This window comes from Mercenaria mercenaria, chromosome 1, assembly GCF_021730395.1.
Source record: "Mercenaria mercenaria strain notata chromosome 1, MADL_Memer_1, whole genome shotgun sequence".
Lineage (NCBI taxonomy): Eukaryota > Metazoa > Mollusca > Bivalvia > Venerida > Veneridae > Mercenaria > Mercenaria mercenaria.
Window position 1 is genome coordinate 15,402,709 of NC_069361.1, and position 60,948 is coordinate 15,463,656.

At 33.8% G+C, this 60,948-nt stretch overlaps 2 long non-coding RNA genes across 3 annotated transcripts; one reads left to right on the forward strand and one right to left on the reverse strand.

Moving 5' to 3' along the window:
• Positions 1-15,936: 15,936 nt before the first annotated feature.
• LOC123544903 (uncharacterized) lies at positions 15,937-59,777 on the forward strand. Its single transcript, XR_006685193.2, has 2 exons — positions 15,937-16,215; positions 59,245-59,777. It is a non-coding gene; the product is annotated as an uncharacterized LOC123544903 (long non-coding RNA).
• LOC123544904 (uncharacterized) lies at positions 18,440-25,505 on the reverse strand. Of its 2 annotated transcripts, XR_008370504.1 has the most exons (3): positions 25,153-25,505; positions 24,800-24,921; positions 18,440-24,166 (listed from the first exon to the last, which is right to left on the reverse strand). It is a non-coding gene; the product is annotated as an uncharacterized LOC123544904 (long non-coding RNA). The 2 variants fall into 2 exon arrangements; XR_008370503.1 differs by having other exon boundaries at positions 24,800-25,505.
• Positions 59,778-60,948: the final 1,171 nt, after the last annotated feature.

Sequence of the window (60,948 nt, forward strand, 5' to 3'; positions counted from 1 at the left end):
GGAAAAATGGCTATGCAACATCTGGGCATAACACAAATCGCAGGAAAAACACAGAAATAAATGTTAGGCAGTACAGCGTTTATGAATCACTTAATTTCTTAGGGGAATCGTTAAAAGTAGACGGTATATTGTATGCAATCAAAACAAGTCAACAGCAGCAGTGACGTAGGGCCATGATGGTTCCTTTTGTCTCATCTGAGAACCAATGTTAAGTTCACAAATACCGCACCTTCGTAAAAAACACCCGCCCATTAATTCACATACAAAGTTACATTAACGCATCTAAATAGCATGTGTAGTATTCCAATGCGGAATAGTTTATATATCCGACTTGACATTGACTTTACTAGTGTAAACATATTAAGAAATCGTTGAGAAATGCAAGTGCTAGAGAATTATACAGTGAACTATGTATGGCATTGCTTGATAATTCAAGAGCATATATCTCGCAATCTACAAATGTGGTCTGGCCCATATTCGAACTTTATAGAATGCTCATCCGTATACATATTCCATTGTAAATATGAGTAGGACTGGTTGAGGAATTAAAGTGTTCAAGTACGTATACATTTAAAGTGAAAATGGTCATTTGATAAATCAGTGGCGCAGTATTAGCTCTGGACATACTACTCCGATAAATATAAATATGATTGCTGAGGAGTTGATGGTGCTGGAGTGTAATAATGAAATAAAGTTCTTTAAGGCCGATAAGGCCAAAATAAATCAACAAAAATCCCGTGAATTTGTACAACAAAGCTTGGGACATCAATTCTATCAAGTTGCAGTCAGATTCAGTTAGTAGTCGGTGTACATTAAATACAACAAAAATACCAAAATAATGCAACAGTCACAAAAGCAATAACAGCATAAGATTATAAAGCTCTCACACTGATTCAATATTCTACTATGCAAACTTCGCTTGAGTACGTAACCACGAGCTGCTGCTTGTGTACACATGTTTCAATTATATTTGATAACTTAATCAACCATACTCGAACTTCACAGTCATAATAATGACCCGCTCCATGAGAAAACCAACATAGTGCATTTGCGACCAGCATGGATCCAGACCAGCCTGCGCATTCGCGCAGTCTGGTCAGGATCCATGCTGTTCGCTAACGGTTTCTCTAATTGCAATAGACTTTGAAAGCGAACAGCATGGATCCTGACCAGACTGCGCGCAAATCCACTATGTTGGTTTTCTCATGGTGCAGCTCATATATTGACATATGATATAAATGGATTTTTCATATGGCATATTAAGGTAGTGAAACACAACGTCATTTATTGTTGGCATTAAAATCCTTCATTCAAAATCGATAAGGTATTATGGTGTAAAACAGCTTTTATGATCAGCAGTTTATATATATTTTTAAATTGATTTTTAAGGTAGTTTCACCTGTATTATATCAGACCTAAGTAAAGATATAGATAGTTTTGTACTACGTGTGATTTTTTCTTTTGTCTATTGTGCGTTTTAATCGACCTGGCGGGGCAGGGTTTCGCAACAGTCCACTGCATTATTGTGCAGGTTTATAGGCCTAACTAATATAAACGAACCAGCGTGGGAACAAACTCGTCTAGTCGCGTAATGGCTACCAGGCTTTTTAACACTAATTTTTCACTTGAAATGGCAAAAGAGGTCTAAATTTAAGCTAGTTTCTGTTTAAATGTCATTGTAGGTGTATTTCTGAGATTTTGGTAGGGAAAATTGGAGAGGAGGATGTATCTGGTGACGTGAAACTCAATTTTAGTATGAGTAGTACTTCCAGGCCACAACAATGTGCTTTTAATGTGATTTTACAGTAAGTAAATGTGACAAGAGAAATCTCTCTTAGAAGTAACATGACCCCTACTTTTCTCTTCATTTTATATCAGTTTTATTATAACTCTTTAAAATAAGGTAGGGATTTGTTCTCTGAAATGGGTCTAGCTTTGTTTGAAAAATGTCAGTTTTATATAGAATATATAGTGAAAACTATTTATAGTATTGTGACCTATATAGTATATTCGGCAACATGATATCTTATTCAGTGACCATCTACCTCGCATTGTAACGAATTTTAGTCGTTATTTACCGAAAGCTGACGGAATTAAACAATAATATTATTCTACCTATTTTGCTCCTTTTTTGAGATCACCATTATTTATATAAGTCAGAGATTAACTCCGCCCCGCCAGGTCGAATAAAACAAACAATAATTAAATCTAAAATATTAATAAATGCACAAGTTAAGCTTGCAGAAAATCGCTTCAAATGATCGTTAAAAAAATTACTGGAAATGTGAAGTCCTTTGATTGTGAGAATCGATTCAATCTTCAGTTTTCTTCTCGAAATAAACATTGTATAGCATTGAACAATCATAGTGATTGCATTTCATCGTAATACCAGTAATTTACAGCTTAAAGCATACTGCTGGGTTAGCCGTGACTGAATTACTTGCAACTCTTCTGTGTTTGAACTCTGATTTTGTTTTAAAGTACGAAAACCATCCAGATGGCTTGCAGAAGGTCGATGGAATTATCTTTCTGCTTGCCTAGCCTTTACAAAAATATCCGGAGGAGCACTAAACATTGAGTCAAGCCAGATACAAGATGAGCAAAGAGCAGACAGAATATCTGTTGGGATTTTTTTCTATCGACGATTATTTGAACCCCGCTCAAGTAGAGATCTGCAATAAAGAATTGCAGTAGAAGATGATTACACAACATGTTTGTAAGCCTATCCTAACTCTTCTAAGACTGTCACAAAATGCTTATTGTTGTAATTTAATTGAATAAAATAATTATTGCTATATTTGATATTTCTGACTGGATCAGCTTAACAGTGGTTTGCTACTTTAGCTTCTGCAAATGCATTAAAGAATCTAATTTCCGGCTTTAATGTTAACCGGAGACTTGTTGTCTGCTTCCATGAGATTTCAAACCAGTAACTGACAGGAAAATATCTTGTAAACATCCAGTAAATGATTTCTTATAATTATCTTGGTAAATGATACCACACAAAAATACTTAACCTGCATTTTACAGTTGAGTGGAAACAATCGCTCCAGAAGTGAAAATATGAAATGCTACAGATATTATACAGTATACATTTACGATGTCAGTAAAAGGAATAGAATGGGTACAGTGTAAAGGACGTTGGACATAATATCTATATGATAATATCAAATGTTTAATTATGGCCATACTATCTCACACGGCAATGTTGAAGTCACCATGACTTACTACTTGGCGTCATACAGGCGCCGACATAGATTTGATCTATTTTATAGAAAGACATTCCAGAACAGGTATTCACTTCTAAATCTATAATAAGGCGCGCAGAATGACTCATTAGACGTCTACGCAATGCTATGTTATTTCACGTGACGTATAACATACGTGTCACGTGGATGTAACCGCGACCTTCTATACTTTGTGCAATGAATATGCAAATATATCATCCATGGACATATTAGAATAGAAAAAATATATACTCCGAACCGGTTATATACCACATAGAATAATTCACTCGGAATATACCTGTACATCCACACGTATGCCATTGCCTACTTAACTGCGAAATTACTTGCTAACTAGATGTTGGGGACTACAGATTTTGAGGAGGTATAATGTCTTATAATTAGAGTGTAAGAAATGCAGTTTAGGGAAAAAAAGAGGCTAGATGATGGTTATGGTTGGTTGTGGCTCATCAGACTAAACATACTGAATGTATTTACTGATGTCAATTATTTTGAGCGAATTGTCCATTAAATGTCTTACGTTGTCGAAGATTACTGTTCTGATAGCGGTAAACTGGGACAAAAGCACAGACAGTAATGGCACCAAAGCCGCTCAACATGCGAGCCGTGGGTTTGAGCCCAAATGGTTCATTACCACGCCTTCTAATATGAAAGCAGTTCTGGCTTTTCCAGGAAGTGAACTCGAAATTGGTTCAAATAAGCTTAATTTAAAAGCTTTCATCACAATCGAGCTAAAATAAAGTGGCATAAGCTAAACTAAGCTACAGAAAAATGATAAAGTAATATTTTGTCATTAAGCTCACACCTCTGCAATCAGTTCTAAGACATCTCCAGAAATGTGCTCGCCGAGCACCGTGGTAGAAAAGGGAGTTTAAATTGTGTTTGTTGTTATTTAGGTAAGAATTAAGAGTCAAAACTTCTGACCTCTTTAGGCTCGTTGGTAGTGCTGTCACTTGTAGATGAAAGGAAAGAAGATACGCACTGGCCAGTTCTACCACATACATTCAGCAGACTTGCATCTTTTCTCAACGGCATTTGTGTAGCCCAGCCTATCGTATAATGGACAAAGAACGACGACGGGTCATTTACTTCTTTCAAAAATATGATTGTATCGTCTTTCGCACTCAATCTGCCAATCATTTCCTTGCTGTAAATTAGGAAGGAAGTATAGTTTGGTACAACTTTGACGATTCGGGCAAACATTTCTCGAGCTCGGCATTCTCGTATTGGCCGCAGTCATCCCAAACTACATATATATATTCTATAAAAGTACAAATAAATGAAAGCTATGTTCTATCTGTTAATTTGTCTCGATCAAATCAATCTGCTGATATAATAAACAATCATTTGAAATCATTTTCCCGTGATGTTTTCGACTGTGTAAGTTTGGTCAAACTGATGGAAAGATGAATTGGTTTGTAACAGTGTCCTATGGGCACATTTCTTGTTTACGTTTGAAAGTACGGCTTACAAAATAACTTATAAATGATACATGAAATAACAGGAAAAGAACTCTTTCAGTGAGAAGAATGTGATAGGATACAATGAATACTATTTATAACCATAATAAAGTAGTCTTTTAGTACGGAGGCATTAGTTTAAGTCATGTCTGCAAACAAACTACGGAGATTTTTGTCAGTTAATAGGTGGTTTAAATAACTCATAAGATAGATTGTTTATGTCTTTGGTTTGCATCTGAGACGGCATGGTTATAAATAATGCCCATCTAGAATTATCTAAAGCATCTGAAGACATGTAATTCGCAACGTTGTATTAGGAATACAATATTTGAGCGATAAGCCTTCTCTCAAATTACGACAGGGTGATAATTTATAGACGTTTTTTGTCAATGGATTAATGCACATTACAAGGAGATTCTATTAAAGCACGGCACGTAACCAAGAAAACTGAAAACAGACATTCAGTCTATCTTATAATCATACACGTAGTTAGTATGGCGTTTCAGCCGGTGCTGGGAGACTAATAAGAGACTAGGTTTGTTTGAGCCCGTTATGAGGTCATGAAATGTGTAACTCCTTTCACCTCACACCACTCCTGGCACTACTTTAAGGCAAATTCTATCTAACATACTTAAATATTTAAATGATCAGAAACTATTTAAAAATAACACTGTATCATAGTACGAGAATACTGGACCGCAAAGTGGCACTGAAAACTACTGATGTATTACAAGTAATGGCCGACTCGGTGTGTTTGTTAATATAATATATAAAAATGCTTTAAAAGCATAGAACAAAGCCTAGCACATAATAGCAGACAAGGTTTGTCTCATGTCTCGTGTCATGAGAGGTAATGAAGTATAAAATGCCCTTACGCACCCTAACGCCAGTTAAAGCGAAATTCTATAATAGTAAAATGAATGTACTCCATGGTCCCAAAAGACCGAACATGAAATATTTTTAAAAAAGATGGTCTGCGAACTGTAATAAGGAAAGAAGTTTATAAAATTTTTATCTAACATTCATCGTTCATCTAACATTTTTCAAATTGCAAAACTAAACATCGCACTTTAACAATTTAAATGGTTCTCTTCTATTTTTTCACAAAGGTTTCGTAGGGTTGCAATTTTATTTCGTTTATCCTTAGACGAATAATTACAGCAGTAGTTTAATGAAGATTCATCAAGCGGTTAATAAGAAGAGGTCATTAAAAGTGTTTATATTTTTAGCTAAATAGGTCCCTATCCCCATTTGTAACAAAATAGCAGGAGTTTGGATTGTGTTTGTTTTTATTTAGGTAAGATTTAAGAGTCAAACCTTTTGATCTCTTTAGGCTCGTTGGTAGTGCTGTCACTTGTAGATGAAAGGAAAGAAGATACGCACTGGCCAGTTCTACCACATACATTCAGCAGGCTTGCATCTTTTCTCAACGGCATTTGTGTAGCCCAGCCTATCGTATAATGGACAAAGAACGACGACGGGTCATTTACTTCTTTCAAAAATATGATTGTGCCGCCTTTCGCACTCAATCTGCCAATCATTTCCTTGCTGTAAATTAGGAAGGAAGTATAGTTTGGTACAACTTTGACGATTCGGGTAAACATTTCTCGAGCTCGGCATTCTCGTATTGGCCGCAGTCATCCCAAACTACATATATATATTCTATAAAAGTACAAATAAATGAAAGCTATGTTCTATCTGTTAATTTGTCTCGATCAAATCAATCTGCTGATATAATAAACAATCATTTGAAATCATTTTCCCGTGATGTTTTCGACTGTGTAAATTTGGTCAAACTGATGGAAAGATGGATTGGTTTGTAGCAGTGTCCTATGGGCACATTTCTTGTTTACGTTTGAAAGTACGGCTTACAAAATAACTTATAAATGATACATGAAATAACAGGAAAAGAACTCTTTCAGTGAGAAGAATGTGATAGGATACAATGAATACTATTTATAACCATAATAAAGTAGTCTTTTAGTACGGAGGCATTAGTTTAAGTCATGTCTGCAAACAAACTACGGAGATTTTTGTCAGTTAATAGGTGGTTTAAAAAACTCATAAGATAGATTGTTTATGTCTTTGGTTTGCATCTGAGACGGCATGGTTATAAATAATGCCCATCTAGAATTATCTAAAGCATCTGAAGACATGTAATTCGCAACGTTGTATTAGGAATACAATATTTGAGCGATAAGCCTTCTCTCAAATTACGACAGGGTGATAATTTATAGACGTTTTTTGTCAATGGATTAATGCACATTACAAGGAGATTCTATTAAAGCACGGCACGTAACCAAGAAAACTGAAAACAGGCATTCAGTCTATCTTATAATCATACACGTAGTTAGTATGGCGTTTCAGCCGGTGCTGGGAGACTAATAAGAGACTAGGTTTGTTTGAGCCCGTTATGAGGTCATGAAATGTGTAACTCCTTTCACCTCACACCACTCCTGGCACTACTTTAAGGCAAATTCTATCTAACATACTTAAATATCTAAATGATCAGAAACTATTTAAAAATAACACTGTATCATAGTACGAGAATACTGGACCGCAAAGTGGCACTGAAAACTACTGATGTATTACAAGTAATGGCCGACTCGGTGTGTTTGTTAATATAATATATAAAAATGCTTTAAAAGCATAGAACAAAGCCTAGCACATAATAGCAGACAAGGTTTGTCTCATGTCTCGTGTCATGAGAGGTAATGAAGTATAAAATGCCCTTACGCACCCTAACGCCAGTTAAAGCGAAATTCTATAATAGTAAAATGAATGTACTCCATGGTCCCATAAGACCGAACAAGAAATATTTTTAAAAAAGATGGTCTGCGAACTGTAATAAGGAAAGAAGTTTATAAAATTTTTATCTAACATTCATCGTTCATCTAACATTTTTCAAATTGCAAAACTAAACATCGCACTTTAACAATTTAAATGGTTCTCTTCTATTTTTTCACAAAGGTTTCGTAGGGTTGCAATTTTATTTCGTTTATCCTTAGACGAATAATTACAGCAGTAGTTTAATGAAGATTCATCAAGCGGTTAATAAGAAGAGGTCATTAAATGTGTTTATATTTTTAGCTAAATAGGTCCCTATCCCCATTTGTAACAAAATAGCAGGAGACCTTACGATATTGTTACACACCAAGTTTGATAAAAATCCATTACATTTTAGTGGTTAATGCGAAGAAAGGCATATCTACCTTTAGCTATAGTGGTCCCTAATAGGGCCCAAGTTCCTATATAAATAAAATTGGAAGAGGACCTTATAATGATGCTCCAGACCAAGTATGAAAAAGATCCATCAAGCTGTTCATGAGACGCTGTATAAAGGGATTTCTAATTTTAGCTCTAGCAGCCCCTACAAGGGGTCAAATGTCCCAACTGAACAAAGTTGGCTGCAGACCTAATAAAGATGCTACAAATCAAGTTTGATGAGAATACATGAGAAACAAGAAATATCTTTAAAAATGATGGTCGGCGAATTGTAATAAGGAAAGAAGTTTATGAATTTTTCATCTAACATTCATCTTTCATGTAACATTTTTAAAAATTGCAAAACTAAACACCTCACTTTAACAATTTAAATGGTTCTCTCTTAATATTTCGCAAAGGTTTCGTAGGGCTGCAATTTTGTTTTGTTTATCCTTAGACGAATAATTACAGCAGTAGTTTGATGAAGATTCATGAAGCGGTTCATGAGAAGAGGTCATTAAACATGTTTCTATATTTTTAGCTAAATTGGTCCCTATCCCCATTTGTAACAAAATAGCAGGAGACCTTACGATATTGTTACACATCGAGTTTGATAAAAATCCTATGACATTTTAGTGGTTAATGCGAAGAAAGGCGTATCTACTTTTAGCTATAGTGGACCCTAATAGGGCCCAAGTTCCTATATAAATAAATTTGGAAGAGGACCTTATAATGATGCTCCAGACCCAGTATGACAAAGATCCACCAAGCTGTTCATGTGACACTGTATAAAGGCATTTCTAGTTTTAGCTCTAGCAGCCCCGAAAAGGGGTCAAATGTCCCAGCTGAACAAAGTTGGCTGCGGGCCTAATAAAGATGCTACAAATCAAGTTTGATTAGAATACATGAGAAAAAATCAATTAAAGGATTTTTTTATTTATTATTTTTATTTATTTCTAAACTAGGCCAACTGATCCCACTTTAACAAATAGCATATTCGCTATTCATGAATCTTTGAACAATGACGTCACACCTATAAAAAAGTGAAGGTCAAGCAAAACATACAATTGTAATTATTTCAATATTTCTGTTTCATAAGCAAAGTTTGACCGTAGTCATATCACATAGATAAACTGTATGCAGCGTACCTTCATTTCAGTGTAATGAGATTCAGTCATTATATAGCATATATATAATAAAACAGATTTCAACTGAGTTCAATATTTGCATACCATACTAAAGAAAAATAGTCATATATAATAAATCAGTTAAATAATTTATAACAAATATATCAAAGCAAACAAGTACTCATTTTAATATGCAATCTGAACAAGTCACAAAAGCAAGAAACCTTTTCATATACAGACGACAATTGTAACAAGGAAAATCTTTTAAAAAGCACTTCTCTACATAAAAGACTCTTATCACACCCTTATTCATGTGATACGCAGACCGTATTCAGCTCTTTCTTTAATTTGATATATGTTGATAATTGAACAGGTTTTTATCATATTTATTAAACTTACGTTTCATTTTGAGATATATCAATATTCTTTCTAAATATACTGAGCCAAAGTAAGCTTTAAAACTGTGAACAGCGTCGTTTAGGATAAACGCTTTGTCTACATTTCACTCAGCGTAGCACAATCAACAGAGTGAAAGAAATTGACACTCTCGTCCAATCAGGCAGAGTGTTGCATAAATCTTCCATTTTGATAAATTATCTTTAATGCGTTATCAAGTAGTTTGATTTGCAAACTGAAGTCACGTGGCATAGGTAACGAAAACGAATTTAGACGGCGTTCGCCGAAAAATCAATGAAAGGATTTTTTATTTTTAGCTTTAGCGGCCCCTAAAATAGGCCAACTGATCCCGCTTTAACAAATGCATATTCGCTATTCATGAATCTTTGGACAATGGCGTCACCTATAAAAAAGCGAAGGTCAAGGACACATACAACTGTAATTATTTCAATATTTCTATTTCATAAGCAAAGTTTGACCGTAGTCATATCACGCAGATAAATTGTATGCAGCGTACCTTCATTTCAGTGTAATGAGATTCAGTCATTTTATAGCATATACAAAATAAAACAGATTTCAACTGAGTTCAATATTTGCATACCATACTAAAGAAAAATATTCATATATAATAAATCAGTTAAATAATTTATAACAAATATATCAAAGCAAACAAGTACTCATTTTAATATGCAATCTGAATAAGTCGCAAAAGCAAGAAACCTTTTCATATACAGACGACAATTGTAACAAGGAAAATCTTTTAAAAAGCACTTCTCTACATAGAAGACTCTTATCACACCCTTATTCATGTGATACGCAGACCGTATTCAGCTTTTTCTTTAATTTGATATATGTTGATAATTGAACAGGTTTTTATCATATTTATTAAACTTACTTATCATTTTGAGATATATCAATATTCTTGCTAAATATACTGAGCCAAAGTTAGCTTTAAAACTGTGAACAGCGTCGTTTAGGATCAACGCTCTGTATACATTTCACTCAGCGTAGCACAATCAGCAAAGTGAAACAATTTGACACTCTCGTCCAATCAAGCAGTGTTGCATAAATCTTTCATTTTGATAAATTATCTATAATGCGTTATCAAGTAGTTTGATTTGCAAACTGAAGTCACGTGGCATGGGTCGGTAAAGGTCACCAATTCGTTCTTATAACGGCATTCGCCGAAAAAATATAACAATATTGAATCCTTTTAATGACATGTAATAAGTAAAATCCCTTAATCCTACCTTGCGACGGCCTTTATGGAATAACCCGGTAAGTATTGTTTTTAGCTTTATTCCAGACATGTATCTACATTCTCTTGAACCTCACATTCTGGCAGATACAGCCAAGAGCATTATCTGGTAGCATATATGGATTATATTGCTCATTTGCAGGACGACGTAAGAGTAGTATAATATATTCTAACAGTGTGTAAACAGGCACGTGACTGCATAAACAAGATATAAGAAATATAGAGGCAGTCGCACTTACACTTAACCTAAGTTACTCCAGTGCCATCATGCAATGACATCCAATATAATAAAAGTGAACTAATGTTCAGCATTGAGAAAGGCTTGTTACTCCAGATTTGTTACGGTTTTACGGGTTGGCCCCGCTCGGCTTTGAATTTTGAGTCCGCCCCTTCTGATATAACCCTTCGGGCGTACATTGCTTCGCTTAGTGGAGCTCTTGTTATTAGTTTCTCTAATTGGCTTTCTTAGTATTTTCTTTTAAAAGTTTTAAAAAAGCATTGATCAATTACAAATCTAACGCAATATGAGTTGTGAAATGTTGTTTAAGTATACCAATATACTTCATTTTTGCTTCATAATTTCTGTTATTGATGTTATCTTATAGAAAGAAATGAAGGCTGTAAAATAGTCAATTGATCTGTCTTTTAATTGTTCACAAACACTTGATGCATTTTGTACAATGCAATTTCTTCTTGTACTTTTATTCAAAGTCGCTCAATATGTTCACCTTCTGGTGCTGAAAAAGAGTACCATACCATTACCATTCCGCTGTTAAAAGTAGAATAATTTAGGTATATGTTATGGAACCTGAACTACTGTAATTAAAATTGTGTCAAGTAAGTAATAGCAGATACCGTCAATGAGACAAAAACACCCAAAAAAACACATAAAAACCCAAAACAAAACAAAAAGCTTAAAGACGAAACTATGTGCGCCTTACGACATAAAGCATCGGCAAAACTATCAAAATACTAGTCTTAAAGCGCCATGATGCAGCCATTAGAGGTTTGCGGGTTGTAATACGTTTAGGTCATTTGGGATCATGTAGAAGAGAATTTCGATTCCGCAAGGAATTAGAGGGGATTCACATTTCATTACTTGTCATGAACAAACCCAGTCAAACAAAGTTCTCTATAATTTTGCTTTTTTACATTATTTGCTTTCTTACAAAGGAAGTGTCTATATTGAATTTATGAAGCAGAACACTGTTATGACTTAAAGTGGTCCCGAAGGACCGGAGGTAGAGAGTATATTGCTGTATTTCAGGTATAACGAAGATACTTGCTCATCATTTTATGTTTTCTACACTACCTTGAAGCGTACGGTGGTATGTTTAGGACATGCAATTATTTTTTTAGGATTAAATTATCTTGAGCGATAAACATCTTATTTCGTGCGCACGACATCTTATCTTGAGCGATCAACATCTTAACTCGAGCGATCAACATATTATCTTGAGCGATCAACATCTTATCTCGAGCGATCAACATAATATCTTGAGCGATCAACATCTTATTTCGTGCGCACGACATCTTATCTTGAGCGATCAACATCAACAGGTTATTATAACATATATTTTGTCTGTCTAAGGTCTGTTTAAAATTATCTCGAGCGATCAACATATTATCTCGAGCGATCAACATCTTATCTTGAGCGATCAACATATTATCTTGAGCGATCAACATATTATCTTGAGCGATCAACATATTATCTTGAGCGATCAACACCTTATCTTGAGCGATCAACATATTATCTTGAGCGATCAACATATTATCTTGAGCGATCAACATCTTATATCGAGCGATCAACATATTATCTTGAGCGTTCAACATCTTATCTCGACCGATCAACATCTTATTTCGTGCGCACGACATCTTATCTCGAGCGATCAACATCTTATCTCGAGCGATCAACATAATATCTTGAGCGGTCAACATCTTATCTCGAGCGATCAACATCTTATCTCGAGCGATCAACATCTTATTTCGTGCGCACGACATCTTATCTTGAGCGGTCAACATCTTATCTCGAGCGATCAACATTATATCTTGAGCGATCAACATCTTATCTCGAGCGATCAACATCTTATCTCGAGCGATCAACATATTATCTCGAGCGATCAACATCTTATCTCGAGCGATCAACATACTATCTTGAGCGATCAACATCTTATCTTGTGCGATCAGCATCTTATCTCGAGCGCACGACATCCTATTTATATATATTAAGGCCCTCTGTGTTTGCATTTAAGTCATCAGTAAAACATACGGACAAGTTGTTAATTAGGGTCCCGCCTATTCCGCTGTTATTTAAACTTCCCACAAGTAAATGTACAAATTTATCGCATCAATTGGGAGAGCAATGCATATAATTGGTCATCCTATCTTTAAAATCAAATGAACATAACCAATGATGCATACTGCATGTTAGAACAGCAACAAATTTCAGTTCAACTGATAAATTCGCACAGAAAAGTTGCATGTATGAATTAAGGGAAAACAAGGAATATCGTTTAATATATGGGCGAAGTATGGAAGCCCTGGAGGGACAATCGATTTCCGTTCTTCCCACTTCTGACTTCTAACTTTTTCACTTCTCACTTCTAACTTCTTGACTTCCTACTTCTAACTTCCGCACTTCTGACTTCTAACTTCCACACTTCTGACTACCAACTTCCTGACTTTCGACTTCTGATTTCAAACATCCACACTTCTTACTTCCGACTTCTTGACTTCTTACTTCCTTCTTCTAACTTCCGCACTTCTAACTTCCAGACTTTCGACTTCTGATTTCCAACATCCACACTTCTTACTTCCGACTTTTTGACTTCTTACTTCCCTCTACTAACTTCCGCACTTCTGACTTCTATCTTCCGATGTTGACCGCTCAAGATAATATGTTGATCGCTCGAGATAAGATGTTGATCGCTCAAGATAATATGTTGATCGCTCGAGATAAGATGTTGATCGCTCAAGATAAGATGTTGATCGCTCAAGATAATATGTTGATCGCTCAAGATGATATGTTGATCGCTCGAGATAAGATGTCGTGCGCACGAGATAAGATGTTGATCGCTCAAGATAATATGTTGATCGCTCAAGATAAGATGTTGATCGCTCAAGATAATATGTTGATCGCTCAAGATAATATGTTGATCGCTCAAGATAAGATGTTGATCGCTCGAGATAATATGTTGATCGCTCGAGATGATTTTAAACAGACCTTAGACAGACAAAATATATGTTGTAAGATGTCGTGCGCACGAAATAAGATGTTGATCGGTCGAGATAAGATGTTGAACGCTCAAGATAATATGTTGATCGCTCGATATAAGATGTTGATCGCTCAAGATAATATGTTGATCGCTCAAGATAATATGTTGATCGCTCAAGATAAGATGTTGATCGCTCAAGATAATATGTTGATCGCTCAAGATAATATGTTGATCGCTCAAGATAATATGTTGATCGCTCAAGATAAGATGTTGATCGCTCGAGATAATATGTTGATCGCTCGAGATAATTTTAAACAGACCTTAGACAGACAAAATATATGTTATAATAACCTGCTAAATTCGAAACCCAGAAAACCCCCTTGCATATTTGATATTATTTGTGAAGAGAACTTGCATATTAACTTGATCGTAGGAGCTATGTTACACATGACCTTCATTATTTTTAAAGACATATTAGCCAAATACCTTTTTATCCTTTTTCTGTAGGAGACTAATTTAATATGGTAGTTTTTGGCAAGAATTCATTGTATTTGTTTTGGAAAGGCTAAACGAAAAACATAAACGAAAGGAATTCCTTAGACTGTTTGATAACAGGTGTTGAGAACAAATGATATGTTTGCTTTTGACTGGTAATCGTTTGAGCAGTAGTAGTCCCCCCCCCCCCCCCCCCACACACACACACATACACACACACTCTCCTGATGTTTAAGTTGGCCAAATCCTGCTAACAATTATAACAGCAGAAAAACATAAACGAATGAAGGAATAGAATTAATAGACTACAAATCAATAATAAACGTCTATTTTCTATTTCTTTCCAAATAAGTTACGACTGTTTTTTTTTTACTTTTCTCGTATCTTTACTTGATCAAAATGTTTTGAAGGTGAAATATTTTCATTTCAGTTGTTCGAGGAAGGACATTATGACGATATAAAATATGCAGTGTTTTCATCGCTGAAATCTATAAGCCACCGATTTCAAAAAAGTGACTGTATTGAGTTATTTATCTATTTACTCCTAATATTATTAGTTTAAAATTACTGCTTTAAAAATGTAAAATAAAACAATTATGTCAATAATTCTTGAAAAAACGTTTGGTCTGACCTATTTCAAGTAGTTTGATGCGCTGTTTTTGTTTGTGAAGCCCTCGTGAGTCAAGACGCAGACATCAATACAAATTACTGGTCGTGACAAGAATTTATTGCTCTCTAGTACTCGAAATGGTTACACATGCTAGGCCGCGTTAAATTTTCATTAGAATATTTGTCATTTTGAGTGAAATTTATTAAATCATATCTAAATGCACGCTGATGTTATATCTGATATTACTGACAAAGAAAAACAGTGTCTGACTGACAATGCGTATTATTCTTTAGTTCATCTTGATGCTGAGTTTCAAACGATTTGATTATTTCTGTCATATGAAAGAAACACATAATCAAGATATTTGTTTGACATAACAAGTGACAATCATTTGATTCTAATATACTTGAAAAGTTTGAACGAGTACGGTATATAATTACATATTTGTCATTTACATATATAAAATATAACAGAATAAAACACTGGATAATTCTACAGTGAAATAAAAACCATATTTGATATTTTTCACAGGCCAGTCAATACGGATTTTTCGAGGCTTCGATTCATTTATCATAAAAGTGTCTACTTTGTTGATACCGCTGTCTATTATGCATGATGCAGCCTTTCCTGAGCAAATACAGCCGGGAAGACTAAAATGTATTGTTATGTATGTGTCATTCCCTCTTTAGGCTGGCTTTACTTTACCTAGTTTTGAGACATCATGTAAATAAGTTCTCTATTTTGTATGGTGTTCCAGAATGTTCTACCACAATACTGATAAACAGGGTGTATTAATTATTTTTAAAGTCTGGATTGTTCTTGGTTTTTCCAGAATGTTGCTTGTATTATAAATGTTACATGATTGAAAGTTCTGGAACGTTCCATAATACATTTAATAGGGAGCTGTCTGACGAAAGGGCGGAACTAACAGTTACAGGTCTTATTTAAAACTTTCCTGTATTTCTTAATAACAAAATATTACCATATTGGATATTTAACATTTGAAGGATGTACATTAAAATTGTGGATTGAAAAAAAAATATCCTTGAAGAGAGGATATATATTCTTTGGATATACTAAATTCAATTTTGAACTATTGTGAAATATTATTGAAATTATACTGATTGGATTTAAATTTGACCAGGACAGGATTGGGACAATATTGCACATTAGATTAGATTTTACGGCTATTTGACATTCTTAAGGTATTTTGATTGTTACTTTTATGAATAAAATTTTGTTATTGTTAATAGTAGCTGGCTTGTTTGTCTGTTACATTTACGTACTGTAACAAGCCATCGTTACCCTTAACGTAACAGAAAGTGGGGGCTTATCCGGGAAATGGACTTTATTTTGTGCCTTAAATGGTACTTTCTATGCCAAAATGGCATTCACGTCATCATACATGATGACTCCTTTTATGAGGGAAAGTATTGTGGTCGCTTACTCATAGCCTTATATTTAAAATCAATCTCTGACAACTGCGTCAGAGAGTCGACTCTGGCTCAGTGGTTAGAGCATTGGCCATCCACCCGTGCGACCCGACTTCGAATTCTGCCAGATCTTGGGATTTTTCATCATTAAAATTCTATCCTGTTCAGTTTCTGTTACGCTCTTAAGGATGACTATCCGTAATAGACCCCAATTTCACCAAAAGCGTACATACAACTTGATAATGTAAGCTTTGAAAATGTCAAACGATAGAAATAAGGTGCATATTGACAAGTAATAGAGTGACAGAAGTTCTCAAAAATTTCCTTTAGATTACCTCCTCTGATAAGTTTGGTTTTTCATGAGTTATCTCTCTTAAAAACTAGATTTTTTTTTCTCCTTTTCCCTACGGGGAATTTTAGATTTCTTTTTGATATTTGTATCAGAATCATATAATGCAGCTTTCTATCGCAAAATTTTCTCGAAACTCAAGCTCAGATTCTCATAATCAAAGAAATTATATAGTTCTCATAGGCATCAATGTTAACATCAATACCGATTATCTCCCCTAAAAATGATAAAATTCGAAAAAATCTCTCGTGAAACGTTTTTAATTTTGAATGTCTTTAAAGTGTCTACATTTCAATTAAATATTAGTATCCAGTTACAAGATATGAAATAGGCTATTACACCATCCTTAAGTCGTAAGAATATCTGTTGTGAAAAGGTTAGTTGCTCTGAAGACGTTACTTGCTAAGACTAATACTTAACGGAAAAAAATTGTTTTTCAGGGAGGTGTTTTGCTAACAGGAGGTGTTTTAAGAGGGGTTATACTGTATATTAAATGTCACAATTGAATTGTTTATATTATATATGTTAGGTGTCTTAAGGCTTGGAGTATAATGCAGTAAAGTTCTTTTCCATTTACTGTTTGTCATAAGTGACTGCAGAGTATTGTTCATGTTTTCTTTTTTGCCAACAAAAGTGTTTCAATCGGAAGTTTTATTAATAAGTAGCTTGTTTTGATGATTAACAATTACTTTCGTAAGTACATATCGTTTTTACAGATATTTGAGTAAAGACATCACTAAAAGCTTACATTTAGCTAATGTCGCTTAACACGTCTAATATAGTGTAAATCACGAGAATGATGATACCAATGCTTTTAGCTGGAATAATGTATTTACATTTAGTGTCATTATATAATGTCTGCTATCTATTATTTCAACAAGTGCTTTCAGCAGAACTGTTACGTATAATGATATACAATAAACTTGTTTAAATGTTTTAGTACAGCTCGGGTCCATACCACTTTTAAATCACAAACTTGCTATATGTGTTGTGTGTATATATTACAACTATCTGGTTCAAATATTGATGAAAATATCAAATACGAAATAACTTATTAATAACTTAGTCTGTTATTGTCTGCCTGGTGAGCCAGGGAATGCCTCTTAAAACAATACGGTGTACAAAATATAGGCAAAATAAGTGTGCCTTTAGATAAACTTCGTTGACCCAAGTAAAATTTTATGTTTATTCTTGATATCTCCCGTAATTATAGTAATTAAAAATGAGCTAAGTTTTTTTGACAAATTCAATTTTTAATATGTATCCATATTTGTTGACAACGTGTCTGTTCTGCGTTTAATTCAAGAACATTGGACTTATGTAGACGAGTTACTATATGTTAGCCCAGAGATAGCTTTATATTCCCTTGGTATTCTGTGTAAAATATGAATAATAATGTGGACAAATTCCATACAACATGCAGATGGCCAGTCAGCACTGGTACAAAATCCAGGAAAAGTGGTTATGTTTCAGTATTGAAACGCATGAGCAATGTCATTAAAAATTTCCTAAAGGAAAAGCTTACATCAAACAAACAAAAAGCATAACAATAAACATTACACTTACTGAACACAAGATTTCACTTTAGCGATTCACAATGTGTGTTTAAACCTTGTTTATGAAGATACAGACGTACTTTTAGATATGTTTTTGTAGTTATTGCCGTATTCAGATGACATGATTATGATACCGAGGAACTAAGTGTCAAAAAGCTTTTTGCTTTCAAAGAAACTTTTGCGTGAAATACTGTAATCAACTTTTTCTGCTTGTCATGTAGATTTACCTAAATATATATCTGTCTTGCATGTTATTTAATGGCATGACACCGAGATCTGGTTTGAGTGCATGGAAATCCTTTTAACGATTAAATCAAGCAAATACATTTTAGAGTCGGCCTTTTTATCAGCTCTTTCTTGTATGATTTACTGTTGGGCATTAATGCCTTTGTGATACTCGTTTGTATCAAAACCCGATAAACAAAGTTACATCTGTCCATAAAATATGGTATAAGTATATGTTTATGAACATTACATGCGTTAATGTACTCATATTGATGACAACATGGCGAAATGCTTTTATGTTAAAACATGTCTGCAATGTAACCATTTGTTTATAGCGAATTATATTCTTTTCATTTTTTCAAACCATACATACAAAATGCGGATTAAAGGTCATCAAGTTTATACTAGTATACAGTTGATACAACAATGTTTGACATTGCTTCTTTTTACATGAATCATTTAATTGAGTAACAGGTTTCTTTTTTCTCACCTTTTTTAAAATATCTTGTTTCCTTGGAGGTACAAAATGCCAGATAGAAATAAAAATATACTTCCTATCTCTGGTCTCAGTTGTTCGGAACTTAAACCGACTGTTAAACTAACCACTTCAAAATATTAGTCTAGGTGGGAGGCACCAGTATGGTGTTTGATATACCTGTAAAGATTTTGAAGAGTTCATAATCCTTAACTCACGTATTAATTTTTTTCTCTAAGTCTCTATCTAGTTTAATCACCCGGTACAATTTTGAACAACTGGGACCTGACTGTTTCTTTGATGTAGGGATATTCCTTATAGAATAGTTTCAGTAGAAGAATACAAAAGAAAGAGCAAACTCAAAACTTCAGAAGCAATAGCAACTTCTAGTGTGCAGGACGATGATGTAACTTTCAGCTGCAAGACGATATAGTGCCATACAACAGTATGCATGTCGGTGAAATGAAGTATTGTAGTACATTGTATGCATGGTGGTGAAATATAGGGCTATAATAATGAAATGATGTGTAGTACTATGGTATAAAGGATGACGATGTGTAGTAATATATGGGTGCATAATACTATGGTGCGCAGGATGGTGATTTGTAGAACTCAGGTATGCATTAGGATGATGTGTAGTTCTATGGTATGCAGGATGATTATGTGTAGTAATATGGTGTGCATGACGATGTCTAGGACTATGGTATGCAGGATAATGATGTGAAGTTCTATGGTATGCATGAAGATGATGTGTAGTTCTAAAATGTATGATGATGTGTAGGATTGTAGTATATAGGACGATGATGTGTAGTTCTGTGGAATGCAGGATGATAGTGTGTAGTACTGTGGTATGCAGGATGATGGTGTGTAGTACTGTGGTATGAAGGATAATAATGTTTTGTACTATGGTATGCAGAATGACGATGTGTAGTTCTATGGTAGACAGCATGATGGCGTGTAGTACTGTGGTATGCAAAATAATAATGTTTTGTACTATGGTATGCAGAATGATGATGTGTTGTTCTATGGTATGCAGAATGATTATGTGAATTTATATGACACGCAGGATGATGATGAAGATGATGTATAATATTATAATATGCAGCATGAGTTCTACAACTTGGTATGCAGTATGATAATATGTAGTACTGTAGTATGCATGGTGCTTTGTAGTATGGAGGGAGATGATACATAATATATAGCATACAAGACAATGATGTGAGCACTAAAGTATCCAGGGTAATTACGTGTAGTAATCTAGTTTAAAAGACCATGGTGAGACGTTCGACATAGCGCGAAGCGTTGAGGTCCAGTAGTACAGTGTGCAAGACGATCGTGTACATTTTGATATAACGTGCAAATGTTTTAGTTTGCAAGACGATGGTTTTGTAATTCTATACGGCATGCCAAACGATGATATGCAGCACTACACGATGACATCCGGGAGGACGTTCACCGCTTGGTTTAGATAACTTTATATAATAATATTAATAAATATTAATAATAATATTCATTTATGATACATGACAATGATCCAGTGAACTTAGGAAGGATAAGTGCTATTTACAGGCAGTTGACTTTGCACTACACAGGATCTTTCCAAACATTATATACCACTAAAATAAAACACATATATAAAATCAATCTTTATCCGAGTTGGGATGAATGATTTTTGAAAGAAAATTAATGGAAAAATTTGTAGAATATTTTGTGATTGATACATAAATAATTCCACTTGTCTTAAATCATTTAAATGAATAAGAACATAACGTGGAAGCAAAAACCTTTGCCAACCTTTCTGTATTATGTTAATGAAAATTGAGACAGTTTTGAATAATGAAGATTTTTAGATTTAGTACATTTGTTTTTGTTTATGTCTGAAAGATCAATCATTTTGCATCAGTTTACATTGTGTTATAATACAAGTATAAATTTACTGTGTATAGATATCTTTTGACTTTTCAGTATCATTCTGCTGGTGCGTTTTATCATGGAGTTGTTACATTTTTCATGTGGGTTTCGGGTGTTATTCGTGTCATCTTTTTGTTTTATTTGAAGGTTAGTTGTAAATTAAAAATCCGAGCTCATTTTCACCAAAGATATCGCTTTGATGAAAGTAGTTCTTTTGCAAAATGCGTGTCATTCCACGCTTAAATGAACGATAGCAATACAACCAAATACAAAAAAAATGAATGCCTTTCTAATAATACAGATTTTATTGGACTTAGAAGGGTTTTTGTAGTTCTACTGAGTAAGAAAATACATTATTGGTGAGTCAACAGTTTACCAAGTAAGGATCAGTAATTAAGTGGTAGAACATAACCAAGCAATATACGAGTAATATACCAGAATCGGTTTGATTGAGTCTGTTCATGAGAGGTAATGAAATGTGCAACACCCTTACGCCCAACGTTCTTGTATCAATGTAAGTTCAGTCAGTTATGAAAAGCGCGTAATAAATAGACAAAAAGTCAAAATTAGATAGACATTTTAATCGTACTCGTTTGTACGCATTTGCCTCTTTCAGGTAAATAAATATCTCGAACTCTTTCTTTATAAAGACAGTTTTTCTTTTATATTCTGCAAAATTATTTTTCATAACAACTAATTTAAAAACAACGTTGCGCCAACCCAAACAAATTGCCAAAAAGAGTTTGCAACTGGTTGTTTCCTACTTCAAGATTAGGCTAATCAGGCTAGCCATAAAAAGGGCCTAACCTTGAAGTACACGCAAAAAGAAATGGTTCAAGTAGTTTTGACATGGGAAATATCTCTTTTTTCACCAACTAAAAGTTGCATGTCATGGCAAGTGCCCAAATCTTGTAAAATGGTCCCCGAACACACATACCAAAATTCAAACATAAAATGCTGTGCTATACTGAATTTTACTAAATCTACAATTGTTAGCCCTGTTTACGTCATTTTTTCATATTCAAGGGCAAATGGCCACTCAGATTAGCTTTAAACAACATTTCCAAATTTGATTACTTTAATTTATTATAATATATACATTGTTTTTCTTTTTAAACAGGGGTTAAATTACCCCACCCACTTTGCTATAATGCACAGTACAGATATAAAACTCAGAATATCAATTTCTTTTTTATTATTTAGACATCTATAATTATTTAAAATAAGAATCATTTTGAAAGACTGGAAAACAGTTTAATGAAATGTATTTCATTATTTCTGGTATACACAGTTATGCAGATAGTTTTGTACAAAGTAGTGAGTTTTTCATGTAAAATAATGTTTTATCTTGTCTAAAACAGATTTACATTCATTCAAAAGATGTAATACTTATCAGTCACAGTACAATGGATATGAACATTATCACAGTGTGCCAAGATGATATATACTACGTCTATAAACGTTTAAAGGAATTGCTAAAGTGAAAGTATTGACTACATGTAGATTTAAATTCATTTAAGCCTACTGTTTAAACATAAATAAAGTACAAATACATTTATGAAAATAATCTCAGATTTAACATTACAAAACATTAGCACATCAATTCTAACAAACGTGAAACAATATCTGCAGCATTGTTCAAATTAAGCTGATACTGCTATTCCTTTACTGTTAAACAACTTAATTTGATCAAGGGGTCTATATTGTACCCCACCCACTTAAAATACTTATGAAACAATGTTATATTTTCTCATATAAAGGGTAAATAATGCTGACGTACCATTAACAATCATGACAATATTTATTTAATCATAGCTGCATTCCATCAGCAATAATTTTAATTAAATACAAAGTGCACAACACATCAAATATTGTGGATATATGTTATTTAGAAGATGAAGAAAAAAATATTTTCAGCATACTATATGATAAATTTTAAATAAATATTCCATACTGATTCCCTCGTTTGATTTTTACTTCTCAAAAACAGGAAAGCCTATTCATAGTGTTCTATATCAATGTCAGCTGTTGTAGGATAGTTAGTGCAGTTTGTACCTCTACAGTCATCACAACAAGCTGAAAACTGCAGTCCATGTTTCCTGCAACTGCATCGCCTGGAACCACAATTCGTTTTGCAGTTACAGCGAATAATCTGAAGCAATGATTCCGGTGCTGGTGGTAGGTCTGTTTTTATTGGTAGCAACTTGCTATTGATCATCTCCCAACCCCAGTCTAGTGGGTTTAGTGTGTAATTTCCAATCCAAGTCTGTGTTTGTATGTGTACTCGGTAGCTATGGTATACTGCTGCAGCTGTTGTAGGTGGCAGGGTGTAGACTTGTACACATGATGTACTTCTCATTACCTTGGTTGCAAACGTTTTAAAGCGTAAAATGTTTAGGTTGTCTTCTGGCAAACCTCCAAAAAGGCAAATCAAAGCTTGTTCACCCGTTTCAGATATCTGATCATTTGTCAGCGCTTTCATGAAGTTTACTGCGGTTTCTCATAAGTATGCATTAGAACTGAATGCTTTCATAACGGTTCCTTTCCCTATTCTGGATGTTGTGTCGCATCCTGTTAGTGCATGTATGAATGGCAATATACTACACAATTCCATTCCAAGTACGTCTTGTGTTTTGTGTATATCCCATACTTTAGTTGTTTTTCTTCTGTCTCTGATCTAAAGTACACCTTTTTACAAACTTTACCGACATGATAGCAAAGTAGCACCAACAAATCTGTGTCCTCCCCAATGACGAAAGTGTCATGATTGACAGCAGAAGTTATTGCCGTTTGTACTATGAGACAATCAGCATCTCCTGATGCATGTATTACTTTTATGCCATTTTCAGACAGAAAACCACCGAGGAGCAATAGAAAATTTTGCTTGTTTTCTGTATTTCTTAGAAATGCCTCTTTGTTTGATTTGAATGGTGTGTCCTTAGAAAACTTCACTCGTGTTCCAACATCGGACAGAACAAGGACAGCTTCATATAAATTCTTAGTGCCAGATAAACATATTTTATAGTTCAACCATAGGTTATTTCTCCAGAAAAAAAACTACATTTCTGAAACATTGTGTTATTACCTAGTTAACTTTATAGCATTGTGCGAATCGTTCAGAGGGACATATGGTAAACAATGTACTCCAACACACTCGTCTCATTTTCCGACTTCAGCATGTCAGTCACACAGAGTCAGCATGCATAACTGTAAAATAAAATATACCATTGTGGTGTAATATGTTTTTTACTGAACTCATTAGTACAAAACGTTCAGAAGTATATTTTCATACACACACTGCTTCGCTTCTGTGAGGTTACACTGTTTATCACATTAATGTATTTTAGATTGTTTACTTTGTTTATACATTTAATGACTTATGTATTTTTCGATTGTACTTGGGCATTAAATTAGCTACACAAATATAGATAAATCAGTGTTAATGCTCTATCCAGAATCAACATGTTGTAACTGAATTACCTAGATGTAATATAATGTGCACTGCCTATCATTTCAATGGACGTTTTCAAACAATTTCGTTGTAATCAGTCTTCCCTCTGCAGCATACCTGTCTTACATGATCAATGTGTCTATCTGTTAATTAAAATATACCAATGTTTTGTAAGATGTTTTTCTGAACACCTTCAGTACAAAACGAACAGAAGTATATTTACATACACACACTGCTTTGCTCTTGAGAGGTTACACTGTTTATCACATTAATGTATTTTAGATTGTACTTAGGTATTAAATTAGCTACACTGAAGTAGATAAATCAGTGTTAATGCTCTATCCAGAATCAACATGTTGTATATGAACAAGAAACTTGTGTGAAATTACCTAGATTTAATATAATGTGCACCGCCTATCTTTTCAATGGACATGTTCAAACAATTTCGTTATAAGCAGTACCGCAATCTTCCCTCTACAACATATCTGTCATACAGGATCAACGTGTCTAACTGTAAAATAAAATGCATATTGTCGTTCCATATCTTATTATTGAGTAATATGGTGCAATTTATCACAATTAAAGTTTTATCCAAAACTTCCTTTAAAAACTTTCATTCAGTCTTATACAGTCTGCTTAGAGAAAAATTATATTTACTTTTTTTCTTAAAGGTAATTAAGTATACGGAAATTCAAAGAATTTCACAGTTTTAAATTGTACATTCTATTTGACGTAAACTTACATTCATTTGCAAGCGCTAACCAGTCATTAGTAGATACAGTTAATGGGCATCAGACACTCAGACGAGACACAACCGGCTCAAGTTGTCATCTTAAATGAGAAAAAAACAGTAAGTTTAAATCAAATCAGTCAGTACAAACTCACAAAAATATTATTAATACAAATACCTTGTTGAAAACATGCAGGAAATCAAGTAAATTCGATCCATGTGGCACTTGATTCAATAAATTATAAAGTTGTTTCATCTGTAAAATGGCCCTTATCCGCTTCCGTACATTTATTTTTCTGACAAAACTCTTGTTAAAAGAATGCATTTTTTTCAAATTTCGGCTCTTTTCTAATAATTTCAAGTTAAAATATCAATATTGATCTTTCTAAACTTTTATATATTCTCGTTGTTTAAAAAAAATATTATACAAATTGCAATCGATGTAACTCATTGCAGACTTGGAGCGGTCTTCTGCGCATGCCCGAAAGTGATTATCGTTCTAGCGCACGGCAAAAATATGCATATTTTTGCATGTACGCATGCATTTAGTGTACAATATGCATAAAATACTGACTAAAGGTTAGGGTTAGTATCACCATGGTTACAAAATATATACATTTAAGATATTTTCGTTCAAATTTAGTTAATCCGGTATGTACCGGAGACTGTAATTTATACCGGCGCTCCAAGTCTGCATTGAGTCACAGTCAATTGCAATGACACCATGTGATATCTTACCCGTTGACCTCTAGATCGTACGATTGATTTCAAATCGATACAAGAATTTTAGGCAGTTGTCAATATCTATGCAGCTCTTTTTATTCACATAAACATGTTTTTAATATATAAAAACAACTTACAGCTTAAAATTTCTCTGTTCAAAGCATCAAACTGTCTGCGCAATTTTGTTTACATCTTTGGAATTGAAAATATGGCGGTGCGGAAGTTATCGTATGACGTCATTTTTCCCCCACGCGCTTACAGAAACACGCTAGTATGGTGTTCGCGTTTGGCCATCGGCAAATTTCATGTTTAGCAGAATTTTCAAGTTTGTTTTTGTTAAAATTTGCAAGGTCGATTTTATGCAACTTTTTGTAGAAAGTTATTGCGATTATGTTCTTTCGCACAGTGTAATTTTATTTTCTTTTGCAAAATGTTCAAGGTCAAAACTCAGCCTGATTAGCCTAGATTTATGTTGTAACGTTAGCCTTTCAGAATCTTACTTTCTGTGTAATTCTATGTGATTTAAATTTTAATGACACTTTCAAGTATACAGAAACATTTCTAATAAATCTTGTTGTAAATACAAACACAAAAACACATCACCTGCATTACAGTTTAGTGCAATGTCATCAATTATAAGCTGAAAACTTACAGAAAATAATGAGCCTAAATCATTGTACAGTTACAGAAAATGTAGACATGCGTCACGATTTCTTCGTGGAATTGCATAGGACAAACACAGTTATTAAGTTTGTGTCCGTTCAGACAGAATTAAGATTATTACTTACGACAGAAGTTGCACATTACTTACAGCTTTGGTACTGTTATGATTATTTATTCTATTACCGTCAAGATGTTTCTTGGAGTACGTTTATTTTTCCCGAAACCGTATGTGATCATATCCAGTGTAATATAGTCTTAATATAATAACAAATTGCTTTGGCACAAGGATATAATCTTCGTTATATGTAATGTAGCGCGAAAAGGGGTTTATATTTACTGCGTTTAAAAATACGTTTTTAACACAAAACTGGAAAGGAAAATGGGAAAAAATGTTCTCATACATCAACTTTTAATTTGGTAACTGTGCTTTACACTGTTGCATTTTTATGAAGAAGATATTGTCAGAATGATTATTCAAAATTAACATTCTAGGTATTACTTCACCTTTTAGAAAAACATGTATGAGGCTATGTATATGTGTTTTGAAGATTCGCTGATTTTTAGTGCTTCATCGAGTTATGGTCTTTCTTGTTTTATTTAGATTTCTCTTTTATAGTACATTTTTACATTATGGTTTTTGGCCCAGTGACAGTTGTGTATCTTTTAAGGTAATTCTACGCGTTCGGATAATTTTTTTCTACAATGTAGAATTTGATTAAACCTGGAATTTTCAAAACCTCTCAGACTATTCTTAGAAAATTCAGTAAATAAACTGCTGGAAGAAACACAATACCTGCTGAAAGAAACACAATGCCCTCAGTCTGCGCAGAAAGCGTTAAACTTAATTTTTTTCTTCATTTGACCAACTGTGGGGAACCTGTCATGATTTTTTTCTAGACTGATTTGAAAAATTAGGACCTCATGCAAAACTACCTAAAGTGTCATGTGGTGCCTGTAAAACATTAACCCGTATTTGACCTCAATGTTGTTATATTTTCTGACACTTCGGTATCATGTAGTCCATTCATTTTTATTGTAAAAGTATCCTACTTAAGCTGAAACTACGGACTTGAGGGGGTTGCAAAAAAACATGTTTCTTTACCTCAGATTAACACACTCCGTCAGACCGAGTCTGCCATTATTTTTATGCTTATAAAATTTTAAGGATCATCTTACAGATCATTGTCTATACTCTCTATTAGTAAAGAACTATTGATGATCAGTAATAATATTAGATTCTTTCACTGGTTATAGGTGCAGATGGGAATTTCCGGCCTCGAGGGTAACTGTTTAGGCGGTAACGAGGTTCCTACCGAGTTACCGCCTAAACAGTTACCCGAGGGCCGGATATTCCCAGCTGCACCAATAACCAGTGACAGAATCTTTTTCTTGCATACCAATATCAAGATATAATAATAAAAATAAAATCAGTCGTACGGCTTTCTTTTAAGAACTATTTCTTATTGCAGCGTATGTAAACAAAGCGCGGGAAAGCAACGTACGTAAACAGGAAAGACTTCATGACGTTTCAAAGACAAATAACAATGTTTAGTTCCGGTTTTGTTTAATCAGTTGCAGCGTAACGTTATGAATTTTTGATAAAATAACGTGTTTTGAATCGAGAAATATACTATCAGGAACAAAGAGGAACTGTCAAGGTACTGGATTTTTATTCCGTTTTTCGAAATAAAATATAAATAACTACATAAATCTTCTACATACATGTAGTTCGTAATACGTCATTTAAAGCACGAGAGTCATCTTACACCCCGGGGTGTAAGATGGATTTTTCCAGCACCGGTAAAATTACCGGAAATCCCCGTCTGGTATGCAAGAATAGTTATTCGGTATGTAGTAAGTTTGGCTTTTTTTTAAAGATTATTCTGTGCCCACATAACCTGTTCAAATAGAGAGGCTTTGAAAATTAGTTAAATCTTACTTGTAATTACTTGCTCCAGCGTTCCTTGGCAGAATAAGGATCAGAAATTTGCTAACTTAGATAAGATAAGATAATTTATTTCAGTCTCATCATCATGTACATCATTACATAGAACAAAAACATACATGTATATATTCACATACACATCATATAATCACAGATGCTATACGAAAACAACACTAAGATATATATATATATATATATATATATATATATATATATATATAACAAGAGCTGTCGGAGGACAGCAACGCTCGACTATTCAACAGCCTTGTCAATTGAATGAATACAAAAGTCGAAAAAGGGGCATAATTTTGTACAAATGCAAAACAGTGTTATAGAACCTGCACAGTGCTTATCAGCTCATGACAGTAGACAAGTGTGTGAAGTTTCAATCCATTCCCATCAGTGGGTACTGAGATAACAGCTTACATATAAGAATTTAACCAAAAACTGCTAAGTTGAAAAAGGGGCATAACTTTGTAAAAATGCGAAGCAGAGTTATTGAACCTTTGCATTGCATGTCATATCATGACAGTGAACAAGTGTGTGAAGTTTCAATCCATTCTTATTAGTGGATACTGAGATACCAGCTTACATACAAAAGCTTAACCAAAAACTGCTAAGTCGAAAAAGGGGCATATTTTTGAAAATATGCAAAGTAGAGTTATCGGGCCTGCACAGTGCATGTCAGATTATGAGTGTGAACAAGTGTGTGAAGTATCAAGCCATTACCACAAGTGGTTACTGAGATACCAGCTGACATACAAAACATTAACCAAAAATTTCTAAGTTGAAAAAGGGGCATAATTATGTAAAAAAAAAAAATAACAACTTACTCCGCCGTTATATAGTTGCGTTTCAAATCGATATTTCTAAAAGTGTACAAATGTGTACTGCACGTTAATTGCAGACACGCAAAATCGAATTTAACAGGGATCGTCACAGGAATACTATTGAAACAACAATTTATTTTCTGTTTTACGAACATAGGAGATAATATAATCACTTATGATTGTTGTTGTTCCAGTTCGACCGCACTTATTCATTAAATGACATAATTATTAAATCAATACGTCTTGTGTCCGATCCTTTTTTTGATCGGTTCCAGGACGGAATTCAGACAAAGATGATATAAGACATAAAGACATTTTGTCTGTCATATTTATTTCTTTATCAACAAAGTCAGCAATAACTAAATTGATATTTTGAAATGGCAATAAGTAATGGTTGTTATATGTGTTTATTTTACTTTGAACACGTCATACGTTAACTGTTTTTTTATATACAGTCTTAATGTAGCAATTCATATAAACGAAATGTGAACGATTTGGTTGACTCTGTAAGAGTTCTTCGTCTAGAAAAATATTCAAATCTTTCTTTAGACTCTTACTTATTAATATACAGAGGGTATTTGTTTGTTTCAGTGTAAGATTGAAATAACTTTCAAGGGTGAACACCAGATGAAAATGTAAGATATGGTGTTCATGGGTGAAAGGTGTTTTGATCTTACATGTAAAACAAACACTTTCTTTTCGTTTCATGCTTTGACTAAATTTATCAATTTATAGGATCTTACCATAGAAAATTATATTAGATTTTGATATTTTTCACTGTGAAAATACCATATATATTTCATTCTAATATTTCGATAGATTACTAAAAACATGTAATAAAATAGTTTTGTTTTAATATTTTAGAATAGTCTGACATACAATTACAGCAAATGTTAAAAGTATGAACGTAGAAATACACGAAATTTAGTTTTTTATAACTAAATCTTTGCTGTACAGATTGTGAGGGAGAACTTATTTATATATTTATAATAAGCTATTTATACATACAAGACATATTAGCAGTATCTACGAAACCATATAATTGACATGTATATGTTTAAAATAGTACACACCTAAACACGGTTTAGCTTTGCACAGTCAACTTTGTACTACTCTCTTAAAACCCTAAGTCAATTTAACAAATGATTGTTATACATGCCATTTAGTCTTCAAACACATTTACCTTAAATATCAAGTTAAGTTATGAAGAGGATTTCTACGTTTAAGATTCGTAATTGAGAAACACTTATTTAGTGAAAGATATACATCAGATATCTTTTACAACTTTTACGAACGAATATTAGACAGTAAAGATACAACTTCCTCGTATTACATTAAGAAATATGACATTTCTTCTTTTATTGTTAGATTTAGGTATGATTTATACCTGAATGAATTAAACCGGTTTTTTTTAGAGAAAAGGAAACCATCCCTTAGAAAATAATGTTCATAATTGGTGATAAATCTCTAAAATTTTGTCCATATGATTTATTGCATTGTATTTCATAAGTATCTATTTGTTTTGTGATACTTTTATGATTATATTATTGAATAGTTTCAGCTATCTTTGATTACATATAATGAGTATATTGACTTTAAAAAATATCGTTCTGATGCAAACATAATTATATTTCCTACTGTTGTCTAGTCCGTACGTTGAATGTTAAATAATCTTATTAACTTTTTACTGATATACTGAAGACATTAGCTTTTAACTAGCTCGGTTACTCAGTACTATGATGCTATCATATCTTATAGGTAGTAAACATAATTTTTGTCATCTTTTTTTTTTTTTTTTTTTGATTTAACGTCGCACCGGCACATGATAGGTCATATGGCGACTTTCCAGCTTTAATGGTGGAGGAAGACCCCAGGTGCCCCTCCGAGCATTATTTCATCACGAGCGGACACCTGAGTAGAACCACCGACCTTCCGTAAGCCAGCTGGATGGCTTCCTCCCATGAAGAATTCAACGCTCCGAGTGAGGCTCACATCGATGAGGGGCAAGGGATTTGAAGTCAGCGACCTTAACCACTCGGCCACGGAGGCCCCCTTTTTTGTCATCTGGAATCTTGGTTCTACTAACTTAAACTTACGTTGTCAGTGCAGAATATTATAGTGTTTGTTCTTGTTCTTTATTCAGTAAATGAATCGATATTTTGGAGAATTTTATGTAAACCTGTGACCTATTTCTAGTTTGAATTTGTATAATGTGCATACTATCATTTAACCACCCTGGCTATTGTTTTTCGTGACAACAATTCATTTTAATATATGGAAACGGCTACCCATGCAAAGAAGCGATATATATTCGTTAGAACATTTGTCATTTTTAATGAAATTAAATCATTGCGCTGAAGTCACTTCACTTGGTATCAGAGAAATAGAATTACTGTATCTGTGAGAATAAGATATATTGATAAGATGTATTGTTCTGTACTTAATGAGTGTTGTTGCTCATATGTATATAAATGATGAGAAAATGATATATTTATTTCTTTCTGTTAATTTACTCATAATAACGAAATGTTACACTATATTCAACTCTACATGATTGTCTTGAATATTTACACCAAGTCTCTCTGGCCTAGAATTTCGCTTTGTTTGACGTGTCAATGAAAGATTCAATAATAGAATATAAATAAATTTGATATTGCAAATGTTTTCAAACTTGGCGACTATTAATATAAATTAGTTGTAGTGTTCGTTCTTTCTAAGGTAGTTCTGCACGTCTAATAAAACACACAAAAATGTGTGACGTATAAAGCCGTGATCAAAATCCTACACGTGATGGGCAATTTGTGTATGAATTTATAAAAATACAATGTCACTATTCTAAAGGTTTTGACCTTGTGTGCGACCAACTTTGGAGGACATTCCTCATTAAGCAGTTCCATTTAAAATTATTTAAATCTTCATTCTAATCTGAGCTGTGTCGGCCCCATAACGCGTAACCATTTTGCTATAACGTTTTAGTCAATTAAGCCGTAAATTAGAAGAAGTAGGTTCTATAAAAAGGTTTACAGGACTAGTGTTTTTTTTATTTTTAGCTCTGACGTCTTCTATAAGGGAGTAAGTGAACTATATGAACAACTTTGAGAAAGGTCCATGTAACGATACTTCAGGACGATTTGGCGGAAGTCCATCAATCGCTTCATGAAGATGTTTAAAGCTGTCTTTTTCTTCTATTTGAACTCTACATTATTGATTTTTCTATTCGCGAAAGTGTCATCACGACAGGCACCGGGTTAAGGTAACTAGTTTTATGTCCAACTGTTCAATCAGTGAATAAAATTTAAAGTATACGACTTTATCATTTTTATTTGTGGACTTTTCTCACAAGTTCCAAAATTCTGAAAAAGGTGAGTTGAAATTAAATTCTACAGTGTGGATATTTTACCTATGAACGTGCACACACTTTCTGAATCTTATGCACTTACATTTGTGAATCTAGGTACAATGTTGCTATATGGTCAAACAAAACGCTTTTAAAACTTTAAGGTTAACATAAACTGATACATTACAAAATATGACTAAAATATACACAATCATGTTAAACATTAAATAATTTTAAGAATAAGATGCTGTTTTAAGCTTTCTGAAGATATGTATCGTACAATTTTCGAAATATTGTACAAATAAATGTTTATCTTTAGCACAACAGGTACAACATGAGTTGTGAGTGAGTTTTCTCATGAAAACATTTTAATACATGAGTTACGTCACTATAGAAATTATCAGTGTGGTTCTTTCGACTTTCTGGTCAATAACAAATATGATAGTTTCGTTGAATTAACGATTTTAGTGGATGTAAGATTTAAGTTTGTAAACGCTGGGAACAGAAATCGAGGATCAACGTCACTTTATTTTGTTAGATCTTTCTTTATGAAATTTTAAAATGAATTGAACGCCCACTTTAATTAAAATAAGATTTTATCACAAAATAAGTTTTCTTCTTATTGCGTAAATATCTATGGCGCTACTGTTGCTTGACCTATCAAATAAATGGAGACAAAACAAAAAATAGCTTGTTTACGACAGAGGTTTATTTTTATTAAAATATTCTATTCATCCTTTCTAACCAATAAAGTAGGCTATATTGTAGTGATTGTCTCGAAAATATATCCATTTTATATACTATATCTTTATGAACATGTACACTTTGAACATGTACTCTAATAAACTGAACATTTCCTTTTGTAATTTTCTTTCTCTGTGTTTCGTTTTACAATAGTAGCTACGTACAGCAATATAAGTCTCTTAAAGCACTAGATAAGATATAGAATTAGTTTCAGTTCCTCGGTCGATGAAAGAATGTGCTGAGATATTTATGAGATTGTCAGCCGTGAGTCAAGATGACGAACGCCTTTAGTGCGTTAGATCTTATGTTTTATCTTTTATCCGAATTAGATTTACTCCTGGGACAATGATACGGGACTATAATGCAAATATGTCGCTGTTTTGATGAAATAAAATCTCAAAGTCATGGATAATCGGTTCGTTCAGGGAAACATAAACTTAGATTTACATTTTTCATAGAACTTGTTTTGAGTATCAAGTTTACGGCTTGTATTTGGTTCCTTTTAACGTTAGACAGTTAACAATGTCAGATGATATATATCGTACAGAATGCTTTCATATAGATGATATTGCTTTGAATTCAGTCTAGCTTCATGTGATTTATAGTTTCGGCTTTCTACGACAAAGGCGACATAAAATAATGCATATTCAAAAGAAAAAAAAGGTAAGGGTATATTTCCCGGAAGCATATATCACCCGAACACAGCCATAGAGCCATGCATCGCAAAGTAGGCCCACAACAAAAAGAAGCTGTAACAGAAATATTTTGTAGACGGGTTGCTTCAAAAATTATGTTTTATATTATCGTTTACCAGCGAATATCTATTCATTTTGAGCCATGAATGTGTACTCATACACGGTGTTTTGAATGTTTACAATACGACGTTGCCTCGTTTATTTCATAGTAAGAGAACTTCGATAGCAGGGCATATAAACGACGGAGTTTTGGTAAAATAAACTCAGTAACAAATTTCAAATCATCATGTGTTGCACATGGAAGTCGACAGAAAGTAATCTATCTTTGAAATCGTTTCATCCATTGTCGTAGCCACTTTGAAATAGTCTTTTCCGTTGTTTTTTTTTTTTTTTTAATTTTCAATATCCAACCTCTAATGATAGAGTTTGAGCGAAACAGAGCTTGGCCTTTTAGACAATTTTACCGCTGTTTGCGGCTCTGTCAAAACTTCGTTTAATTTTGATTTACAAAAGCATCCAAACTCGTCTATTAGATCAAGTGATAATATGTATAACTATAAACCGAGGATTCAGAGATAGAATAAATAGAGCATTCGGAATTTAATTTCGTTGATTTTAGACTAGTCCCGCACCAGTTTATGATTTCATGGTAATTAGAAACATTGTGTGCAGGAATAGATCGTTGTTCCCTTTCTTAGCATAGTAAGATGGTCATCAAACAACCATCAGAGATCTAAAATGACATAGCGCTTTAATAATTTTGGAAAGGTCGCGCACGGAAAATATCTGTTGAATTATGTTGAAATCGGGCAAGAGTTTTCTGATTTTTTTTAAGTTCTTCAAAATCCATATAAGAAATACTTTATAATGTTACATACATGATTTTGACATACTAGATTTTAACAAACTAGGTGTCGACTTTTCTGTGGGATGATATAAACAAGATTAAATAGTAAAAACACTCATTCTCCCCTTGTTGATTATATAGCGGATAGTTGAATAACGGAGTTTTTTCAATGACTTGACTTTGATACCTAGATCTTTTACACAATTAAAATTTTATCTATACATGTATTTTAAACTGAAATAGTCTGACCATGTCACATGAAGATAAGGTAGAAAATGTTTCCATTAAGTGTTATTAAGGTCTTTTTATGGTTTGACCTAGTGACCTGGTTTTCTTACCAACATAATCCAGTTTCAACATTTTAAAGATAATCATTCAGACAACGTTGTATGGACATCAAGTAGAAAACGTGACGTCAAGAGTGCTAATGATTTCTATGTTTTAATCATGTTACCGTATTTTGACCTCCCGTAAGCCACTTTTGAGCTTGACTTAGAGACAAATAGAGACAAACCTTCTGAAAAGGATTAATGACGATTAAAGAGAAAGTGCGGCCTCTAGAGTATTGTTTTTCTTTGATTTAACCTACTGTTCTAGTTTTTGATCTCAGCTAACTCTATTTTAAACTTGGCAATGATTTCATAGAGACAAACTTTCTTGGAAATTTTAATGATGATTAAGTAGAAATATGGCGTATAGAATCTTCAGTTAAATGCTTTTTTGTACTTTTAGCATGTGTAAATGTTGAGTTCTGCTCAACCCGGGGCTAGAGGGCGTGGACGGTAGCATGCATTTCCACTACCGTCCACGAACAGGCTCAATCAAACCGAGCCTGCAACATTTTCGTTTTTGTCGTGTTGAGCGACCTGTGAAGTTTCCACTTTTCTCTATTTTATACGATTAAATTTATCCATTAAACCTGGTTACACAATTTTGAACTTGGCTAACACTTCATAGAGAAAACACGCTCTGACAAAGTACATAATAAAACAATTTCAGACGTCATTTGACCAAGTTAAAAATTTGACCTAGATTTCATAGAGAAAACATTCTGGCAATTCGTAAGGAAGATCAAATATAAAATCTGGTCTCTTAAAGGCTTTTTCTAAGCCTTGACCCTGTGGCATTTTTTCCTCATGTAACTGAGTTTAAACTTGACTAAGATCTAATACAGATAAATATTTTGACGAAGATTTGTAATGATCAGATAGTCTGATAGAAAATTTGGCTTCTAGAGTATTGATAAGATATTTTGTCTATTATCTGACCTAGTGACCTCGTTTTTGTCTGTTGTAACCCAGTTTTAAACTTGGATCGCCGGCTTATCCGAACAGGGAGAGCGCAGATCTACGGATCGCGGGTATGGAGTAGTCCAAACACAGGACGGATTATGTTCTCCGTAGCGTTTTAATAACAAAACATCTTGTCTGAAACAAAACATTCTCAAACTCAAGTTTGTACTAGTACAGAATCCAGGAACACTGGTTAGGTTACCTCCCTGCCATTACATAATGGAAGTACTGTTGAAAAATGGCCTTTAAATCCAAACAAAACAAATTAAGGATTTAATAGAGACAAATATTCTAACGTGGCCTCTTAAATGTTAACGAGTTGATACTAATGGTTTGACTTAGTGACATAATTCATTTGAAGATCTTGGGGAACCCAGTTTTGAATCTGACCTTCAAACATTCTGGCAAAAAGTATAAACATCAAGTACAAAATTTGACAAATACAAAGATATTTTTCTGTTTATTTTATCTAATGACTTATGTTATAATTAATGTTTAAATGAATATCTGTGCAAGAAATGAGACCATTACAAAATCATGGACAGAAAGGGTTTTGTTTATATGAATATGAACGGTGTCGATCGTTTCCTTTCCTGAAAACTTCTCAGGACTATTACATTTCTAAAGCATAAATAATGCATAATCCAATACTGTCTCTGTGACATTTCTCTCAGTTAGATCGGTATCTCTTGTAAAACATCACTCGGAAAAAACATTTCTGAAGAGGCTATGAGATACTGAGATTCACTGCTTGTAAAATGTTCAGCCATTTCACGCTTTCTTCTTTGATTGTGTGATGATTTGGAAGGTGGGGACTGCATGACAATTACCTGTCCAATCCCCAAGGGACAGACTCGTGTGATGATTTTTCCCCGACTGATCTGCTTTGTTGTTACTTGTGTTCTCTTGACACTCTGATAACTATGAAGACAATATTGTATTTTACAACGTTTTCCTGTAGTCACAACAGCGTGCAAAGGATTCACCTTACGGGAAGCAATTTCCTTTCTAGAGTTCTGTAACGAAGAAACGTGATGGGGTTACAGAGGGATGTTTAACGACAGTAGATTAGTTTAAACACACCAGTGGTTCTGGTTTAACATCTTTTTCAACAATGTTTCAGTCATATAAACAACGGTGTCTACTTGTAGCAGTGAGCACAATGCCAAACTTTATAATGCTACTTCACTGGAATATCACGCCATAGAAACGTGACATGATAACCCATCCAGTCACATTATACTGATACTAGGCTGACTAGTTCTAGATTTATCTTCAAATTGCTGAGCGCCAAGCGAGGAAGCTTCTGGTACCATTCTTCACGTCTTCGGTATAACCTGGCCAGGGATTGAACCCACTACCTCCCGCACTCGAAGCTGGCGCTCTATTGCTAGGCTACCGAGGCGGTTAAACACACCAGTCGTGGTTTTGCCGCTAACCGGCTTTGTCCCACTCGTTCCTTTTCTGTCCTTGTTTATTTGTACTTTACATTCTAAGTACTTTTGGGTAATGACAGTGGTTTCATATTCTTGGAATGTGTTCCTACTGGATCTTTATCATGAAGTTGTTATAGGACATTGTCAAGATTATCTGTACTTCTGTAGTGCTATCCCTATGTACAAGACCACAATAGTTAATAATGACACATTAGCAGATACGTGAGAAGAGAATGAACTCATTTTAAATTCAAATTAAAAAAGAAACATTTCTGCCATGTGTTGATTTATTTATCTGCTAAACTAATGTCTTCACTAAGCATCAAATACAATTTCCATTAGGTCTATCTTTTTATCATTCATTTCAATGTTAATGTACCCTTACATGTGGTTATTGATGCTGTAGAACAAACGATTTCAAACTAGACAAAGTATTATTCTCAACTAATATGAGACAGTTGTTTATTTCCTTTACATTAAAAGAAAAGAAAATAATGCTGAAATGAGATTTATATCTCAACAAGAGGATGACAATAGGATGACTAAACAGAGAGTTTGGATGTAAGTACATATGTCATTTAGTTCAGTTATGACTAAAACACTACTATCTTAGCTGGAAATATTTCACAGCAACTGATATTGCACGTGAAACGGAAAGAAAACCCCTTTAAGTCTAACAAAAATACTGAAATAAAATAGGTAAAAATTTGTTCATATAAACTAAACTGACAGTTGCATTGTTGCATAATTACGATATCGTTGAGTCCAGTGAAAGGAAACTCTGCATGTTTGGATCAAATGTTTTCTACAATGTAGAATTTGATTACACTCCGATATTTCAAAACTTCAGAATGTTCTCAAAAATATGCAAAATTAAAACAACAACAACCCCCCCCCCCCCCCCCCCCCCCCAAAAAAAAAACCCGATAAGGTCGTTTGCTTGATAACTTTGCTAGATTGATTTGAAAACTGTCGATCGAACACAAGACTCAATCAAACCGAGTCTGCAATTTTCACTGTTTGCATTGTTTTCGGTGCTTCCGAGGGATCTTCTTTCCAGATTTTATTTACTTCACAACAGCGGGTGTTAAGTGCTGTGTGGCGGCCGTAAAAAGTCGCCCCGACTTCATCTCAGTGTTGTTATATTTTTTGGTCCTTCGGGATCATTGATTTCAACTCATTTAGATTTGAAGATTGAATACTGCTTAAGCCGGTACTAGGGGGCGTGGGCAGTGTTGCATTTTCCATTACTGCTCATGAACAGACTCAATCAAACCGAGTTTGCAATTTTCACTGTTTGCATTGTTTTCGGTGCTTCTGAGGGATCTTCTTTCCAGATTTTATTCATTATGGAAATCTATTGAAAATTTTCAATTTTGATGACATTTTCGTGATTTTTTTTTCTACGATGTAGATTTCAATGAATCTTCTCACTATAAACTAATATAAGATCTATAATATCACCGTACCCAATCGTTACCTTAAAAAACGGATCAGTAACACATGATCTCGGAGCAAATGGAGCGGTTTTGGTGATTTTGGTAAGAAATTTTCTTTTTTTTGTTATTTGAAAATCATTGTCAAGGACGGAATAAAGCGCAAGATGTGATCCGAGTATTATCAAGTACTCGTTGCTATCACCTTTCCAGCAAATCTAAGCACTTTTCTCAATTACTTTGCATGCGAAAATAGCAGATAAACAATGCCACGACTCAGAAAAAGCATTATTTCAGTACGTTCTTTGACAAAAACACTAAATTACCACTGCCACGATATCACTGACATATTCCTGTAACATGTTTTGTCATAAATGGTGAATTAAATTTCTTGGAAGACCAATATAAGGCGATTTATGACCGTGCTGATCAGTAACGCAGGAGACACAGGATCAGCGACAGTCACTGCAAAATACAGTAACATAGGAGCTTAGGAGTTTTCTTCTGTGTTCCTTTTCAACAATGTACAAGAGGAAATTTACCTTTATTCATTGTATTTATCTATCAAAACAGTGATAAGTAGTGGCAACACAAAGAACAACACGGTCTAAAAGATGTTTCATGCTCCACTCTGGTAAGAGCCACGTCACCGTTTGTTGCTACTAAATTGAAGTAGATGGAAATTGAATAGATGAACAAACAGGATGGCTACAATTCATCTAAGAACTTAAAATCAGTACTGATTTTTAATGTATACACTTTGTACTGGTTGTAATAAAAAAGCGTTCCACGCTGTGGACCTACCATTGGGTTCTGTGTTCCATGCTCGCCTGCACAGTATGATTTATTACGTCTGTTACACTGGAGAGTTGTATGTTTATGTCTTTTCATTCGTCTATTTATGTTTGATTTTGTTGAGCATGTTTGATAGCATATGTAGCATGAAACCATAATAATGAAAGGATAATGCAACGATTCACACCATTTCTTTGCTCACATTTAGAATCGAACTCCTATAGTTGCAGTAATAACAAGTGAATGAAGTATTGCCATGCAATACAAAGTCCCCTACTGGAAGGCACCTAATTTTCTCTACTGCAGTATAACATAATGAACTGATATATGTCAATGATGTATAAACAATATTGTACTATATATACAATATGTTATAACAAAACACTTGGATTAAAATTTATATATATAAAAACCTATAGTTGTTTTCATATTGAATTTTTTTGGCTGATTATAAAAATGTTATCATGTAAGTTATTTATAGTAACAACAAAGGGAAATTAATCTTTAAAAAAAAAAAAAAAAAAAAAAAAAAATCTATATAATATAAGTCCACAAGAAACTCTTTACCAGGTAGAGATAGGTCAAAATACACCTAAAAATTGGATGTAACATGCATGCTGTACCACAGAAAAGTGGTCTCGATTTTTCTCTACCGCCAGTAATAAAAAAGTTACAATAAAATCTATTTATAGTAAAACAAAGGGACGTAATTCTAAAAACAAGGGTGCCTCATGGTGGTGAACATTTGGTCCAAGTTACATCAAAATCCCTCCATGCATGAAGAAGAAATGTTCCGTACAAAGTCATTCTTGAATTTGACCTTTGACCTCTAAATATGACCTTGACCTTAGACCTAGGGACCTGGTTCTTGCGCATGACATGTTGTCTCATCCAGGGGAATAATTGTGCCAACTGATATCTAAATCCTGCTTTGCATGACAAAGTTATAGACCGGACAGGAAAAAAATCCTCTTGACCTTTGATCTCAGTGTGACCTTGACCTTTAAGCTAGGGTACTGGGTGTTGTGCATGACACGTCGTCTCATCATGGGAAACATTTATACCAAGTAATATTGTAATCCCTCGATGGATAACAGAGTTCTGGATCGGATAGGGAAAAAACCTTATTGACCTTTGACCCCCAATTGTGACCTTGACCTTTGAGCTAGGGGTCTGGGATTTGCACACGACACGTCGTCTCATCATGGGAAACACTTGTGCTAAGTGATATTAAAATTCCTTAATGAATGTCAGAGTTATGGACCGGACACGAAACAGACCCTGTTCATGCTATGTTAACATTTGACTGCTAAGTGTGACCTTGACCTTTGAGCTAGGGGTTTGAAAATTGTGCATGACACATCGTCTTATTATGAGGTACATTTGTGCCAAATTATTTCAAAATCCCTTTATGGATGGCAGTTATGAACCGGACATCTTTTAACCTTCGACTTCTTAGTGTGCCCTTAACCTGGGAACTAAGGGTCTGGGTCTTACGCATGACACATCATCTTATTATGGTAAACATTTATGCCAAATTATTTCAATTAATTAAAATCCCTTCATAGATGGGAGAGTTATGGACCGGACAGGAAAAAAGCCCTGTTGACCTTTGACCTCCAACTGTGACCTTGACCTTTGAGCTAGGGGTCCGGGTTTTGCGCATGACACGTCGTCTCGTCATGGGGAACATTTATGCCAAGTGATATTAAAATCCCTTCATGGATTGGAGAGTTATGGACCGGACAGGAAAAAAGCCCTGTTGACCTTTGACCTCCAACTGTGACCTTGACCTTTGAGCTAGGGGTCCGGGTTTTGCGCATGACATGTCGTCTCATCATGGGCAACATTTATGCCAAGTAATATTAAAATCCCTTCATGGATGGGAGAATTATGGACCGGACAGGAAAAAAGCCCTGTTGACCTTTGACCTCCAATTGTGACCTTGACCTTTGAGCTAGGGGTCCGGGTTTTGCGCATGACACGTCGTCTCATCATGGGGAACATTTGTGCCAAGTAATATTAAAATCCCTTCATGGATGACAGAGTTATGGACCGGACACGAAATTGCGGACGGACGGACGGACGGACAGACGGAATGACGGAAAAGCGCATTCCTATAGTCCCCGAAACTGGTTTTCAACCAGTAGGGGACTAATAACCCTGCCATGGAGGTGTCATTAATACATTTTTAAATTCACCTCCAAAAATAAGTGGAACTAGTGTTTACAGGCCGTGATGTTTGAAAGAATAACTTGCAAAGGAGAGGTATAATAATTTATATTTCTAGACGAATTAAATTAATTCTGCTAAAGAATTGCTAACCCTGTAACTCTTCAGTTTAGATATTGTCGATTTTTACTGATAAAGTTCGTTGCGAAAAGTCTGTGATTGTCGTCAAGGACCCAAATGCTTTTGTCTTACTTTTAGTCTGAAAAAGAAAAAATAAATCTAGTTTAAAGGAGGTAAAATCACAAGGGTTAGAACCATCTAAGAATAGTCACGTGACTGTGGACCAGTTATTACTACAGTAATCCTTAAAGGTATGCGTGCGCGTTTATAGTGAATGTTTTTGACATTTTGTAGAAATGCATTAAATTAACAGATGTGCTAAGGTAAGAAATAAAATTACATTGTAGAAAGAAAAGTTGTTCCAAGTAACAGCATTTTAATTCTGATCTCGGGAAAAATCTCTCGGAAATTGCTTCCTGGCCATCATGCTTGTAATCTGAAACGGAGCTAGCTGTCGCTACATATTGTTTTCTTTATATAGAAAATATAGAAAAACAGAATTTAGTACATGCATGCTTTTTTCTGTAAAACATTTTGACCACAGTGCGACTGAATTACTGCCCTTAGAGAAATAGTACCTCACGGGGTGTCAGAAAAAATGATTAACAATATAAAACAATAAATTGCTGTTTAGATTAGAACGTTATCAGGAAAACATACTTATCGCTGTTTCCGAAAGATAAATTAAATGAATAGTGGTACGTTTCCCGTAAAAACTGATGAAAACGAACACAGAAGAAAAATCCGAAGCTCCTGCGTTACTGCATTTTGCAGTCGCTGATCCTGCGTTACTGATCAGTTCAGTCATGAATGGCCTTATATTGACCTTTCAAAACATATAATTCATCTTTTGTAGCACCAACGTGTTTCGTGAATGTATCAGGGATAACATTGTATGTTTATCAGAGAATGTACTGGAAATAACTTTTTTTCTGAGTCATGGCATTGTTTACCTGCTATTTGGCATGGTTTCCGGTGTAATTGAGAAAAGTGCTTAGATTTGCTTGAAAACAAATAGCAACACGTTCGATAACTAGCCAAATTGGCTAAGGCACTTTGGAATTGTTGCCCTTAAATTACCGAAAATCGCTTAAATGACTCATACCACTTTTCAGATGGTGCATAAATGACTCATATACTTATGTTTCGCCATTACTTCAGAATTATTGAATAAAATCTGGAAAGTAGATCCCTCGGAAGCACCGAGAACAAGACAAACAGTGAAAATTGCAAACTCGGTTTGATTGAGTCTGTTCATGAGCAGTAATGGAAAATGCAACACTGCCCACGCCCCCTAGCACCGGCTTAAGCAGTATTAAATCTTCAATTCTAAATCAGTTGAGATCAATAACCCCGAAGGACCAGAAAATATAACACTGAGATGAAGGCACAGAACTACCTGGACTTGTTCCTTCAACTGTCATAGTGTTATAGATATGATATGGAAGAAACCAAGTTTACATAATGTTTACACTGCCATTGTTTCATATATACGATATCGTAGAGTTCAAGTTTATCAGTTCTTTCAATTGCTATTATTTCATAGATGCGATATGTAAGAGTCCAAGTTAACCAGTCCCTTAAGCTGTTATTGTCTCACAGATACAATTTCGTAGAGTTCAAGATGACTAGTTCCTGTTACTGCCATTGTTTCAAATACGCAATACCTCAGAGTCGAAATTGTCAATGACTAATTCTTTTAATCAGCTTTGTTTTAAATATATAGAATAGGAATATATCAGTTCAAGTTAATTAATTTCTTCAACTGTTATTGTTATACAATGGATACATGTCATTTTTTCAAGCACAGTCCAGAAAGTGAAATAAGCACTTTTACGACAATAGCGGTGTAAAATAATACTATACGGAAACTGACATTGTCCAGACAAAATGTCTAGACAACAAGTTGTTATGCTTTACCATGGGTAAACAATTATTGAAACAAATATTAGTTCCTGTTAATTTTATTAATTGTAAGCTTTCTCAGCGGTAATTGCTGTAATAACAGAGTAGTCATAAACTGGGAAAACAACTTTATTGCATATTGCTTTCAGACAAACGAGCAATATTTCATTGTAAGTTGATTAACAGTAAAATAAACTGTTGAATAATTACATGCGTAAGAAAGAGGTGTTGGATGCGAACATGGCTATCAGTTTGTGAGTATTATGAGACCTTGTCTCTGATAAAACTGTTTCAATCTGTAGATGTGGAAATATAGCAGTCATGTGTTCATCAAATGTCTCAACTTTCTGACTCTCATCTTAAATAACATTCTATATTTATTGAACAGCTTGGTTCCAAAGTATCCGATGAAATTACACAACCTTGTAAATCTTCTGAAATCTTGTGCAATCGGTTCATTTATCCAATCTGCGGACATTTCATATACAGATAATGCACGTTTGTTTGGGTATTATATCAGCAGAAGTCTGAGGGACTGTCGGTGACCGAGACTGTGTATTAGTCTGGCACAACTTCAAATGAAAAAAACCTTATACGTATTCTTGCTAATCACAGTAAGATTTATCTTCTGGGACAATAATGCGGGACTGTAATACTGATGTATCACTGTTTCACAGATATCCAATTCGAGAGACAAGGTTAATCAATTCCCTCGCATAACTGTAATCTTTCATTTGCATATTTTTACAGCAGTATAGTGGTTGTGAATACAAATTATACGACCATTTTGGACATAAATTGGTCACTAATAGAATTTAGCAATGCCAGAGAGTATAGCCTTGGATAACTATTCCAATCATGAAGAACTTGTTTCAAGAGAAGAAAAATATTCGAAAGCTTACGTAAAACAAAAACAGCCGCTTAAAAGACGAGAAGAGCCAATCATATGATTTAACTAACAACAATTCAATATATTTAGGCTTAATACCAGACAGGTAAATTTATATTTCGTATTTTCGAGCGTTTTGGAGTTAAAAAAACAAGAATCTGAATCTCATCAAAAATGTAATCATTACTTCGAAAATAGGAAATCCAATTTCATTTAACAAGTTTTTCCATGATATGAAAACGAGCATACGCGGGGGGGGGGGGGGGGGGGGGGGGGGGTAGGGATACGGATGTGAACAAAGATGAGAAAATCACTATTGGCCTTGGCTAAGTTTAAGCCCCCTGCCCATGACTTGTCAACTTCTAGAGGGTTATATAATATAACTCATATATTGCCATTATCAATGTGGATGTTGCCAGTTCTAATCGTGAGGAGGTCTCTACTTTTAGAACCTTTCATTTATTTATTTTTATTTATTTTATGTTAGATATAGGGCCTGGGGTGTACCGTTCTAGACGAGTTCATTTATCCTTGAATTGAATTTATGATACACAGGAAGTTATGTTTGGATTTTCGGTGCCGCAGTACATTATCGAATACACTTATTCCTGAATTGATTTTACAATAGTATTATACACAGCAAGTATTGTTTGGATTCACATTGCCCGCAACTGCAGTAGGTTATGATATGATTTTTGTACTGTTTGTTCAACTGTGAGAGTGCAGCTTTAAAAGTTTTTTGCAACAGGTTAGTTGAGGCAGATTTAAAGTATTTGATCATATGAAACTTCTATTATTATATTTTGCTTTGACTGCGGTAAAAAGAATCAGTTAATTACCACATCAAAACTCAAGCACAATAAAGAAACGGTATTGTAAATAAAACATATCGCGTTGCTATATAAGAGACAATACCGCCAATTAAAAGTTGGATTAAAAGCTAATTGACAATTAACTGTGTAATGCTTTCCTAACTATATATATATATATATATTTCTTTTAACTATAAGAATGAAAACCACATTCTTCAATTGAATTTAGAACATTTTCATATTAATATAAAGTGAGTTTTGAAGAGTAAAGTTTTTTCTTAAACATATAATCGCGGTTGAATATGCTTCATGGTAAGAGCAAATTAATATTGTGATCGTATTGCAATACAGAAAGGAGGGAATCCATTTACAAAGAATACAACTAACAATTAATGTATTTTCAAAAATGTTTTTAATAAATTGTAAACAAAACAACAAAATATATAATAAGACTACAGCCCCCGGACTACTGAGCACAGTACACAAGAGGCCGAACTATAAAGAATGCACATCCAATTTCCGCATTCACAAACATCAGAAACGAACTAGGGAACCATGGCAGACCTCTGGTATGCGGGAATGAGTTTCCGTTGTTTTTCGTAAAAAGTGTAATAGTGACACAGCTGTTGCCTAGCAATCACTATAAACTGACAATGTTCACGTTACTCCTTTGCCAAATGGAAACCTGATTTAACAAAAACAGGAAATAATATCAACATGTAAAGTCACGTTCCAAAAACGACTATTACATAAGTCTGTAAAGCCTGTGTTCTTTAAGTGTGGCTTTTTCTCACAGACGTGTGTCCTTCTTTGATTAAAAAAATAAGTACTGGAAAATTCCTCTATGGATTCATTTAATTTAAAGAACCCAATGCCCATATTCACTTGATTATTTTACCTTTAAAGATTAACGTTCTCGTCTAGTGTATCTATATTTACTTAATATAAAAATGAAATGTGTACATGGATGTTATACTGTTAAAAGAAACCCTTTTTCAATGGAAGTACACATTTATACTAACTTTAGCTGTACATCTATAAAGTGTGAACTATTCTTAAACTAATGTATAGTAATTTTAAAAAAATGCACTTGATATTTTTTGTTTACATAAAGTATACATGTAGTAATTGCTAATGCATTCACCAAGAGTTGTCACTAATATAAAGGCGAATAAACTTCCAAGACAAAGCTTTGATGCAGATAAATGAGTTGTTATAGTTATGACCTTTGACCTTAAAGCCCCAACTTTTACTACCCTGGCAGTAAGTTTTGTAGGAGGAGCCTATCAAATAACAAGGCTACTCCAGGCTGTCTGTCAGCTAAAAATAGCTCACTTTCAATGATTCACAAGCAAATGTAAACAATGGTCAGTTGAAGAATAAACATGAACTTACATGTTTTGATGCTTACAAATTATTATTATACGTATTTTGTGCATCCATATCAATATCATTGTTATGAAAATTGAGTTGAGCTAGACTAGCATTTCTGATTTTTAAACTTCTTATTAATGTAAATTGAACAGTGAAAATCAAACATTCTTAACTTTTCTGTCATTGCTGGCAGGTCCATTAATAGAGATAATGCAGCAATAAGTGCAGAAATAATGAACTATTTAAGTCTGAGATGTAGCACAATGCACACAAATTAGCAAGTGTTGCTGTGATAAGGTCTAATAAAAATGATAAGCTATTTGAAATAATTTATCACTGTATATCTGTTATTTAATTCCCCTATATCTTTAAAACATTTGTTAAATAACACATAAAAATATAACTGCAGAAATGATTATGATATTCTATTCAGTTTGAAAATTCAAAATTACTTTTCTGGAGAAGTTTTACAATGCACTCTAGGTGTTAATTCTATTGATACATCAAGCCTTCTGCTGATCAAGTTTGTCCATAAAATTAACCACGTGGGAATTGTTTACATTCTCTGTTTCTCTAGGGTTCATGACCTCATTAGCTCCTCCCGGCAAATTCAAATTCTTGGCAGTTTAAATAATTTTTTGAAACTATACTTCACAATTTTTTGTTTTGAAAAATGAAAACACCAATTGATAAAGAATGTTTCAATGTGTATTTATGCAATTTTTCATAACTTTTTATTCAGTAGTTTACTTAAAATTTTGAAAAAGGGCTCTCTGATGTGAAACATGCATAATTTATATAAAAACCTGCCCCAGCGCCATTTTCTGGCTTTTATATGGCAGTTGGGGGTTTAAGCGTGTCACCTTTGCCATGTGTCTAATTACCTGGGCTGTGTATTTTGCATGTTATTTTGATTATTCTAACAAGCGATCCTAGTTTTAAGAAATCTTTCTAGTGGTTAGGAGGATATGGAGCAAATACAAATTTCAGATTTTAATCTCTTTGTCTTTTCCTTTCTTTGACTTGTTAAACTTTGTTGTATACATACTCTGCATTTCGTTTGGATGAGGTTTGCAACATATGACTTGATGAAATTCATTTTAGTGGTCAAGAAGATATGAAGTGGACACATATTTAGGTCATTTGTTTTTGGACTTCTACGTGTGATCTTGATCTTGGACTTAGTGACTCGGGTAATTTGCACTACATATCGTCTGTCTGATGAGTCAAACAACTGATGCCAAATTCATGAAAATCTTCAATGTGATTTATCCAGTAGGGAGCGGACACGAATTTGTTTCATTAACATTTGACCTACAAATATGACCTCAACACTGGACTTACTGACCTGGATTGTGCGCCCTGCAAATAATGCACAGGGTAACCCTCTAAGTATTGCCAGCAATTCGTAAAGAAGTGGATTCATTGGAATCATGAAAGTGCAAAAACCCTCACGTTCCCTTGTGCCGATTTATGCGGAATTCCGTTACAATAATATTGAAAGGACCAGAAAAAATAACTAAAATAACTAAAGCCATGCCATTTTGTAAAACAGATGTCTTCCGGGCGAATCTATTTACCCTTTTATATACATGAAGAGAATCTTTTCCTCTTACTTTCAAACTACTTTGGCAGAAATATTACTTTTCTACCTGTTTGAGATTAGACGGGTGATACAGGTACCTCATGGCTGTCCTATTATTTTAAGATTAAACGACTACTCATCCAGGAACATAGGTTATACTATTCTAGTGTCTAGTTTTGTATAAAATTAAGTAATGACGAGAATAGATTCTTCAAACTGAGATCTATTTGTATCCATAAATTTCCGTCATTTAATCTGTCCAATGCATTGTTAAGTCATAAAGCAGGTTTTGTCTGTCGCTAACATCATTCGAAATTTTTAAATAAGTAAATACAAAGAGTTAAATGTTGTTTATTACTGTTACTACTTTAAAAGTACTGTTTGATCATAAGAAAGTAAACGTCATTCGTAAGAAATATATACGCACACTTGTTTAAAAATATAACAAATTTGCAAATCAACCGACGTGTTTCGAAATTTCATTTACGTTACTGGAAAACAGTTAATGTAACTTATATTAAAGCAATTCAGACTTACTCTTGCATATTAAGCAAAATGTTGATGAGATGTTAATAGAGTTTAATGGTGCACATGTTGAACTTGCGTTTTAGCCTTCTATTCTCGCAACAGGTTGATTTTTAACGTAAATGTCTTCTGATTTCTTCCAAGAGTTAATCCCTTTACAATATAGTTATTTATTTCATGATATGAATGGGCATTTTCTACGCTCTCCATTACCTCATTATCACACATCCTCTATATGAATAACACCGTGGAGATAGAAATATTATACTGTGAAAATTAATGTCGCCAGGTCTTAATGGAATATGTTCTTTCGCACATTTCAATAAACATTTCAACATCGGTTGTGTATGCAAGTATTTTATTAATAATTGCTTACATAATGCAGTGACAGTGTATCATAAAATCATTTTTACGTTCTGTACACGTTTGAAAATAGTTGAATGTTATTTTCTGTTATTAGAAACTTTATATGTCATTTTAACAACAAGTTTAATTATCAAAATTAAACACTAAACTTTGCATTCGAAATGGCATGAATCTCATTTTACCTCATAAAACTACGTCTTTTCTATCTTATCCTACATAATTTACAAATAAATCATAGAAAACAACTTTAAAGTCGTATGTTTGCCAATCTTCAGTTACACATGTTTTTCCAGTAACCCTCCTTACAATGTAGTGCTTTGGGGGAGAGCTGCTGAAAGTCATGTTGTATAAATGTTTTAGCATTCATTTCGGACGAACTCGCTTTGTTGTGGTCGTCTGTAAAAACGTTTGAGATGGGCGCTATTTATTAAAACATGCTTACCTCGACGTTCGTTTAAAATCAATTCAACCCTTGCTTGCTTTTAAATATTCCATGTTAAATCCCGACATTTTTAAGCAAACACAGTATTTCATATGGTCTTTTGAACATGCCAGTTTTCTACGTTCGTATCATTTTATTTGTAATAAAACGTTGATATATTTCGGTTGGTCTATGTCGGAACATAAGTTAACCAAATTTTGTCAAAGATAAAACAATCTAGAAAAAAAGAAAGTCTAACGGGAAAAGCCACGTACAGCCTTTTCGAAGTTGAATAACAGCAATGCATGCATGGACGCACACGCCCGTCACAGGTAACACAGACAACAATGACAAAACGGACAATTATAAAGAGCAAGGGGCACTTTGTAGCAATCATAGGTACAAACAACGCTGGGAGCTTAAAGACGGTCTATGGCGCACATCCATACTCGTTCTTAGTCCCATACATGTTTCAAAAGACAGTGTAAATAAAATTTATCCGCCCAAGTCAAATCCCTAACATGTGCAATGGCAACAGAAAGCATGTAAGGTTGTTTTGATAAATCTGTTTAAAAAGCAAATTTTAAAGGCCCATATTGCCCTTATTTAAAACATGGCTGCTACATTTTCCGTTTTGAAAATAAAATACATTCATTTCTTGTTAAATACTGTTACTTATAATTACTTTCTATAACATTTGTTAAAGGTTTGAATATTACTGAATATACTAGAATGTTTTATTGAATCTATTGATTTTTTATTATCTCCCTATATAACTCTAACTATAACAGTTCATGTGCAATATTAAAAGGAGTGCTTTTGACCAGGTAAGTACGCATGACATCTATTTGTAAATTGTTTTTCATCTGTTTTTAAAAGAAAAATTAAAAACATTATGGACCTTTAGAAATCAAATCGCAAATACCTAATGCCTTTGGTAAACTTTAAGACGGAGCATCAAACAAAATGCCATTAAAGGCATGATAAAACAGGCCACGATAAGAGCTCTCTACCTGTTCCGTCAGACACAATCAAAGACGAGTTGTAAAATGTATGAACATCAAACACACGGTGCGTCGCAAGGAAGTCTTTCAAAGTTTATAAACAACACCCCCTTGAAAAGTAGGTTTTAATATACATCTTCGCAGAAGGGACTCTAAATTACAATCACATTTTAAAACAAAACTAAAATTACTTACTTAAATTTAGCAAATAATTTTTGAAACAAAACTAAAATTACTTACTTAAATTTAGCAAATAATTTATGCAGATTTGAAAACGGTAGCCCTGCTGAAGAAGCGAATTTGTAATAGAATGGATTTGATCTCAACAGGATCAGAAAATCTTATTTAATATTACAATGAATTAACAAAATAAATATGAATCTGTTCAATGACTGCTTCTTTTAATTGACGTTTTCATACCAGCTTAACATTGTTTTGTGTAATACTTTTGTTGACGATAACTCTATGAAAACTTAAAATGAACATATAGCAGGATGGATTCAACAACATCGTAAGATACTCTCAAAAAATTAAGAATGTCCTGCGAAATTTTAGACATGTCACTATTTCAAGATCAGTGCAACGTTCAACATTTTGACGACATGTAGATGTCTGTAAAATGTCCAAAATACAAACTCCAGGAGTGTCTGTTTCTTATCAATTTTGTTATTTTGTCCGCAGAGGACAAGAGCGTGGGATTGATGTATCACTGATTTCGTCACAAGCTAGAACATCAATTTACATTTTGTAATAGAAAACACAGTAAGTGTGAATATTGAATAGGCCGCCAATGAAACTGTTATCTAATGACACATGTCAGAGACCATTCATTTAAAGAGAAAAAAAACATAGTTTGCCTTGTCGTATACGAGCCTTCTTAACAGCGACTGGTTGTGTAAAATTTATCGATTTAATTTCCCAGTCGTGCATTTGCCACTGACCGTTCCGAGGCTAATCCCCTGCGCTCCTTTATTATTGTATATGTCCTTGATTGTGTGATCTGCCACGCGTTGTTCTAGTGTTATATTTTAGGCTGCGTTCGTTGAATTAACTTTAGAGATTGTGATTAAAGAGTACACATCGATAGCCTAGTGGAAAAGCATCGAGTGCGGGAGGTTGTGGGTTTGATCCCCGGTTGCGTCATACCAAAGACGTGAAAAAAACGTACCTTGCTTGGCGCTCAGCATTAAAAAGGAAACTGGCCTCTTCTCTCATACCCTCGTGACGATGGATTCCATCAGGAATGAAGTGTCGAGAGTGATTAATATAAGTTGTATAACTTGCTTCACAATCGACCTAAAAATAGTATAAACTAATAACTACACATACACGAAATTACTTTAAAAAGAAAATTTAAAGAAGCGTGTCTTTCATACTTATTTTGAATCAATGACTGGATTTTTCAATGATACCCATATAACAACCCTATATTAAATCCCAATTTAATCTTAATGAAATCTAGTATATGCGAGAGAAAAAATGGGATTCGATTACCAATGTAACTAGATAATATTTGGTATCAAAAATGGTATCAAAAATGGAAGACATATAACTTCTCTTTGTGACAAGCTTTAAATTTGGACCAACGTATTTCAACTTTCCCGTCTCGGGAATAGTTTATAGTGTTTATAATAGTTTAGAACTATTAAACATATAATGAAGCTGACATTAAGTGCGTTTAGATATTCACACGTTATGTCATGGGATTTAAACCGAAACGCTATGAAAGAGCATTTATTTTACGAAATGTATTTATTGAACTTTTGTAGAAATTCGACCAACGCCAAATTCTCATTTAATGCAACTGCTTCATTCCGAAGATATTATTCGAAACATTAAATGTATACATTACATATTATAGCGCTCCAATATCTGTGTACAATTGATTTGCTATTTTAGCTTTTCAGCGGTAACTGCAGTTTAAACAAAATAACTATAAACTGAGGAAAGTTTCACTGCATATTTCTGCCACTTCTTTATGCAGTGAGTATCAGTAAGGCAAACAATTGATTAGCATTATGCAAACGAACATGGCGAATCTGAACAATATTTTTGTCAACACAGTTTTGTAATATATGCAAACAGGTGACTCTGGTAAAACAGCAGCGACATGTATGTGTTAATCAAAGTTCTCGTTTAACAAATAAAATCTAGGATACTAACAGTAATTAGATAGTCTTCATGTTAGCAAGCGTTGTCCAAGTAGCCGACATTGTATTTGCGTTAGTTTGTCTTGCGCCACTTCAAATGACAAACGCCTTAAATGTGTTCTTGTCAGTCAAAATGAGATCTTTTCTCCTGGGACGAGATTGTAGGACTACAATGCGTATATACTTTCAATGATTTACTGGTTTAGAAACCAGAAAAGTCATTTCCCTCACATAAACGCAATCTTTTTGTTTTGCATTATTGAAACAGCGAAATAGTAGTGTGTTGTGTCTTTCGTATAAATCGGTCCGTATTTATAGGTATCATGCTAGAGTATTGGCTTGGTGCACGGATCTTTCGCATGTTTAGGGCTTTTTTGCAAACGTAAAGGATCCTTCTAAGGCAAGATAGTCACAAAAACTTTCGATCTGTGTAGTCCGCAAATAAAATAACTGTACACAAACGTAAAAAAACATCATGTCACACTACCCGAATGTCAAAGACACTAAACGTTTAAAAATGAAAACATACTGTTCAATTAAGCTATTACTTTCTTACATAACCATCATTTTAATATCAATATTTTATTACAAAAAATCTCACTTCGATAAAATACTGTTGACAATGTACTTATCGATACGTTTGTTGTTGTTTTTTTTGTGTTTTGTATTATCTTTCAGATTTCTAAAAGTGTAGCTTTCTTTTTCTTACACATTCAGTGAAATATACTTTTAATAAATGTCTATATTTCAACAAAATTGAATAATGCAAAGACATCAGTTGATTTATTGTACGCCCTCTTTCCATTTTTAAAAAGTTACAACTGTACATTGTGGTCAAATTTGTCACACATTAGAAATACGCTGTATAATATATTGTAATTTTAAATTAAATGGAGTGATGTTATGGTAACATTTTATTTAATATACTGACTTTACCCATTTTAAAATGTCATAAAATTATACATTTCTGTATGAGACAAAAACAAAACAACTAGATTATTCTGTTACATCTTGGGGACATATTTAAATTTTATTTGATATCTGACCATTAGAAAATGTAAAACTGCCGCATGCATAACGTCATCTAAAGAATAAAGTCGCACACGCGTATTTATTCAAAGAACACTTTTCTTTGGAGTCGTTAAGTCATTGGACGCCGACATGAAAAGTTATCTCTTTTCTATATATACTGTAATTATTTTTCTAAAGTAATGGCTAAATCATTTGTCATTCATAAATGATTGCTACACATACTAAATATAGTTTCGTTGATATGATTTAAATTTAAGTCAAGCATACATATGTTATAAGTGCTTATCATTATTAAAGAAAAGATATTTACTATTTTCTCTCCGTCTGAGTTCGAGGACCTGACTTTCAATATACACGATCATGTCTCAGACTGAATATATGCGACAACTCCGGATACTTCTGGTAGAATGCCATTTTTATCTATAGAACAGCGAGGTCATTAGTAAATTCATACCATAAATAAAGCATTATGAATATTTCTTTAAAAATCTGTGATGTAAGGTTTATCATTCTTAACTAACTTTGAAATAAGCTGTTTTAGCAAATTCATCCACCATATCATGACAAAGTTATATACAGATTATTAATCAGGCAAAGTTACATGAGTATTTTGACAATACAATATACCAAAGCACACTAATGGTATAAGAAAAATCGGAAACTGTCGTTACAGTAATAGCTTCTCACTTGTATTTAGTAAACAGGTAAAGTAGCAGTTGTATCGACATATAATTGTGATTATGAAAAGTTATCATGCAGTATTTCCCGTTTTAATGTTGTTAGAACAGACAGAAGTTTAAAATTGTCTCTTTAGTGGCGTATCCAGACACAAAAATAGCAGCGTTGCAAGCCTTTACAGGGATCCGACTAATACTTCCATAAACTATTTCTTGGCGTAGCTACGGCATTGTTGCAATAACACGGAAAAGGGGTTACTGATTGTTACCTTATCAACTGAACATATATTGGCGAGGTGATCTACATATTAACTGAACAGAGGTTTAAAGCGTCGAAACGTTAAACTTATCAAATAGCATCATTGTCTAAGTTTTTAATACACACGAGTATTCTACACTGTAACTGAGCGGATGGAGTACGGATAATATACCTGCAATTACTACAATTATTAGTTAAATAATCTAAAACAACGGGAACGATCAAGTCATAAAAGAATGTCATAATTTATACAGGAGTATTGTAAAAGAAGTCAATAATTGCTAAATGTAGTTTTCATTGTAGGCACAATTGTTAATACAATTATTTCCAGTCGCAGTTCCCGAAAGAGAAGCAGGGGATTTTACAATATTTATAGCCTATATTTTTGTTTTGTATATGTTGCCCTGTGGAATAAGTGTTTTCGAAAACTATCATTTCACTTGTGCGAGCAGATATTGCAGACTTAATGCATTTGAAACCTGAAGCTTCTATACATTCTTTTGCACCGAAGATCGGGCGCGTCTTTACACAAACGGCAAATAGTTTTCTCCTTTTCTCATGCATTTCGTTACAAAAGGTTTCTGGAAGAAGATAAAATTCACAAACAATATAAAAGCATTCCTTTTCAATTCCAATTTGTCAATTTCTTAAAACAGCTGTTAGGAAACTAAATGTGCTATTAATAAGCATTTACGCGTGAGGAAATAATGCTGGTAGGGGCACCTGGTGTCTTCCTCCAACATGAAAAGCTGAAAAGTCACCATATGACCTTAACTTGAGTCGATGTGACGCTAAAACCATCAAAAATCATATACAACCAAAGCGTCTTCACACCGCATTATCATCAATTTCAGGGCAAAGGGGCTAAAAACAGCATAAACCAACAGTTCTCACGGAGAAACTGTCTCTTGGAGCTTATTGCTCTAGGTTGGTTGGTTCTAGTTGTCAGTTTCTAATTACACAGAAAGCAATGTACAATAAACAGCCACGAAACCTTCGGTCATTATCTTTGTTTTCGAACAATAATACGGACCCGACGAGGTTAGCCAGGACCTGGAAACATTTCAAACTTTCTATTTTAGATGCATCCGGCTGTAAAACATTACGGTTTTTGTTTGATATCATTATGTTACAAACTTCCTTAGTTTATGTATCATCACTTAAGATTATGTATAATGTATACTCTGAAAATAGATTATGTCAGCTGATAAAATAACTACATTTACTGAGAGTTTTCGCGTACTATTTGGCGAAAATAAAACAAATGGACATTTTAACAATCGGTTGAACAGGCACTTTTATAAAACTATATCTGAAAATCATATGAATAACCAAAATATCCGACCTATAAAATGTTGATACTAATCCACTTGGTCATGAATGTATTACCTACAAATAAACACTAAAGAGGATGGAACAATTAACGAATTAATAAAATCAACAAACATATAATTACACTGAATGATTGATAAATAAACCAATTACATATGACTAGTTATAATCTTTAATCCAAAAGTTTAATTATATCCAAGATTCGGTCATGTAACTTTCTGATATATTTTTTATATTACAGTACTATTTGTGTTTTATATAACATCCATATATACATCTATATATATTTTTATGGTGTAAACGTTAGACCTTGAAACACATTAATTCAGCTGGGACATGTCTACGTGTTGAGAGGATGCAGCCTTAACAGATATTCTTATCGGCTATGTCTCCTATCTAACAGCTTATGTCAAATTGTCACTATGCTGAGATACAGATTTTATGTACTTTTTCTAACGTGAGAATACAAATTATACACTGAATCTTTAGTATTTGACCGAGTTGTGGAGAACGAATTAACATGGCTCCCAGACAAATTGCATTATTGGGAAAAGCTAGTTTTTTAAATTTTTAATGAAATATAGACGACCAAGTGTGAAATTCTAATAATATTTCAAAAATATGAAATATTTGCATACATTTTGATAAAAAACATACAAAAATAGTTCTGAGTTATTCGCAGAATAGTTTCAGTTCAAGGGGTGTTACTGTAATCACTCACCGTCTGTCGTTCGTCCGTTCGTCTGTCAACATTGTCTTCAAACGAAGTCTCCTCCTGTCACCTTTAGTTAGAAATCAGTGAAACTTGGCCTAGATGCTTTTGGCGGTGCCCTTCCAAAGTACAAAAAGTTCCACTTGGAAGAACTGACCTGCGACCCGCCAGGGCATTTAAACTTCCGCTCCTCTTCAACTACTGGACAGATCACAGAAATGTATCATAAGTGACATTAAAATCTAATAAAATTAACTTCTTTGAAAGATCTTCTTTTTGTTAATATGCAGGCTAGATTTCAAAAAAAACATTTTGGCATAAACCATGGATCATTCTTATATTTTAAACAGGTAGTGCTATGAATATATGTTGTTTGTTAACTTCTGATTCCTCACACACTTACTTTCTTTCCTTCTAAGAACTGCATTTTTTGCTTTTATGTTTTATGTGTGTTCTATCTCCTTACTATTGTTACATAGCTTAAAATGTCTGTGATTGCTTCTGACCGGACTACAAGAAATTGGAAGTTACGTTTTCATATGTGCCTAATCATTAACCTAACCATTAACCGTTAACACACTGCAAATGAAAGTACTAAATACGAAAATATAGTTCCACTGTCCAAATAATAAACAACGTTTTCCTATAACAAGCTGAATTATCAAAGTATCAGTAAAGATAAGTAATTACTATACCTACAAGTATTATTTTCTGAAAACATCACATATACTTTACATAAGTTCCCTCCTTGTTTATTCAAACCTAACCGCTTTAATGTATCTTTAAATGCTGTAATTGATTGCTGCAAAAATATAGGATTAGATAAAGCATTGTCTTTGAAATTATGCAGCAACATATGCTAAACAGTTGTGCCCTTAGCAGTAAAAAGATATGTGTGAATAGAGAGTAATGTCATTCAGTTCAATACAAACTTTAACAAACGCAAACATATGACTGATCTAAAACAAAACACTTTAAAGAAACAGCTGCTGCTGCATGCAGAACGGAACAATATCCACATTTCATGTCTTTGTTAATCAATGTAAATCTAGTTAAAAGACTGCAATAAGATTAAGAAAGATATCTCAAAGAATAAATAGTAGAACTGACGATAATGTTAAATTTCAGTCTATATCACTGACGGAGACAAACGCTTGAAATATGTTATATACATTGCTACTAAGCGAACAAAAGGGACAGGTACTAGTTATGTCACTGTTTATTAGATTACAAAACAAACCTTATAGTCCGAGCTAACCAGTGGTCAAAGGTAAGATGTGTTGTATATTCTGATAGAGTCTTGGTATTATTTGCTTCTTACTTCTTTGCCTGTGAGTTATGAAGGTTTTTTTAAATACTAAGTTAAAAGGCTTTTCCTCTGGTAAACCGTTTTGATCATCTACTTGTCATCATTTTAAAAAAAGTTCTGGTTTCTCCTAACAGCTCCCAGGAGGAGCTATTAATGAGAAGAAAAGGCTTTCCCCGACTCACCATTACCACATTATTATAATACACTATATGAGATAAATGTTTCTATACAAGAATGCTTTCGATGTTAAATGTAGCTCATACAAAAGGAATTATTTCCCCTTGGTCTAATGAACGTGTCTCGTATTTAGATATCATCTGTATCTAAGTGCTTAAATAATGCAGTTTCATTGTATGACATACTAGCAGTAATAATATTGAAATGTTGGAGTTTAAAATGTAACGTAAAATATCATTTATCCCACAAATGTATTATTTGTAAACTGAAAGCAAAACATCATTCTGCATCACAAACATCAAATCAAAATTGCATGAAGAAACGCATAATTATACCTAAATTCTTTCAAATTTAAATTATTTTGAATAATATATATGAAATAACATATTCTACATAACAATACAAATACAAGTGACCGAGTATTGCAGTGGCAGTCCCCTACCGGTACCTTTGTTAGTGTTTAGGAGCTAAGAATCAAAAACTATTTTTAATTAAATTCAGTAGTGATCTTAACCTACAAGCATAGATTATGTATTGCAGGATCCAGATTTGCAAACGGACAGACAGACAGACAGACAGATTGACTGACGGGCGGACGGAGGGTATTCATGTAGTCCCCTCCGGTGTTAAAGAATCTACATTAAAGTCGCGTGCGACTTTCCAGTCCATAGTTCCATCTTTGCAATTGACCAGTCGCCAAACGTCCGATCGCTCCGCCTCTTAGATCACGTGGTCTGGAAATGCGAAACCTCCGACAAGCAAGCTTCAAAATGACGGATACGATAATGCTGAAATGATGTCCTTTACGATGTTGGCTTATATTTCTTTCCTTACAAAAGAACATTATAACTTAAAATTTTTCTAATTAGTCATTATCAATCTTATCAGGAAGGTCTAATATGTATTATTCGTTCCAGATTCGGGACGGAAATAACACTATTAAGGTTAAAGAGGTTGCGGGTATTTGACTTTGAAAAAAGTTAAAGTTGTTTACTATTATTATTATTGTTATTATTATTCCCTGATGAAGGCATGTTGCTGAAACTTTGGAACTATAGTAAATTTTGAAACTGGCAGCGTGTTTGGTCTTTATCTACTTCATTACTTTTAAAGTTGGTAATTCGAAAATCAAATGTTTCGCTAAGACTCCGCGTTGAGTTGTAGTTTTCTTCGCTTTCACATGTTTCTCAAACTCTAAAATGTATGTTGTATTTCGTATATTTCTCAAATTCTAATCTGAAATTCTGTTCTGTATTTTCGTTTGTCCTCAAATTTTGTACTTCATTTCAACTGTATAACGTTTTCAAATGTACCCGCCCAAAGGATATACTATAAAAGTGTTGCATATTTAACGCAATATGAACGTATTGAACACATTTTATTTTGTCAGTTTATTCACATGTCCTTAATTCTTCTAAATTATTGATATCATTTATTTATTCATTCAACTTTACTTGTGTTAATTCATTTCGGGTATACAAACGGCTTTTCTTTTGTGGCTATCAAACTGAAATTTAAGAAGTGGCATGAGTACTTATTTTAATGAACTCGCTCAGTTGAAATTATAGGGGGTAGGTATGGGCACCCGAACAGTGACTGGTATTCCAGCGGAATTCACACGAGTTAGGGGATTCTTGTGCGATTTCATTATGAAGCCAATTCTTTTTATTTTTTTTTCAACATTTCAAACTTCAATCTATATTTGAAAAAAACTGAGCGGTATTTCGTTATTATATCAATAACAGCTTTTAATGTCTAAAAGCTTAAATCTTCATTTAGTGTTGTATAGGTGAAGCATTACTTTCGAGAAAAAAATAAAACACTAAATTTCTGACGAAAAAAGGGTTGCCGACCCAATGATTTCTTATTATTTGGCGATTGAACATACTTGTTCGTTCACAAAATAAGTACCTTAGTTTATTTGGAATTCATTAAATATATGATTCAGCTTTAAGTCCACAAAAAATCATATTCAGAATACACCTAAATATTGGAAGTAAATCAAGGTTGTACCACAGAAAAGTGGTCTCGGTCTTTCCCTATGGCCAATAATAAAAAAGTTACAATATATGCTATTTATAGCTACAACAAAGGGAAGTAATTCTAAACAAGAGCTGCCACTATTAGTCTTAAAAGACCCAGAAGCCCAAGAATGCTACAGTTGTCTGCGCAAAATATAATGGAATAGTTTAGATATGAATGATTTTTGTGACCTTGACCTAAGAGTCCCGCGTTATAAGCGCG